The 72,089-nt window shown below is 34.9% G+C and overlaps 4 protein-coding genes, 2 long non-coding RNA genes and 1 pseudogene across 10 annotated transcripts; 2 read left to right on the top strand and 5 right to left on the bottom strand.

The window, feature by feature from the left end:
* Positions 1-402: 402 nt before the first annotated feature.
* Positions 403-25,954, bottom strand: LOC148923012 (uncharacterized). Its single transcript, XR_016132734.1, has 2 exons — positions 25,879-25,954; positions 403-1,404 (listed from the first exon to the last, which is right to left on the bottom strand). It is a non-coding gene; the product is annotated as an uncharacterized LOC148923012 (long non-coding RNA).
* Positions 5,324-6,648, top strand: LOC125206072 (putative inactive nicotinamidase At3g16190). 2 transcript variants are annotated; one of them, XM_048105357.2, is made up of 6 exons: positions 5,324-5,508; positions 5,627-5,740; positions 5,853-5,970; positions 6,057-6,080; positions 6,184-6,300; positions 6,383-6,648. In XM_048105357.2, the coding sequence occupies exons 1-6, from the start codon at positions 5,461-5,463 to the stop codon at positions 6,454-6,456; spliced, it is 495 nt and encodes a 164-aa protein (XP_047961314.2). In that variant the 5' UTR covers positions 5,324-5,460; the 3' UTR covers positions 6,457-6,648. The 2 variants fall into 2 exon arrangements, with proteins under 2 accessions (XP_047961314.2, XP_047961313.2); XM_048105356.2 differs by having other exon boundaries at positions 5,326-5,508; positions 5,853-6,087.
* LOC148923013 (uncharacterized) lies at positions 8,376-9,317 on the bottom strand. Its single transcript, XR_016132733.1, has 2 exons — positions 9,093-9,317; positions 8,376-8,583 (listed from the first exon to the last, which is right to left on the bottom strand). It is a non-coding gene; the product is annotated as an uncharacterized LOC148923013 (long non-coding RNA).
* Positions 25,955-30,057: 4,103 nt separating the features above from the next.
* Positions 30,058-33,764, bottom strand: LOC125208046 (wall-associated receptor kinase 5-like). Its single transcript, XM_048107592.2, has 4 exons — positions 33,221-33,764; positions 32,087-32,449; positions 31,572-31,736; positions 30,058-31,366 (listed from the first exon to the last, which is right to left on the bottom strand). Exons 1-4 carry the CDS (start codon positions 33,762-33,764, stop codon positions 30,180-30,182), a joined length of 2,259 nt encoding a protein of 752 aa, XP_047963549.2. The 3' UTR covers positions 30,058-30,179.
* Positions 33,765-39,807: 6,043 nt separating this feature from the next.
* LOC125205782 (zinc finger CCCH domain-containing protein 29 pseudogene) lies at positions 39,808-42,696 on the top strand (annotated as a pseudogene). Its single transcript, XR_016132944.1, has 2 exons — positions 39,808-39,966; positions 40,480-42,696. The product of XR_016132944.1 is annotated as a zinc finger CCCH domain-containing protein 29 pseudogene (transcript).
* A 2,676-nt stretch (positions 42,697-45,372) lies between these two features.
* LOC125207882 (omega-3 fatty acid desaturase, chloroplastic) lies at positions 45,373-48,033 on the bottom strand. The gene is made up of 8 exons (XM_048107384.2): positions 47,378-48,033; positions 47,197-47,286; positions 47,031-47,097; positions 46,843-46,935; positions 46,578-46,763; positions 46,350-46,430; positions 45,901-46,038; positions 45,373-45,798 (listed from the first exon to the last, which is right to left on the bottom strand). Exons 1-8 carry the CDS (start codon positions 47,827-47,829, stop codon positions 45,616-45,618), a joined length of 1,290 nt encoding a protein of 429 aa, XP_047963341.1. The 5' UTR covers positions 47,830-48,033; the 3' UTR covers positions 45,373-45,615.
* Positions 48,034-52,013: 3,980 nt separating this feature from the next.
* On the bottom strand, positions 52,014-65,305 carry LOC125205204 (transducin family protein / WD-40 repeat family protein). 3 transcript variants are annotated; one of them, XM_089061150.1, is made up of 24 exons: positions 65,070-65,305; positions 64,488-64,618; positions 63,946-64,030; positions 63,555-63,608; positions 63,215-63,306; positions 63,025-63,128; positions 61,993-62,068; positions 59,194-59,653; positions 57,966-58,304; positions 57,674-57,862; positions 57,467-57,565; positions 57,318-57,390; positions 56,176-56,303; positions 55,801-56,086; positions 55,498-55,715; positions 55,297-55,421; positions 54,494-54,611; positions 53,609-53,664; positions 53,418-53,511; positions 53,168-53,342; positions 52,811-52,936; positions 52,617-52,720; positions 52,470-52,532; positions 52,014-52,380 (listed from the first exon to the last, which is right to left on the bottom strand). In XM_089061150.1, exons 1-24 carry the CDS (start codon positions 65,124-65,126, stop codon positions 52,273-52,275), a joined length of 3,360 nt encoding a protein of 1,119 aa, XP_088917276.1. In that variant the 5' UTR covers positions 65,127-65,305; the 3' UTR covers positions 52,014-52,272. The 3 variants fall into 3 exon arrangements, with proteins under 3 accessions (XP_088917276.1, XP_088917277.1, XP_088917275.1); XM_089061151.1 differs by having other exon boundaries at positions 52,868-52,936; positions 57,674-57,883; XM_089061149.1 differs by having other exon boundaries at positions 57,674-57,883.
* Positions 65,306-72,089: the final 6,784 nt, after the last annotated feature.

Genomic DNA, 72,089 nt, shown 5'->3' on the forward strand with positions numbered 1-72,089 from the left:
TTTGAACTACTACTACATTAATGAAGTATTTATGGCGAGTTCATGCCATTATTAAATTTCACTCCCTCAATTTCACAATAAGAGCTTTGTTTTGCCATTTCGGTCTGTTCCACAATAAGAGTCCTATTTCACTTTTACCATAAATAGTAAGTAAATCCCACATTCCACCAATTTATTCTACTCATATTTTATTATAAAAACACACATCTATATATAAGTGAGATTCATATTCCAATAACATATTCAACTCACTTTTCTTTATATTTCTTAAAATCCATGCCATAACTAAATATGACTTATGTTATGGGGCGGGAGTATAAATTCTTTTACACTATATTTTGTAATCTCAAAGTTGTAATGTGTTTCATAGGTAAATAAAAATAATTTTGTAATTTCAAAAGTTAATAAGCTTTTTATGCGGTCGACATAAACATTAAAAAGTAATTTTACAATCTCATGTTAATAATTTAAAATAAAAAAAATCAAAAATCAAAAATCAAAATACATTCCAGAGCGCTCGCGTCAATGATCTGTTTGTTTAAGAAAGTGGAGCTGTAATTGTAAATCTGGGCTTCCAACTTTCAATTAGAACTCATTTTATTTCCTTCCATTACCACACAAACCAAGAACTACAAAGGCCCAAGGACCAAGTGAGTACTCATACTTCAAATTTAAGGCCATCCAAGGCGCCAGGGCAGATATCGGACGGGGCCGGCTATAAAGAGGGAGGGTTCTAGTTCCGGCATTGGCCAAGCCCCCGCTGGAGCGGGCGATGACTTAGCCACCAGTGCCTCCGTCATTGGTTAAAATGAATCCAAAATTTAAATCAAAACTAAGACTAATGTGGTCCATTAGATAAAAAAAAAATGAATGATAGAGATACGGTTTTTCATGAGCATCATATACACGCGGATAGAGCATTGAGGGATCAATGGATGAAAAATAAGCATATTTTATGGCATTATATACACTGCACATAGAGCATTATGTATATAGATTGCACTTGATTCATTGCACCCAGAAACATATTTCATTATATCACAATTGCTTGCAAGTTCAAAAATACACTTTGATGTAAACCAAACTGCAGTCCTTTATTGCATTATTTTAACACACTTTCTTAGGTGAAAAACGGACTCATTTTATATATTGTAGACGAAAGACCGAGCTCTAAGAGAGAGCGGAGAAAGAAAAAAAGATCTGAATCTAAACAGTAATCAACCTATCAAGATTAATTTCAAACACATCTACAAGGCCACCATTGTATTCATCTTCGAAATCGAAAAAGTTTCACGTGGGTACCTCGCACGTCTCAATAGGAGTCCGATAGAAGAAGATATGACTGTTTCACGAAGACGCCGCATTATAGTGAGAAACTCCCGACCGAGTGATTTGGGCAGGTCACTAGTAAGAAAAAACAAGCAGATCGGTCATTTTTTGAACAAAAAATAAAGTCACGTCGCAAAATGTGTCTAGATCTATTTTTCAACCCCTAACTATTTAAATAGGTAGGGCACGACTCCATGGAAAGAATATGAAATCCGGAGATGCGGAAATTGTCCAAATAAGAAATATGGGCTTACAATTGCTTATTTTTACTTTGAAGTTTACTCGTACTATATGAGAGCGAATGTCCTTTAGTTATTGATTCATTTAAAAGTTCTTTAAGAAATGGTATTATTCCCTGTTGTGTAGTTGATTCTTTATGATTAGATTTATTATGGTTAAGTTATTTTTTTAATAAAAATTATGCATTTATCAATTTTATTTTATTTTCAATTCTTATTCTCTTTTTATTAAATTCACTAAACATCATTTTCTTTAATCACATACGTAAATGAAATTTCCTAGCAACGGGACATAAGAACTATAATTATTAGTATGAGGCGTTTAATTTTCTGCACTCATTTTAAAAAAATAATTATAAATAGTTAACGCAGAAAGAAAGTAAATTTTAGAAAGTATAATATATATAAGACTTCTATACATTATTCTCTATTATTTCATACTTTCTCTACTTTAATTACTTACTGTATTATTTTTCCAATACAATTGCAGAAAATACAATGTCTCTATTAAGGTGGAACGAAGGAGTAGTACTTAGTATTTTTTTTACAAGTATAGTTGTATAAAAAATGTGTGCGAAACTGTAACGAGTAACTATGCACCACCACGTAAAATTAAGATATAACCATTTTAACTTAATAATCAATAGCTTCAATTCTGCATGTTTCTTAATTTGTTGAGACAGTCATGTAACATGCATCTTTCGGATTTATATCCTTCTTTCCTAAGCTGAATGGCATAGATATTGAAAGCCAATTGTACCAAAAGATAACAAACCGAAACCAAATTATATATCACGATTCTATGTCTGCCACTTTCATTTGGTAAAGAAATGAAAATATCCACTACATAAGGTTAATTCTTTGTCTGCCACTTTCATATGGTAAAGTAATTAAAATATCCACTACTTATTCTCTGTCTGCCACTTTCATTCGATAAAGTAATTAAAATATCCACTACTTAGGGTTAAAATGAATAATGAATTGCACATTAATTCTTTTACAAAAGTGGAAGGTAATTCAGTTTCATGACATTAATTATTTAAAGAAAAATGTCTTGGAGACATAATGAGGTTAAGTAGTAATTTTATTTTACATTTAATTTTAAATTAAATTTAAATTTTATACCCCTCTGTTCCTTCATAGTTGAGTCATTTTTCCATTTTGGGAAGTTCCCTTATAGTTGAGTCATTTCCATTTATAGTAACTTTTTTCTCTTTCTTACTTTATTCTCTCTTACTTTATTCACTTTTTACTTTATTCTCTCTACCTTTTTCTCTTTCTTACTTTTTTATCTATTTATTTAACACACTCAACATTCATTTCTTAAACTCCATGCCAAAAAGTTTCGCCTCAACTATGAGGGAACGGAGGGAGTATATTACTTTGTTGCCCCTGCATTTATATATGGAAGTAGTATTAATTAAGATCTTGATAAGGTTAATTTGATTATTTGTAAAATATAGAGTTCTTAACTAAATTTACTGTATAAAAAAAATTAAATTATATTTAAAAATATAAATAACTTTAAATTATTATTTTTTTACATCATTGTTAATGCTAGTATTGACCATAAGTATTTACTTTTCTTTATTAAATATTGAAATTTTACTATATCATGTAGTAAAAAATTTTGGAGTATGCAATTTTGATTTTAAAATTATTTGAGATGCAGTTTTGATTTTAATACTAATTGATTACGTAATTTTGATTTTAAAATTTTATGTTAATTCTTTACATTTCATTTTTACTATTATTTCTGGAATTACAACTCAACAAAAAAAATCACATGTTCATAACTAATACTCCTATATTTAACATTTTAAAGCTATATATTTAAAATATTCTCATTTTCTTATATTAAAATTACTAACTAAAAAAGGATATTATTAATGGAGCTTACTATTCTTAATTTTCTTAATTCTTAATATAATTAGTTGATGTACGATATATTAAATAATCTAAAATGAGAAAAGTTGATTCATCCAATTATTTTCGTATTAAAAAATACAATAATTTTTTATTTTTGAAACATTATAATGTTAATTTTCTAAGCATAATTTTATTGAGTCGAAGTCTAACTAGTACTTGTCAATCAAAATATAAAAAGAATATTACATGTGATAAAAGTTAAGAAAATTAATACAAAAATACAAAAGGTAACGCAAATAAATGATTCATCATAATAACTACTACTCCCTCCGTCCACGAAAATTCGTCCCGGTTTGACTGGGCACGAGTTTTAAGAAATGTAATGGAAAATGAGTTGAAAAGGTTAGTGGATTGTGGATCCTACTTTTATATATTAGTTTTATAATAAAATGTGAGTAGGAATGAGTTAGTGGAATATGGGGTCCACTGCCAAAAATGATAAAAGTGAAATTGGACAAATTTTGGGGGACAGACGGAAATGGAAAACTGGGACAAATTTTCGTGGACGGAGGAAATATTATTTAATCATACAATTCAAATTTGAATAAGAAATTTAACAAAAAAAATAATAAAATTAACCGGCTATGAAAGTATAACATAAAAAAAAGAAAATAACTAATAATTGAATTATCAACTGGTTAGATAAAATTTATTTGAAAAAATAATAATATATGAAGTTATCAAATTATTTTATTATTAAATAATAATTTAGTATGCATTATAATAACTAATTTATAATCAGAATTCATGATTTTTAAATAAATAATATAGTATAAAATTAACATGAAAAAAATGACATGTAAACATATAAAAAGTTTTGGGTATGATTGTAGCTTATCTCTAATCAAATCAATAAATATGCATTTAGATAAAGATATTTAATTTGATTTAATATTCCTTAATTAGATTTGTATCCATTTAGTATGATATTGGGTAAAGTAGTCATTATAAAAAATATATTTATATCAAAATGCCATAAGGATAAGGGTATTATATCTTAGAGATATTATGTATCTAAATCACTTTATCATGCAACCTTTTCGTTCGGTTTGATTCCATTTTTTCTATGATAACATGCTTAATTATCTACATTGCCTACACAACCGTTAATTGCCACAATCATCTTAATTTTTGTATGATAATTATGATAAGTTTTTTCCATATACACCCATGGTCTTGCGGCGTCAATTATTAACCCATCATTTATAAAAGGGTTATTATTATCCTTTAAAATTATAAATTTTAACTGAAATTTGATATTTTTTTTAAGTTTAAATTTTGTCACAAAAGTCATAAACTTAGGAGTATGATATAAAGAATTTCCCACGATTTGGAATTCCCCCAAAATTTGGGAAAATATTTTAAACTCAAATAACGCACAAAATAACGATGTTTAAATCCACTAAAAGCTACGTCCTTGATCTGTTTATCCACCTACATTATCAGACGTGTTACGTCGAATAAAATTTAAGGAAAAATTGAAATTGTAGAAAATTTGATAAATGATGTAAGTTTATGATATCAACGACCAAACTTTTAAGAAAAATACCAAATTTCAGCTGAAATTTTATGATTTTGGAAACTCTCCTTAGATTTAGGTGACAGTAAATGTATTCTGTAACAAAATACGCACGCATTTGGTGAGAAGCCCCCCAATTTTTTCATGCATACAATGATTGGACAATTTCCATATGTTTTTTAATTGTGTGGTGTATCTTTCTTATCCAATTACCATATCCATTTATCTAATTAGTACCACTACATTTCCATGTACCATATCGAACCGGTTATCCTTATTAATATATACTGATATAAAATAAAACAAAATATACATATATAGAAAATCTACTTTTTCAAACTGAATAGTGCAATCCATATTTGTCATTTAATTTCTAAATCTAGCATCTTCCCTTCTCTATTAAAGAAACTAACTAAACAAGTTATAATTTCTTCAATTGTAGATATGGCAGAGGAGTGGAAGCACACTGTACTTCTTGTGATTGATATGCAGGTCATATATCCATTTCAAATTAGTTATATTTCCATACTTATCTATGTATATTCTATTAATTAATTAGTAGTATAAACTTAGCTCCTTTATTTCTCTCTCTAAATTGACATCTTTGTAGAAAGATTTGATCTTGCCGTACAGTCCGGCCGCTGTGAAAGGTGGTGAAGCTATTGTGCCAAATGTTATCAACGCCATTGAAGTAGCTCGAAACCGAGATATTCCGATTATTTGGGTGCCATTTTTGTTTCTATGCTTAAGTATCATACTCTATGTTCTTGGCAAGAGAATAGTACTGTAAGGATCTATTAAAATAAATAGTATTTTGCCTTAATTAATGATCTAAGGTTGTTCGTGAGCACGATTCTCTTGGGAGAGACGTGGAATCATTCCGCAGGCATTTCTATGCTTCAGATAAAACAAAACTACTCGTAAAGGGTAGCCCTGGCGCAGAACTAGTAGAAGGTCTCGAGATCAAACCCCACGACTATAAACTGATAAAAACACGATTTAGCGCGTTCCTTAACACGAACCTTCACTCATATCTACAGGGAGCTGGAATCTACAAGATAGTAGTATGTGGTAATTTAAATTTAAATTCATGTTGTTATTGTTAGGGAGATTAAATTTGCATAAGTAATTAAATTAGTACTATAATCCTATTTAATTAATTGTTAGGGGTTCAAACTCCAAATTGCATAAGACAGACTGTGTTTGATGCGGTCTCGTTGGACTATGATGAGGTTACTGTCATTGTTGATGCAACTGCTGCTGCCACGGCTGAAATTCACAATGGTGCAATTTTTGTTAATTTCTATAATTTACATATGAATTCTTGAAATTGATGATAAAATAATGGTTGTATGTCATGTTTCAGCCAATGTTGTCGACATGAAGAACATCGGAGTGGCAACGCCAACACTCGAAGAATGGTGTCATACCAATAACTAGTAGTAGTACATTATCTAGCTGCTAAGAAACCTCATAAAACTAAATAAGAGGATCGATCAATCAGAAATGTGCTTTTAATAGTTAAAATTTTGGTACTCCCTCCGTTCCCTCATAATTGAGTAATTTTTTCATTTTGGGAGTTCCCTCGTAGTTGAGTCATTTACCTATATAGTAACTTTTTTCTTTTTCTTACTTTACTCGCTCTTACTATATTCTCTCTGCTTTATTCACCTTCTACTTTACTCTATCTACCTTTTTCTCCCTCTTACATTTTTATCTATTTATTTAACACATTCAACATCATTTTCTTAAACTCCGTGACGAAAATTTTTGCCTCAGCTATTAGGGAACGGAAGAAGTATAATAGAAGAAACATAAGATATCACAATTAAAATTTTGATGGCAAATAAAATAAAACAAAACAAAATGTTATAGACTTATAGATCTATAATACTTTCAATTTTCCGTTAATTTCATGAGATTGGAAGAGTAGCGCCACAGTTTTAAGTAGCATAAGACTCACACACTAACACACCCACCAACTCTCGTCACATCCGCAAAATATTAATATAAGATTAACTGAATTAGCATAATTTATTTTCATCTCAAAACAAAATTACAATTATTTAGGGTAACATCGTTACAGTATGTGCATTGGCAAATTGCTACGAAAAATTATAAAATTTAATCAAATTATGTTTCATCCAGGCATTTTAAAAATTAGGGAAAAACACAAAATTTCTCACTGTCTGCAATTATTTCACGACCGAAAAAATAGATTGCCTAGACGCGATGTTTTTCAATCAAATGACTATACATAATGACATCTTCTAATTTACTGGCGGTGATGTCTATGTATATCTCTCACCAGCCATATCAAATATTCCATTAGTCCCATAAAACTAAACTATTTTTGTCATTTTTGCATGTCCATTAAAATTAGCTCACAATTATAAATTAGAAAACTTTTCTCTTTATAATAATGAGGACCCAACTATTTTTTCTCCTTTCTATCTTACTTTGACAATTGAGCATTAAACTCTTGCGTTTCAAAACTGCCTTTTTTTTTATCGAACATGTGAAATACAATTTAACCAAAATATTTTCATGTGTGATTATTGCGAAAAAATATATATTCAACTTTTATAGTTTTTTCGGTTGACTTTGAAAGTACAAGATAGTTCAAACTTCATAATGTTTTTTGGTAATTTGCACTACATAAAAACAGAAATAGACTATTTTTTCGTATGATAAAAATGAATTTACTTTAGGAACCAAACTAAGTAAAAACAAATTTAAATAATTAGAGCATACCATCACCAAATTTGGCACTACGGTCACTTTTCACAACCAAAATTGCAGAATATTATTTCTTTATAATAAGAGCATGCCATCATCAAATTTGGCCCACCAAAATTGCAGAATATTATTTCGTTTGATTGATAACTTTCTGTATTTATTTGTTAATATATACTCCATCTTTAACTCTCGAAATAAGTGTGATTAAATATGGCTATAATTTTAAAGTCTTGTTCAAATATTTATTGAAAGATTTAGTATGACTGGATCGATCATTATTTCTATCCCTAATTCATTATTTAATAATCAAGATTAATTAATAGTTGGGTTAGATCGCATTTGGGTCTATTTGAGGCTTATGAATAATTTATTCTACATTCATCACTTCATTTTATCGTTATGAAGCTCAAAGAAATAGTAGACTACTTAATCATATCAATATTTTACAGATCACCTAAATATTTCTTGCAAATTTTTTTTAACAATAACATCTTTTCTCCCTACGGATATAAATTATTCATAAACATGATTAAATTTTGCATCTATATAAAAATAAATTAACAATTATTTCCTTATGAAATTTATAAAACCCATGCATAATATAAAACTATGTGAGATCAAGTTATCAATCCAAATATTATTATAAATGGGAATTAATAAAAATTATCAAAGATATCATAACTAAACTAAACTGTTGATAGCTCTTTAATTCTTTTCATTTATCTAATTTTCTTTAATTTCTTGGGAGTGTAGACGAAGATGGAGGAGCAGCGTCGCCACATTTTACAATCTCACAATTGGTCACACATTCATCAACCTTCGCCACATCTGAAATATAATGAGATCAATTGAATTAGCATAATATACCTTCAATTCATTACTAAATAAGAGCATAAATATAAGGATAATACTATATAATAGGTAAATCGCCGGAAAAATAATACAATTTGGTCAAATTCTGGCCCATCCTGAATTTTTAAAATTTAATTGAAAAAACATGTTTATTTGTCATTGATATGTTTGATCAAAACAACTCATACTATTTTTATTTAAGAATAAACTACATCTTGTAGCTCAATGGTGGAGACATCAACGTATGATTTTTCTACAATTAACACCACACACTAGTTCAATAATAAAATTCCATGTGCGATGAATGCGAAAAATTCCATACCCTATGATTTTTCTGACTGATTTTTATATCATGAGACATACCAAACTTTGTGATTTGTTTTGAAATTTTTTACGAGACAGTAAGAAAAATGAGTACAGTTAAGGCATGGACAGTAGCAAGAACATATGTATGTACAAGATGCTATTAATTAAGTGGTACATACCATCGCCAAATTTGGCACATTGATCCATTGCACAACCATAATTGCAGGCCTGGCTTGAAGAATCATACTCTTTATTAAGGACACATTCGGCTAAACATTTTGCAACACAAACAGGTTTGTCTAGTGAAAAAACACAACCAAGAACACATTTGGCAAAGCATTTCTTGAAGCTAGTTGTTGCACTTGCTTGCCCTGCAAATACTAACATCAATACAAGCAACACAATTGTAGCTTTGCTTTGATACATATTGAATAAGTTGTGATATTCTTTTTGTAAATATTTAGTGTTGGATAGATGATTTGCATAGGCTTATTTTCTTCATTTGTATAGAGGTAAAAATAAGATGCATTTATGTTAAAAAGTTATGATTAACTTGTCTTGACTGGGATGGATAGGAGTGAATTTAATAACAACTACTTAACTATAGTTGGGATAATCAATTTATTATTAGTAAATTTGTTATTAGAATTAATTTTGCATTGAATGAAAAGGTAGGTTCAAAGAAAGTCAAACTGCAAATTAAAATAATTTATTATCACCCTGATGTCTCACCCTCTTAGTATAAAATGAGTGGATTAACCAAGACCATTGATTGTTATGTTTATTTTAAGTGGTTAAAGGAATCTTATGTAATGATGAGATTTGTGATTAATTTGTTAGGATATTTGAGGAAATTTAGAGGATACAAAATATAGGATGTGATTCATTAATTAATAGGTTAATTATGATACCAAATACTTGGAAACAGTCATATAAGTATCTATATCTAGACATTACTAACTTATCAAACATATTCTTAAGCCTTTGCAAATCATCAACTAAGACTAAGGCCATCCGCATCCCTGTCTCTTAACCGTTTCATCCCTTCACTATTCATAGGTCCCATTGTACTTTTCACCTCATCTCTTAACTAAGAGACAACACCTGCATCCTCCATCTCTTAACCATCCCATCCCTTAACTATTCATTCAATTTCATTTTTTATTTTTAATTCCAACAAATTCAATTAATAAAAACACACTTTATTAAATAAAAGAAAATTATAATTTAAAATCCTAAAAAAATAAAAAACACACAATTAAAATCTTTAAAAAAATAAAAAAGACATAATTTAAAATACTAGAAATTAAAAATTGCACATTTAAATTCAAAATCTCAAAATTCAAATCATAAAAAAATGGAGGCAAAGAAGCAGAAGAAGGAGTTCTATAGTAACCATCATGTGTGTCTACCAAAAATTACAGCATCCGAAAATACGAAAAATACATAATTAAAATTTATAGAAGTGATTGGGGGATTAAAAAAAATAGAAAAAAAAATTAAAAATTTGAAAAAAAATGGCTATAAACGGATAGTAATTTTTGTGATTTTTTTAAAAACTTTTGATATTCTACGGAATTAAAAAAAAAAAAACAAAAAAAGACATTTTCAGCGGATATAAAAGACGCCGACTCGCGGGCTGGCGAATGGGCGTCACGGACGAACGGGAGCTCGCTAGCTTGCTTTCCCGAACGAGCTGGCGACGAGATGGGAGGCTGTCTCGATGCCGAGACAAGATCGAGCCGCATCGAGATGCGATGCGGATGCTCTTAAATTTGGATAATACATTTACAGATTTATTGGTCAAGACTCAAAGTTAGTTTGGTTAGATCTGCAGTGAATCATGGTTTCTTGGCTAAGTTGAAAATCAAATGGGCCATGGGTTTGGATTTTTATAGATGTGCTATAGGGTTAGTTTAAGGCTTACGAATAATTTATATACTACGTATAATATTCTATTATTTTATAAAATAAATATTTTTTTAAAAGTCTTTTTAAGTAACAATTTTTCTCGCTCATGGGATCAGATCATTTAGGATTCACTAATTACCGGGACCTCTTTTTATTGATTGGGTCAGAGATGGCTAATCTCAGAGGTACAAGCCAATACAAGCGTGATACTAAGATTACACACTAATCTGATACAAGAGATTACAATTGAAGAACCCTAGACTAAGTTCAAGTATCACACAGAACTTGAGTCTTCATCTTCTTCAATAACCCTACACACTTAGGTAGAAACGTTAGTAACACAAGAAATGATCCCGCATGATCTAAACACACAAAGAAATCGCACAAGACAAGAATAGAAGCACTGGAATATGGCTCAGGTCGCAACAGGCGACTACACCGGGCCAAGAACCTCCCCAAAGCTTCAACCAACCGTCACAAGGGAGTATTACTGAACAAGGACCCCAAAAACCCTAGGTTTCACCGGTTACCACCACAGTAGGCCTCCTCAACACGCGGATCAACACAAGTCTCTCTGAACACAGTCACAAACAAAGATCCCTCACCACACCACCTCCAAGCTCAGGAGATCAGTCACAGAAAGAAGACCGAACTCTAGGGTTTGAGAAGGAAACCGAAGAAGTTGCCTAACACTCAAACTAAACCGATAGATCTCTTAGGAACTGAGAATCATCGGTGGAAACACAATCTTGAAGGAAAACTCTAGCTAGAGTCACCGGAAAGCTAGAGAGAAGTCGGAGCAAGTTCGAAGAGAGAGAGAGAGAGAGTCTAGAGCGAATGAACAGAATGAGAGAAGTGAGAGGTCAACCTTCTCACTTAACAAACACACTCTAGATCCAACGGATGAGACTTAGGATCCGCGTGGAGCTGCACACGTGGCGGCCATCGGGGTAAGCAAGTAAGTAACGGGCCAGCAATACAACGACGCCAAAAACTTGATGCACTATTTTTTAGCACTATTAATACCTGCAAGTATATAGAATAGAAACAGTATAGCCAAAGGTCAGTACCGGATATCGAACACGGGGAAGACAGACACAAAGTGTCTATCTTCTACTAAGACTCAATTAGTATCTGGAAGATCAAGAGAATTTTGGAAACTTTTGAAAACAGAAAACAATTAAAAGCAAATAACAACTAGATGCAATTAAAACACGGAGATAAACGATAGAGATAAGGGAATTCCAGGGATGTGCGTTCACAGTTATGGTTATACAAATTCCAAACTACAATACTCTAGCACAGTTATAACTTTGATAGGACGAGTCGCCTAGCTTATGCTCATGCATTATGAAGAGTTGATTTTCTGCTTGCTGTATCCTATCAATTTCTAATTACACACTTCCTAGATCCAGTAAATCAACTAGATCACAAGGTCTAGAGACTCACAAGACTGGAAGTCTGGTCGTTGGTACGCAAGCAAACCTTCAAAACCCTCAACCACAGATACTAAACTAGCACAGGGAAGTAGGGATCGATCCCACAAGGATGGACTCGTATAGTACATGCATAGAGAATTGGAAACTATTTTTGGGTTGGCTGCTGCCACGCATATTTTGGGTTGAGGAATTTAACTAAGTGAATTTGGAAATAAAGTATGCTATGCTAACTGCTAGATCTAGGCAAAAAATGAATTATGTATAAGAACTAAATCAAATCAACTACTAGATCTGGGACTTCTACGAACATCTCTAGACCAAGGAGATTAAAACAAGTGGGGACCAAACTCTGAAAAAGGTAAGTACGGACAGAATCGAATCTGCAGCCTAACTAACTAAAGCATCAACTGAAAATGACTTCATCTTCTTCAACGAACATAAATAAATGCAGAGATCGAGAAAAACAAACTCAGATGTAGATTGGAAACATAATTTTAACGGTAAACGAAACAACGACGGAAATCACACTACTAGACGAAGCAAACCAAGCAGAACAAAATCCCCATAATCTCATGCACAAATTTCACCTCCCCTGTTCAGATCCACACTTCGGATGCTAAATCCACTCCGGATCCAAGCATCCGAACAAAAATCCAACCGAACACAACTTCAATACCACGATTCTCGAATCTCCTAAAATATTCAGCAACAAATTCAAGAGAACATCTCAAATAAACAAACCAAAATAGCAAGCATCATAATAATCAACACGAAATCTAACTTCATCAAAGCAAATCAAATGTAAATAGAACGGATAAACTGATTCAGCAACAAAAACAGCAAGCTCGACTTCCAAAAGTGAAGTTCGAGACGGAACAGAGTAGTAAACAGAAATTAAGAGAACAATTGTTTCTTCGCCCTCAAGGGACGGTGGTGCACTGATACGTAATTCACGAAAACGAAAACCTCCCCCAATTCCCCATTTCCCTAGTGTGTGTGAGCTAAGAGCGTGACTGTGTGTGGAGTGTGACGGATCTGCCATTCTTGTTGCGCACTCCTTTATTTATAAGCTTCGAGGTGGGGCCCAGCGAGGTATTGATTGACTTGATTGCCCTCAGCTTTTGGCTTCCTTCCTCTAGCTTTTCCTCGTGATTCCGTTCCTGCTCCTCGCTAGATATCCTCCTCCAGCATCTCCTGGATCTAGCGCTACACACACACCTGGCTTAACAAAACTTGTTAGATCCAGCAGAAATGTGATGTTTTTCACTACATAACCAATGCATGAAATTAGCCTTATCAAACTGCTCACACTTAAACCATACTTGTCCTCAAGTATAAAGACAAGAAGAAAAGAAGAATAAGGCGAATTTCAAGCATGGTTATCCCCTTGACCGACTCTACAGACTCTAGACAAAACTCCTACACCTAGACACAACTGAGGCAAAGCTAGACACTAAAACAAAGAGTACATAATCACATAGGATGAAAACATATAAACACATATGCATGAACTGGTTTCAACTTTTAGACAACCGTCCCCACAAGATTAAGGTCAATCCAACAGGCTGCACTCCTCCAAATAGGCCTTTTTCTCCCCTCTACCTAGCCAACCTGTCAGCTCGTCAAGATAGCCTGTTACTTCCCCAATTGTTAGATTCACTCGATCGCTCATTCCTTACCAGGGATGTTAGGACCGATTCTCTCTTAAGTTATTGCCAAACCACTGAAGCCTCGGGTTATGAGAATTTCCTCCTTCTATCCTCCGTCACTATCCCCCCCTTTTTTTTTTTTTTTTTTTTTCTTTTTCTGGACTTCGTCCAGCTTATACCTCCTTGATTTCCTGGACTTCGTCCAGCTTATACCTCCTTGATTTTTTCCCTTTTTTTTTTTTTTTTTTTTTTTTTTTTTTTATTTCCTCCTCTGGACTTCGTCCAGCTTATACCTCCAAATTTTTGCGATTATATATTTTCTCCTTTCCCTTTTTTTTATTATTTTTTTCTTTTCTCTTTTCCTTCAGCATTCAGTGGCAGACTTTTGACATGTGTTAGCTCTAAGTGTTATCACAGGCTTATAACTCACCTCTAGAGTAGGGCTTCACAACTAGGCAAGTAAAGGCATTTACTATCGTTCTCGCTTCATTCAGATTGGTTCGGCTTACTAAAGAATCAGGCTTCTAAGTTGGAATACCTCCTATTTTCAATTGCTCTCCCTAAGGGAATCTGCCGTATTATATCCACTAGTTCATGCGACACACCCCTAGACCTACGACTCCTCAAAGCATAATAACACTGCATTGATTCCTCTCCCCCTCCCACTTCACTCAAGCTTGTCCTCAAGCCATCGTCGTGAAGGGGGGAAAACAGAGAATTCAATGCAGAATTAAACAACAATTTCACTTCTCACACTTAGACCGAGCAACGGGCTAAGTGGGAGAAGAATAAACCAACAGAAAACATAGAACTTCTCACACTTAGACCAAGCATTGGGCTAAGTGGGAGAAGATAGCATAAAACACAGCAACGCATGGAAATAAAACACAGAAAAAGAAACACAAAAACTAAAATTTACTTGGTCTGGGGAAATTGCTCATTTCTGGGGCTGGCTCCCGCGAGAGCCAGACGGTGGTGGAACACTGGGGCGGTTTGTTTTCACTTTCTTCTTCGCTGGTTGCTCCAGCTCTTCCTTTCCTTCTGCAGCTTGATCGAGTCCTGGTTTCCTCATTAGCATTTTCGTCCTCGGTGGATTTGGAACTTTCTCGGGAATAGTCGGGGTGGTCAACTGCTGGAATGGCTTGATCGAGGGACTGCTGTGGATGATCTTCTGTGCCTCGCCACTTCGGCCGATTTGGTTAGGGTTTGTAAGCTTAGAGAGAGAATGACAGTAGAGAGAGGGAGGAGCAAGTTGTGAAATTATTATGTGGAGAGAGAAGGTCGGTTCGCATCTTTTACACAGAAGAGAGAGACGGTTGCAGGCATGACATCAGCGACCGTACTCCTCCATAATTGTCGGCATTTTGAATTTCAAATTATAACTTCCCTCCTCAACTGCTCCTTCATGCTCTCTTCCTCTAATTGATTCCCTTGACCGCGACCTAAAAAAATATGAAGACCCCAGACTCCTGGGTCAAGGTTAAAGTACGAGACATAAACCCCCTTTGAGTTTGGGTCTTCGAAAATATTTTTGGAAATTTTTGAATTTTTATTTTGTTTGGATTTTCTTTGTCTTCTAAAGCAATTAAACTATGTACAATTACCTTTGAATATTCTCGAATCCCCTGGATCAGTGTGTAAAAACATAACATTTCCCTTGACCCAGGAGTTCATCGAGAATATTCCTTTGTCTGGCTAAGTGATAACTGAGAGCGCACGTAGTGGTATTTCCTCCACTACGCATAGCTCAGAATTATCCCTATAGACTTTCAATCTATGGCCATTAACAAGAAAAGGGACCGAGTTAGGAGCACTTCCCTGGATTTCCACTGCTCCGTGTGCGCGGAGGCCAACGATGGTATATGGACCTACCCACTTTGACTTCAACTTCCCTGGCATTAGCTTGAGTCTGGACTGAAATAGAAGTACTTTCTGCCCCACCTGAAGTTCCTTGACCCGGAGGTTCTTGTCGTGCCAGAGCTTCGTTCTTTCCTTGTACCACATTGCTGAATCGAATGCCTCTAGCCGTAGTTCCTCCAGCTCCTGTAATTGCAGCTTCCTTTCTTCTTCACATGCCACAGACTTCATATTCATTTCCTTAATGGCCCAGTATGCCTTGTGCTCCACTTCCACGGGTAAGTGACACATTTTCCCAAACACCAACCTATAAGGTGACATCCCGATTGGTGTCTTGTAAGCAGTTCTATACGCCCACAAAGCATCGTCAAGGCGTTTACTCCAATCCTTCCTTGTGGTGTTAACTGATTTTTCCAAAATACTCTTTATCTCCCTATTAGAGACTTCAGCTTGCCCATTCGATTGGGGGTGATATGGTGTAGACAATCTATGATGCACGCCGTATTTCCTCATGAGCGCTTCTATAGTGCGGTTGCAGAAGTGTGTTCCTTGATCTGAGATAATCGCTCTAGGAACTCCATATCTGCTGAAAATGTTTGACTTCAGAAACTTGGCCACCTCTTTAGACTCACAAGTGGGCGTAGCCTTCGCCTCTATCCATTTGGAAACGTAGTCTACAGCGACCAATATGTAAGCATTTCCGTACGACGACGGAAATGGGCCCATAAAATCCATCCCCCAAACATCGAAAATTTCGCAGATCACTATGGGCACTTGGGGCATCTCATCTCGTCTCGAGATTCCCCCTGTCTGTTGACACCTTTCGCAGCATTGACAGTATTCAAAGGCATCCTTGTTCAATGTAGGCCAGTAGAATCCACTGTCTAGAACTTTCCTTGCGGTTCTCCTTGGTCCGAAATGCCCTCCACACGCCAAGGAGTGACAATGATGGAGTACATCTCTTTGTTCCCATTCAGGAATGCAACGTCGAATTATCTGATCTGCACACATCTTCCAAAGATAAAGATCATCCCAGAAGTAATATTTGGCTTCGCTTTTAAGCTTCATCTTCTGGGCCCGGGAGGCTTCCTCTGAACTTGGCACCTCTCCCGTGACCAAGTAATTTGCCAGGTCTGCGTACCATGGTTCTGCGTTACGTACGCGCTTTCCTCGATCAGATTCTCCTGGACCGGTTAAAACTAAGACAGATTCCCAGCTTATCGGTCTAGGTGGTTCGTCCATATAGTACAAATGCTCTTCGGGAAAAACATCGGGAATAGCCTCGTCCGTATCTCCTTGATGAATTCTACTCAAGTGGTCAGCCACTCGATTCTCTGTTCCTCTTTTGTCTCTTACTTCCCAATCAAACTCCTGTAGAAGTAGGACCCATCGAATTAGCCTTGGCTTTGATTCTTTCTTAGCTAGCAAGTACTTTATTGCTGCATGATCAGTGAAAACAATAACCTTTGACCCAAGAAGATAAGGGCGGAATTTTTCGAACGAGTAGACGACAGCCAACATTTCCTTCTCCGTAGTATCGTAATTCTTCTGAGCTTGATTTAGTGTCTTGGACGCATAGAAAATTACGTAGTTTTTCCCATCTATCTTCTGCCCTAGGACGGCTCCCACAGCGAAATCGCTCGCGTCGCACATTATCTCAAAAGGGTGATTCCAGTCCGGTGCCCTGATAATTGGTGCGGACACTAGTCTCTCCTTGAGCAATTGAAATGCCCTCTTGCATCCCTCATCAAACTCGAACTCCACATCGTTGTGCAGCAAATGAGTGAGTGGTTGCGCAATTTTTGCAAAGTCCTTGATAAACCTTCGATAAAACCCTGCGTGACCGAGGAATCCTCTAACTTCCTTTTGATTTGTAGGGTAAGGTAGCTTTGCAATCACTTCCACCTTTGCCTTGTCCACTTGTATTCCTCTTTCAGAGACCACATGACCTAAAACAATCCCCTCAGTTACCATGAAGTGACATTTTTCAAAATTCAGGACTAGATGTTTCTCTTGACATCTTTGCAGCACTAGGTCAAGGCTGGCTAAACAAGTATCAAATGAGCCTCCATATACAGTGAAATCATCCATGAATATCTCGATGCATACCTCTAGTAGATCCGAAAAAATACTCATCATACAACGTTGGAATGTCCCTGGTGCATTACATAGACCAAATGGCATCCTTCGGTAGGCATAAGTTCCAAAAGGGCATGTAAATGTGGTCTTTTCCTGGTCCTCTGGGTTCACGAAAATCTGGAAATAACCGCTATATCCGTCGAGGAAACAGAAATACTGTTTGCCAGCCAGCCTCTCTAGCATCTGGTCAATGAATGGTAAAGGAAAATGATCCTTTTTGGTGGCTTCATTTAGTTTCCTATAGTCGATGCACATCCTCCATCCAGTGACCAGTCGAGTAGGCACCAACTCGTTCTTGTCATTCTTCACCACTTGTATTCCAGATTTCTTCGGTACCATGTGAACCGGACTGACCCACTCGCTATCTGGAATAGAGTATATGATTCCAAGGGACAGTAGTTTCAGAACTTCCTTGAGCACTTCCTCCCTCATGTTTGGATTCAGTTTCCTTTGTGGATCACGCCGAGCCTTTGCCCCTTCCTCTAGTCTGATGTGGTGCATGCAAAGATCAGGGCTAATTCCAACTAGGTCAGAAAGTGTCCACCCTATGGCCTTCTTGTTCCTCCTTATTACTTCCAGCAGCGCACTCTCTTGGTCTTCAGTCAAGCGGCTGTTAATTATCACTGGACAAGTTTCTCCTTCCTCCAGGTATGCATACTTTAAATTTTCAGGCAAAGTTTTCAACTCCTTCTTCGGTGTGATGGCTTCCTGAGGTAAAGGGTTCTCCGCCTTACTTCTTGGCGCCATTTCCTCTAGATTCGCTCCCTCGTCTGGGCTCTTCTCCTGAACAGATCTGGCTGATTGGAATGATAGTGGCTGGTGGCAGAATGCCATGATCGCTTCATTGATCTGATCATCTGTCAAGTCCTGTGTGAAAAAAGTTTCACACCATCCTGTCACCTCCTTTTCTACAGTCTGGCTCAGCTCCGAATTGTCAAACTGTTCCTGCATTAGTTCAGTCTCAAGATATTCTTGGACTAGGGGGTTAATTACATCTACAACATGCAAGTTTTCAACATCAAGCGGTTTTTTCATAGCTTCTTCAATGTTGAAGGTGTATTTCTCCCCATGATAGTCCAGGCATATGGTTCCATCAAACACATCAATAACAGTCTTCGCGGTGCGAAGGAAGGGTCTCCCCAGTAACACCCCACTAGACTCAGCAGATTCATTACCCCTCATTTTTATCACATGAAAATCAGCTGGGTATAGGAAATCATGCACTCTGACTATGACATTTTCCAATACTCCCTCAGGCGATATGCATGTTCTATCGGCCAACTGAATCACTACTTTAGTATCGACCAAACTGACTCCCACCAATTTTTTATATATTGACAGCGGTAGGACATTTATCGAAGCACCTAGATCACACATGGCATGCTCAATTTTAATATCACCTATAGAAATAGGAAGAGTGAACATACCTGGATCTGTACACTTTGACGGCATCCTCCTCTTTTGTATCACGGCGGATACATTTTCTCCTATAACAATCTTCCCATCAGGTTTGGTTTTTCCTGCTATGAATTCCTTGATGAACTTGCTGAAGGTGGGTATTTTCAGAGCCTGCAAAAAGGGTAGGTTAATCTCCAGCTTACTAAATATTTCCACAAGGTCCTCAGTATCATCTTTCTTTTTCTTGGCTTCTCCTCGATATGGGAATGGTTTGGGTCGCTTTACTGCATTCGTGGAACTCCCTGCTGGGGCTGCACCTGTCTCCCTGCTTCCCTCTTTAAGTTCCAACTCAGGTTCTGGATCAAGGAAAAATGGGTCACTTAGTCGAGGCATCGATCCCCTTAAATCTCCCTCCTGGAGGTCATCCTGTATAGGAATTTCTCTGAGTCCAGGATCATCTCCTCGAGACTTCTGATTCCCCTTTTCTCCGTTCATCTGTGAGGGTGTCTCCTCGTTTATCACTTGCTTCGGTCCTTCATAGCCTTTCCCCGATCTCAAGGTAATTTGACTAATATTTGCTCGGTCTGGTGGTTTGACAGTGGCAGGCAATTTCCCTTCATTTCCCCGCATTTCGTTCAGCGACGTGGCCAACTGGGACATCTGCTTTGCCAACATGTCCATGGCAGACTTCTGCTCCTGCTGGGCATCTTGAATTTTGTGCACCACGTCATTATTAGCCTGCATGTTATTCTGCATGTGTTGTTGGAAATTTACCAGGTCATGCACCATGTCATCAAGATTCCGCTGTGGTCGGAAACCTTGAATTGAACTGGGATTAAATCCTTGATTTTGATTGGTTCCAACCACCTGGTTCTGGCGAAAATTTCCCTGACCTCCTTGATTATTGTTGTACTGGGTTGCTGGACCTGGGTGACTCTGTTGGAAATTTTGATTGTTTCCTGAATTGTTCCTCTGATGCGGTGGCACATAAGAATTCCCTTGGTTGCTCTGGTTCCTGTTGTTCCAGTTATGCTGATCCCCTTGGTTACGGAAATTCCAGTTGTTCAGCCCCTCTTGCTGCTTCCCTGCCCAGTTAGAATTATGCTGTGGTCCTTCCTGATTCCGGCTGGGCCATGTCTGCTGGTTCTCCGCTGGACCTGGGTGTTGTGACTGTGGTTGTTGGTTCCCTTCAGCCCATCTGAAACAAGGATTGTCCCTCCATGGTGCCTCCTTAATCTTCCACTGGTTCCAGTTGGTATTTTGATTACTTTGATTCCAATTCCCCATTGCATTCACTTGAGCTTGGAAATCTCCATCGAGTGAGGGATTATTGTAAAATTGAAGCTGATGTTCCTCTTGACCTGGGTTTTTTTCCTTATCAGTCGACCCAGGGGTATTTTTCTTTTCAATGGCATTTAGCAGTGCCTTCTCCAGTCGATCTATTCTGTCTCTAACCTCTTCTCCTTCTCGTTCCTTAACTGTGTTCGCGGAGCTTCTCCTCATGATAGCACGCGGGCAGTCATACGCCTTCTTCGCGTCGATTAATCTTCCCAGAATCTCGCGTGCCTCGCTTGCCTTATTCTTGGTGAAATTCCCCCCGCTCGAGGAATTCATTAAGTCCTTGGACTCAGGATTTGCCCCTTCGTAGAATAGATAAAATGTTTCAGCCTCCGTCATCCTGTGATTTGGGCAAGCGTCAAGCAGGCCTTTAAACCGAGACCAATATTGGCTTAAAGATTCATCGTAGTCCTGCTTACACTCTTGAATTTCTTTTTTCAAAGCGTTTGTCTTATTGGACGGAAAGAAATAGTCCAGGAACTCCAATTTGAAATCCCTCCATGTGGTGATCGAGTCAGGTGGAAGCCTCAGCAACCAAGTGTTTGCCTCTCCTTTCAATGCAAATGGAATCGCTCGCAGGCGATAGTCCTCCTCGGTAGTTTCGTTAGGCCTTTTCTGGATGCTACATAGCTTACTAAACTCGTTCAAAAACTCATAAGGACACTCATTCCTCCGTCCAGAGAATGTAGGTAAAACGCCCAGCACATTCGTCTTGATCTCAATAGACCGCTGACGTTGATTTGACACTATGGCATGAGCTGGCTCTCCGTCGAGATGTGCAGTTAGCGAACCAATCTCTGGGTCTAGGTCCACTAAGTTTGCCATTACAGACTCCTCTTCCTCCCTTTCCGAATGCTCAGTTTCTGACGACGACCGTGAATCCTCTTTCCCCGATGAATTCCACTCTTCTTCACTCCCTGATTCAAACGGAAATGGATCTACAGTTGACAACCCCGATCTGGTAGTTATGGCGGATGTTGATTCCTTAACTTGCCACTTCAACTGCACGTTCCTTGACCAAGATGGGTTGCTCCAGATTCCTGACCTTGAGCCCTTGCTCATAAACTGCCAAAAGCGAAATTCAAAAGATTAAAACTATTTACACCAAATCTCTAAACACATAAACAAACTACGCCATCCATCCCCGGCAACGGCGCCATTTGAAGAGTTGATTTTCTTGCTTGCTGTATCCTATCAATTTCTAATTACACACTTCCTAGATCCAGTAAATCAACTAGATCACAAGGTCTAGAGACTCACAAGACTGGAAGTCTGGTCGTTGGTACGCAAGCAAACCTTCAAAACCCTCAACCACAGATACTAAACTAGCACAGGGAAGTAGGGATCGATCCCACAGAGATGGACTCGTAAAATACATGCGTAGAGAATTGGAAACTATTTTTGGGTTGGCTGCTGCCACGCATATTTTGGGTTGAGGAATTTAACTAAGTGAATTTGGAAATAAAGTATGCTATGCTAACTGCTAGATCTAGGCAAAAAATGAATTATGTATAAGAACTAAATCAAATCAACTACTAGATCTGGGACTTCTACGAACATCTCTAGACCAAGGAGATTAAAACAAGTGGGGACCAAACTCTGAAAAAGGTAAGTACGGACAGAATCGAATCTGCAGCCTAACTAACTAAAGCATCAACTGAAAATGACTTCATCTTCTTCAACGAACATAAATAAATGCAGAGATCGAGAAAAACAAACTCAGATGTAGATTGGAAACATAATTTTAACGGTAAACGAAACAACGACGGAAATCACACTACTAGACGAAGCAAACCAAGCAGAACAAAATCCCCATAATCTCATGCACAAATTTCACCTCCCCTGTTCAGATCCACACTTCGGATGCTAAATCCACTCCGGATCCAAGCATCCGAACAAAAATCCAACCGAACACAACTTCAATACCACGATTCTCGAATCTCCTAAAATATTCAGCAACAAATTCAAGAGAACATCTCAAATAAACAAACCAAAATAGCAAGCATCATAATAATCAACACGAAATCTAACTTCATCAAAGCAAATCAAATGTAAATAGAACGGATAAACTGATTCAGCAACAAAAACAGCAAGCTCGACTTCCAAAAGTGAAGTTCGAGACGGAACAGAGTAGTAAACAGAAATTAAGAGAACAATTGTTTCTTCGCCCTCAAGGGACGGTGGTGCACTGATACGTAATTCACGAAAACGAAAACCTCCCCCAATTCCCCATTTCCCTAGTGTGTGTGAGCTAAGAGCGTGACTGTGTGTGGAGTGTGACGGATCTGCCATTCTTGTTGCGCACTCCTTTATTTATAAGCTTCGAGGTGGGGCCCAGCGAGGTATTGATTGACTTGATTGCCCTCAGCTTTTGGCTTCCTTCCTCTAGCTTTTCCTCGTGATTCCGTTCCTGCTCCTCGCTAGATATCCTCCTCCAGCATCTCCTGGATCTAGCGCTACACACACACCTGGCTTAACAAAACTTGTTAGATCCAGCAGAAATGTGATGTTTTTCACTACATAACCAATGCATGAAATTAGCCTTATCACATTACAAACGTTGATTACAAGATTAAGGTTGTCAATCCTAACACGTAACTCCAAAAAGCTCCTAAGACCCTTGAAAAGTCCTCACTCTCAATTAACAGTGTCGTTTTAAGGGAAGCTAACTGTAGCGTCTACTAAGTGAACCTAACTCGCTAGAACTCTCTCACAGTTATGAAACAAGTTATATTAAATCATGCACGATTGTGTCACTCAATCATGAAGCATCAAGATTAACTTAGGGAAGAAACAAAATAAAAACAAAACGGATATTAAATAGAAAAAGGAATTGTATAACCAAAGTCGTTACTAACACATCCCTAGAATCCTATGAGTTTAGTTACACATAATGGAATAAGCTAAACACATAGATTGAAGGGAAAACCATTTGAACATAAACCTAAAGCAAATAAAACTCGTAGGTTGATTCCTTGTCGTTCTTGATGTTCTTAAAATCCTTCTCCAACTCCTTTCACAATTGAAGTACTCTAGCTTTTGATCTCTGTGAATTATTTTGCAAGTAGAAACTCTCTAATTTGATGAAGCTTGAGGACTTATTTATAGGGGAAAGTCAATCCTTGTTGTAGAAGGAAAAGATCTTCAAAATATGGTAAATCTTGGAGCAGATCTAGGGCAATTCGAATTCGCCGCCTTTCTCCGGCGGGCCGCCGCACCTTGGCCGGCGGTCGCCGCGTTGGAGTCCAGAGTCTCTGTTCCTTCGGCGGCGGACCGCCGCATGACTTCCGGAGGTCGTCGGGCGAGACTCTCTTCCAAGTGTAATTTTTCGAGGCGGACCGCTGCACTGCTCTGACCGCTAGGCGCCGGCGGTCGCCGGTCACCGTTTGACTCCAGATTTCCAAACTTTGCGTTTTGGCTCCCTTTTTCGGCTCAATTATGCATATTTCTCACAAAACACGTCAAAATACCAAAATAGATAAAATATGCAAATAATGGACATGCAGAGTGATTTTGACATAAAAAAACGAACCAAATAATGGCCTTAAAACAGTGCAAAATCCGAGCGTGTCAGTAACGGGCCAGCAATACAATTGGGCCACTTACTAAATAATTGGGCCATTCAATTAATTTAATCAGGCCAAGGCCAATTTAATTAATGTAACAGTCCAATACACAATGGCCCACAAAATATTCAACAATAAATATAAGGACTTTGTGGATAATATAATTTTTAATATGAAATTGATAAAGATTAAGATAGAAAAAGAATACTAGTTTTATGAGATAAATATAGTAGGAGTACCTATATAACTACTCCCTCCGTTCCTCATAGTTGAGTCATTTTTCCATTTTGGGAAGTTTCCTCATAGTTGAGTCATTTACCTATATAGTACTCCCTCCAACCCTCTGTAGTTGAGTCATATTCCTTTTTGAATTGTCTCATTGTAGTTAGGTCATTTTTTTTTTTGGCAAAAAGTACTTTACTCTCTCTTACTCTACTCTCTTTTCATCTCTCTACTTTTTTCCTTACTACTTTATTTTCCTTTTACTTTACTCATTTAATTTTTTTTTAAATCTCATGTCGGAAAGAAATAAATCTACTACAGAGGGACAGAGGAGTAACTTTTTTCTTTTTCTTACTTTACTCTATCTTAGTTTATTCTCTCTACTTTATTCACTTTCTACTTTACTCTCTCTACCTTTTTTCTCCCTCTTACTTTTTTATCTATTTATTTAACACACTCAACATCATTTTTCTTAAACTCTGTGCGGAAAAGTTTTGCCTCAACTATGAGAGAACGGAAGAAGTATTATATTTGTGTTACATTAATTCACTGTCGAATATGAGTTTTTCATTTAGCAGTAACTTATCTGTACCAATAAAGGAAATACTAAGCTCTGTCTCAAGTTCATTGATTCTTATTCTTTTCGAAAGGTCCCAAGTTGAATAAGTCCTTTCATCTTATTGACAAAAATTATGACTTAAAAAGTTTTGAACCTTTTCTTTCACTTATTTATTTTATTAAAATTTTCTACTTTTATTCTTTTTCCATTTAAATTATTTTGTCTTAGCAACAAGTGCCTTCGTCCTTGGTTAAAATGAATCCAAAATTTAAATCAAAACTAAGACTAATGTGGTCCATTAGATAAAAAAAGAAGAAGAATGATATAGATATAGGTTTTTCATGAGTGTCATATACACGCGGATATAGCATTGAGGGATCAATGGATAAACTAGTCCGAATGACAATTTATTAATATTCATATAGGATTGAAAAATAAGCATATTTTTCGGCATTATATGCACTACACATAGAGTATTATGTATATTGCACTTGATTCATTACACCACGAAACATATTTCATTGCATCACAACTGCTTGCAAGTTCAAAATTACACTTGTATGTAAATCAAATTGTAGTCCTTTATTGCATTATTTTTACACATTTTCTTAGGTGAAAAACGGACTCATTTCATATATTGTAGGACGAAAGACCGAGCTCTAAAAGAGAGCGGAGAAAGAAAAAAATATCTGAATCTAAACAGTAATCAACCTATCAAGATTAATTTCAAACGCATCTACAAGGCTACCATTGCATTTATCTTCGAAAGAGCTTCGCGTGGATACGTCGCACGCCTCAATCAGAGTCCGAAGGAAGAAGATATGACTGTTTCACGAAGACGGGATCGGTCATTTTTTGAAAAAAAAAAGTCACATATGTATATGAACCTATTTTTCAACCCCTAACTATTTAAATAAGTAGGGCACGACTCCGTAGAGAGAATATGAAAACCGGAGATGCGGAAATTGTCAAAATAAGAAATATGGACTTACAATTGCTTATTTTTACTATGAAGTTTATTAGTACTAGTATATGAGAGCGAATGTCCATTAGTTATTGATTCATTTAAAAGTTCTAAAGAAATGGTATTATTTCCCCGTGTAGTTGAGTTATACTATTTCTTTATGATTAAATTTATTATGGTTAAGTTAGTTTTTTTAATAAAAAAATACATTTATCAATTTTATTTTATTTTTAATTCTTATTCTCTATTCTATTAAATTCACTAACCATCATTTTCTTTAATCACATACTTAAACGAAATTTCCTAGCAATAATGGGACAAAAGAACTACTACATAATTATTATTATAAAGAGTTTTATTTTCTGCCCTCGTTTTAAAAAGTAAATTATAAATAGTTAAAACTGTATAAAAAGTAAATTAATAAAAAATATAATATATATAAAACCTATTTACATTATTCTCTATTATTTACACTTTTTCTACTTTAAGTACTTATTATTATTTTTCCAATGCAATTGCAGAAAATACAACGTCTTTATTAAGGTTGGGGAGTAGTACTTAGTATTTTTTTTACAAGTATAGTTTAATAACAAATGTGTACTAAACTGTCACGAGTAACCATGCACCACCACGTAAAATTAAGATATAACCATTTTAACTTAATAATTAATAGCTTTGATTCTGCATGTTTCTTAATTTGTTGAGACAGTGTAACATAGATATAGAAAGCCAATTGTATAGAAAAGATAACAAACCGAAACCAAATTATATATCACGATTCCATTTATGCCACTTTCATTTGGTAAAGAAATGAAAATATCCACTGCTTGGGGTTAATTCTTTAATTTCTTGGACTCTAGAGGGAGATGGAGTCATTTTGTCATAGTAATAGAGTCATTTTGTCGTTTTGGTACGTTCCATAGTAATTGAGTCATTTCCATTTTTAGTAAAAGTCAACATATTTTTCTACACCTACTTTACTCTCTCTTACTCCCTCCGTACCACAAAAGATGTCACACTTTCCTTTTTAGTTTGTCCCATAAAAAATGTCACATTTCTCTTTTTGGAAAAAGTTCTCTCTCACATTAATATAAAAATTATATTTTCTCTCTCCATTTAACACACAAAATAAAACCTCCTAAAATCTCGTGCCGTCCCACAAGTGTGACATCTTTTGTGGGACGGAGGGAGTACTTTTTTCTTTCTTCATCTCTCTACTTTTTTTATTTTCCACTTTATTCTCTCTTTACTTAACTCACCTAACACAATTTTTCTTAATCTCCGTGCCGAAAAGAAACGTTTTCATTACTATGGAACGAATGGAAAACTATATAACTACTCCCTCCGTTTCCTCATAGTTGAGTCATTTGCCTATGTAGTACTCCCCCCGTCCCACAAAAGATGTCACATTTGTGGGACAGCACATGATTTTAGGAGGTTTTGTTTTGTGTGTTAAATGAAGAAAGAAAATATAATTTTTATATTTATGTGAGAGAAAACTTTTTCCAAAAAGAGAAATGTGACATCTTTTGTGGGATGGAGGAAGCAGTAACTTTTTTCTTTTCACTTTCTATTTTACTCTCTCTACCTTTTTCCCCCTCTTACTTTTTTATCTATTTATTTAACACACTCAACATTTTTTCAAACTCCGTGTCAAAAAGTTACCTCAATTATGAGGGAACAAAGGAAGTATTATATTTGTGTTACATTAATTCACCGTCGAATATGAGTTTTTCATTAGGCAGTAACTTATCTGTACCAATAAAGGAAATGCCAAGTTCTCTGTCTCAAGTTTATTGATTTATATTCTTTTTCGAAATGTCCCAAGTTGAATAAGTCATTTCTGGACAAAAATTATGACTTAAAATTTGTTGAACCTTTACTTTCACTTATTTATTTTATTAAATTTTCTATTTTTATTCTGTTTCTATTTAATTTATTAAATCATTAAATACTAATATTTCCTCATTTCTTAAAAGTAAGAACTATTTTCATATTAATCTGTCCCTTAAAATTATGCATTTTGTATTTTAGGAAATTTATTTCTCCTGAGATTTATTCTCCACTAACAATACTTGAATCACTTTTTCTTTGTATCTCCCCTACTTTATTAGTACTTTATTAGTTGTACATTAAAACACACACCTATTTAAAAGTTAATATTTCTAAGAGCCGTAGGGAGTACTTACTAAAATTATGTGACAAAAACAAATCCTTCTATTATCACATGATATGATAGACTATTAAATTTCAAGATCTGCTCGGCCAACAAATTGTTATAGTTACCAAAATTGAAGTAAACTTACATTATGAGCATCTTCTTTGTTTTATTGGTTCATTACTAAATAATGATGGTATCATCTTAACACAATGGCGGATCCAGAAAATGAAATTCGTGGGATCGGATGTAGTAAAGAATATTTTTAATATTTCTCAACTCTGATGACATCCTTTTCGTTGCTTTCTCATTTGTTGTCGTTTTCATAAATCATACTAAAATAATCAGATCCGCAAATATTATCAGTGTCTAAACATTTCTTTTCATGCCTAATACTTCGTCTTGATACATGGATTAGAAATAGCAACTCGCCTTAAATAACATTATGTCCTTCGTTGTTAATGCAAAATTATAAACTCGATAAGAAATTTTTTGAATAAAGAGTACTAAGACGGACAAATCTATCGAAATTTAAAATTGATATTTGAGATTTGTTTAAATTAACAAAAATAATATGTTGTCTTTTATAACTAATTAAAATTTTATGGAATTATCAAACACAAACCTTTTAATATTATGAAATCATGTATTTTTTTTATTTTAATAAATAAGATAAATATGTATAAATAATTATCAATCCATTATATGAAAAAATAATACTCCCTTCATTTCATAGTATTGGAGGCAAAACTTTTCAGCAGGGAGATTAAGAAAAATTGTGTTAGGTGAGTTAAGTAAAGAAATAATAAAATGGAAAATGAAAAAGGTAGAGAGATGAAGAGAGAAAAAAGTAAGAAAGAGTAAAGTATATGTGAAAAAATGCGTTGATTTTTACTAAAAAGAAAAATGACTATATTACTATGGAACGTACCAAAATGACGATAACTCTATTACTATGGAATGGACGGAGTAGTAATTAAATTTCTAGGTATGAATTTGATTCTAGAGGCCATCTCATTAATTCGTTACTTATAAAAAAGTTAATTTGAGTGAATTATAAATATTAGTAAAACTAGTATTTTGGTAATTTTGAATATTATAATATGCATTTATCAAAAGAGATAAAAGTCCTCATTCGTAACAAACAAAAAGCTGGGCCCCACAATGATTATTGTACATTTCATTGTCTTCTTCCCCCTTCTCAATCTCTGCAACTCAATTTTTTCAATTCCTCTTCTCAAATATTCAAATTACTCCTCTCTGTCTATGAATTTCTTGTCTCACACACACGACACAAAGATTCGTGACTGCTCTGTTTCCCGCTCCAGCGCACCATGGGGTCGGCGGCAACTTCAAAGACCGGATCTAATGGAGCTCCCCCTGTCTTAGTTGGCCGGCGGTGGGGTCGGCCGACCCCGCCCGACCCCACCTGGATCCGCCGCTGTCTTAACATATACTTTAGCAATTAGCATCGTTCTTTGGCAAAGAATAAATGGAATGGCGCTATTACTATAATTATGAAAATTAGCCACATTCGAAGGAGTTGTTGAACTTCCACTTTGCAACCCACGCCAGTTATACTTATATCTATAAATCCACTTAGCGCACGTTGATTCGTCGAGTTACAATAAATAATTTCTACTCCGTCCGTCTCTTTAAAATTTGGCGCCATTTGACACGGCACGAATTTTAAGAAATGTAATAGAAGGTGAGTTGGAAAAGCTAGTGGCATGTGGGTCCTACTTTTATATATTAAGTTTAAAATAAAATATGAGTGAGAATGAGTTAGGAGAATATTGGTCTACTACCAAAAATAGTAAAACTAAAAGTGACAAATTTTTAGGGACAGACAAAAAAGAAAATAAGTGATAAATTGTCAGAGACGGAGGGAGTAACAAATTCGAATTGACCAGAATCAAGAACTTATAAAAGCCGTAATTAATAAACAAGCAAACAATGAATTGCGTTATTACAACATAATACACCACTAACAAAATATCACAAAAACCTAAATAAACTCAATCAATCCCTAACTACTACAGTAATTTACATAAACAATGTAACGCTCACACAATATCAGAAATGAAGGGACGTGTATCCGATGGAGAAGAGATCTCACTTTTACCACTAGCCCACGTGTAATCTATGTCTGTAATCATCATTGGCTTCACTTCACATCCACTAGTTTCTATACCTTCTTCATCCCTTGCATTTGAAGGCATTTGCGATATTCTAATGCTTTCCAACTCCGTTGCTACTTCTCTCATACTTGGCCTCATTTTCCCCTTGTGATTCAAGCACCTTTCCGCAAGCCTTGCAACACTACCAACCTCTTCCCTCCCACCTTCCTCCGACACCCGGGCGTCGAGAATACTCTCGAGATCGCCAGCTTCCAACGAAGCCAGGAAACGCGCCGCTAGGTTCCTGTCTCCTTCTGTCGTATCTGACGATATCGGCCTTCGTCCTGTCAGAAGCTCGGCAAGCACTACTCCAAAGCTGTACACATCGCTCTTGTCTGTGAACTGACTAGTCTGGAAATACTCTGGATCTAGATACCCGAATGTCCCTTTCACCAACGTGGTCAGGTGAGTCTGATCCACTGCGACAACCTTGGAAGTCCCGAAGTCTGACACTTTGACCACATATTTTTCATCTAGAAGGATATTACTGGACTTGACGTCTCTGTGAAAGATAGGTACTGAAGATGCTGAATGCAAGTACGCCAGTGCCCCTGCTATATCTGCTGCCATTTTCAGACGCATGTCCCAAGAAAGGGAAATTTCAGTGTTGCGGTCATGGATGAGATCGAAAAGAGTCCCGTGAGAGACGAACTCGTATACGAGGAGAGGAACCTCGGTGGCCAAACAACATCCCAACAATTTAACGACGTTTCTGTGGTTTATCTGCGATAGTATCACGACTTCATTGATCAACTGCTCTAGTTGATCCTCGTCTACCAACTTCAGTTTCTTGATAGCGACGATCTTACCGTCGGATAACATTCCTTTGTACACCGTGCCTTGTCCTCCTTGTCCGAGAATTCGGCTCGCGTTGAAGTTATCGGTGGCTTTCTCCAACTCTTTTGCGGGGAAAAGTTTGGTTCTTTCGAGTGTGCCTTCGTTTGTTTGATGTTGTAAAAGAAGATGTTCGAAGAATTTCTCTTTCTCTATTCTCTTGTTTCTTTTCTGCTTTGCCTTATATACATAAAAGCATATTGCTAGTAGCATTATTAATCCCACTCCAGCACCAACTCCTGCAAAACAAATGTAACAACAAAAAAATAAAAGAAATGAGAAAATAAAAAATATCATGTTTTTTATAGACAAGTGAATATAAATTTTAAAAGCCGCGTCATTGTTGACCCAAACCTGAGACCTTTTTGGTCATGATTAATTACTCTACCATTAGACCAACTCACACACACTCGTATATTATGTTAGTAAGCGGGGATATGTTACCTATGGAGACATTGATAATTGTAGATGGCGGCAACTTAGTGCAACCACTTCCGTCTTTCATACCGTCGCCACCATATCTCTTACGACATTTGCAGATAAAACTCCCGGGAGTATTCATGCAATCCGCGTTGGGGTCGCATGGACTATCCGCGCATTCATCCGCATCTGCTCGTAACCAAAACAAGAAAAATCAAAATTATTTTGTTTTTAGCATAAAATAACAATTACTCCCTCTGTCCGCGAATAGGAGTCCCGTTTTTCCATTTTAGTCCGTCCGCGAATAGGAGTCCCGGTTATGCCATAAATGGTAATAGGGTCACACCTTCCACTAACTCATTACACTCACATTTCATTTAAAACTAATATAAACAAGTGGGACCCATATTCCACTAACTTTTTTCCACCCACTTTTCTTAACATTTCTTAAAACCCGTGCCGCCCATGAATGGGACTCCTAATGGCGGACGGAGGGAGTATCTTATATACTACAATAATTAAAATTATGCTCAAATTACCTTGGCACCCCGGGTCGAGGTATGGATTGCCTTGGTATCCTTTGGAGCAGTTGCAGAGATACCCTGCAATGTTGGTATCGAAATTAACACATTCACTGTTGCCTTTACATGCATATGTTGTTAGATTTCTTCGTGCTTCGTTGCAATTCTGCTGCCCTATCTTCCAGTCTAGGACCACCGGCGGAGTGTTTTTGGCTGACCAATTGTCACTCAAGAATATTGTGTCATTGTTTAAGTCGTTCAGGCGGTATGAAAAATTGGAGGTGACCATCTCCCCGACAAAGGCGTAGCTAGTAGAGAATAACTTCTTGTTTCTCCAATTTCTATGTACGTCTGTTAAATTTACATATAAGTTTGTGGTGCCTGGAATAATGTGAGATCCACTATTAAATAATGTAAAAGAAAATAGGAAAATTAATAAAAGATGGATCGAAATGGAATACTAGAACACATAAATGGGGGGGGGGGGGGGAGGGAGTTTTTACTTAGGACAAAACAATTGAATTATAATTTGCAGTCTAGGGAAAAAGAGACAGGAAAAAGAGCATCAAACATCATCGTACGTTGTTTATTTTTTAAAATCCATTTGTGATAATTAACTAAGCAAAGATTATCCGAATTGATGACATTAGAGTGTGAAATAGGCTAAAAGGTCTTGATTCTGATCATTAGACTAATACTGAAAAAAATTGGTCTAATTTCTTATTCTTAATATACCATACTAAGACAAGAATGTGAAAATTGGTCAACTTTGGATGGTTAAATGATCATTATTTTTATTATAGTTAGATTATTAATCGATAGATTTCAGATTTAAAAAAAGTGTTTTACTTTCGTATATCACTCCAACACGGTAAGTCTGGAGAAAATATCACTATAACGTGCTCAAAAAAATTCAAAATAAGTTGACCACCAAAGCTAGAAGAATCAAATTTCCTTCATCCCAAACTACTTAGGTAGTGTATTTCTTTGAGAACATAATTTAAGAAACTGGTATTTAAAGATCAATTGAAAAGAGAATAAAGTGTGTGATGAAAACAGAGTAGAATAGAAGATAGACTATAGTTTTTTCGTAAAAAAAAATAAATGGAATAAGTAGTTTGGAACGATCCGAAATGAAATACGTGCAAGTACCTTTAGGAATTGGGGTGCGGCAACAGCCGGTGCCAAGCCCAAACCCGTTGCTATCATTCGGGCACGACGCGACGCCACTGGAGTCACCAGCGCTCTGACAATACGAGACGCATCCGCCGCTGAAGCTCCGGTTGGCCAGCCCCGTCACCGCCGCCATGTCGTCACAGCCGATGGCCGTGAGCCAGTTCTGATCCGAGAACGTATATCGAGTCGCCGACAAGCTATAGACAACGCTCAAGATCCTCACACTCTGGCCGTACGTAGAGAGCGCCAAATTCGGCATATTGACCCGAACGTTGTTCGGGTTTATTCCCATGATCTCCCCGCCAAGGATGGAGAGGAACGCCCTTGGCGGGTCAAAGGAAGTGTTGCAGTTGATCTCGAAGGATCGTTCCATGGAGCAACCCGGCCCCACCCCGAACGGGTACGGGATCGGCTGGGTCCCGCACCGCTCTGGGCATCCGGGCTTCGCAATTGATGTAGATTGCGCTGAGACAGAGTGAAGCCAGATTGTGACATAGAGGAGACAGATTTGCATAAGCATGTTTCTTTGCTTTGAATTTATTTGAATAAGGAGTGCTTAAATTCAAATATATTTTGGTATTTATAGCAAATGCCGGCCGGTTTTTTTTTTTTTTTGGTATATTCTAAGTGGATTAGACCTTGACCAATGACCACGTCTAGTTTTTTCAATAGTTTAAGATTAAAAGGAACATTTGTCTTAGTCCACGACCAACTTTATCTACTTAATTGGAAATACTATACAATATCGTTGATCTAATAAGACTTGGTATGCATTTGTTGCAAAAGAGCTAGCACTGGCCTGACAAGACAAATGTAGAGCCTGAACTGGTTCAAATTGATACTAACTTTGAAAAACTGAAGATGTGAACTTATATTATTAACTTAAACATTGTAAATATGAAGTCAAATTTTGCGATTTGAGGATCGTGTTTAATGGATATTTATATCATAAACAAACAATGAGAGAAGGGACATCTGTGCGAGACCATGTCCTGAGATGATGTTCTATGTGAATCACATTGAGAACATAAGTGGAAGAGTGGATCTAGAATCCCAAGTCAGCATCATCCTTCAAAGCTTGTCTGCGTGCTATCAACAATTCAATGACAAAGGAATTACACCTTGGCATAAGTATTGATATATGGAGCTGCAATATGAGTCCAAAGCTTTTTCTTCGTGGTTTAAGCCCAAAAAGTGGGAAGAAGGGGGGCACTAAAGTCGGCAGTTTAATAAGGCTATAAGCAAGAAAAAGGTGCATCCAAGGACACAAACTAGAAAGTGTTTCAAATGCGGAGAAAATGAGTATTGAAAAGCCGAATTGTCCGAAGTTAAGATAGGGCAATAACTCAGGTGTGCACCAAGCTCATGTTTTAAAATCATGTTTAGCGCTCATTTCTACTTATTTATGGGTAGTGAATATGAGAACCACTAATCATATTTGCATTAAACCTAATTATAGGTGACCAGGTAATTGCGTGAAATTGAGATTTACATTCATCTAGGGGATGCTACGAGAATAGTAACTGTTGCAGTTGGGGCCGTTTATTTATGTTTTGCTCATGATTAATTTTTGATGTTGAACAATGTTTAATTGGTACCATCGTTTAGATAAAATTTAATTTTAGTTTCTAAACTTGTGGATGATTGACATTTGATTTAGTTTGATCATTCATGCATCATTAAGGAATGTGGTTCTTACATCTATTGTTGTAGCTTAGAAAACAACTTGTACACCATTATACCTACACAATAGTACTCACACCATAAAGAATCTAATATGCATAAACTTCTTCTAGTAAAAAAAGTCTCATTCTTTCACAATGAATGATGCTTATTTGTTGCACCTTAGACTATACCAAGTCAATCCATGGAAGGTTCCAAATGGTGGTGGACTACACTTCACTCCTGCAAATCTTGCCAAGAGACCTTTTAATTGTTAAGGGGAATAGGGTCATGGAAGTATTTATTCTGACATGTTTGGTCCTATGACAATTCAAGCTAGTGGTGGCTATCGGTATTTCATCACCTCAATTGATGATTACTCAAAAATGAAATGTTTTCATGGACGGAGAAGGTATTTGCTTACTTATATTAGTCAATTAACAAGTAAAAGTGTAATTAACCTATGTTATGTACAGATAGAGACAATCGTAGGTGTAAGGGTCCACAATATTCTAGTTTGTGTTATCAACTGAGTCACACAAGAAGTTACACTACCCAAATACGGTTGATGCTATGTACAACAATCCTACAGCTTCAAGTATACCAGCACGAAGTGTGACTATGTTTTGTCTAGCTTTTTGTGTGATGGTTCATTGCTTTTATATAAAAATTTGCAGTAAAACTTTTGATTGATCAAACACCTATGCATGTATAAAAAGCGAATTTTGACTTTCTTTTGAAATATTTATAAATAGTTTGTCCTCGTTTTGGAATATTTATAAGTTACAAGATTAATTTGAATATTTATATTTTGAGCCTCTAATATAGACATTTTTTAAAAATAAATTATAGATTATTAATTCAATTTTAAATTTTCATAAATATGCATGGTAATAAATGCGAGCCGTTACTGTTATAATATACTCCCTACGTCCCACTTTAGGAGTCCCGGTTTACCATTTTTGGATGTCTCACTTTAGGAGTCCCGGTTGAAGTATTGCATAAATGGTATTAGGCCCCACATTCCACTAACTTTTTTCCACTCACATTTTACTATAAAACTAATACTCCCTCTGTCCCATTAGAAATGCAACGTTTTCGTTTTTGGGTTGTCCCACTAAAAATGAAACGTTTCCTAAAATGGAAACATCACTCTCTCTTACTTTACTCTCTCTTCATTAACTCACAAAACAACACTTGCATAAAATCCTGTGCCGGAAATCAAATGTTTCATATTTATTGGGATGGAGAGAGTATAAGAAAGTAGGACTCACATTCCACTATCTTTTTTCACCAAATTTCCTTTTATTTCTTAATACTCGTGACGAACTCAGCCGGGACTCCAAAAGTGGGATAGAGGGAATATTACTAATACACATTATGGTGTTTTCAAAGCATCAATTGGGTAATCGTATTAGTTTCATTTTCTTAATCAATTATTAATTAATTTTCTTTAATGATATTATTATATAGTTAGATTGGCCTCAGTTTGAAAAACGCTTGGCGTATTGATATGTAGCCATATCAATTAATTAGGATTAATATAACATATTATGTCTCACTTCATTTTAGGAGTTACTTTGTTGACTCATAGTATTCAAATTAGTTGTTGGTATAAGATTTTTCCTATCCAAATTCAAATTATTAATTGGACGAGACATAATTGTTCCTTGTTAAGTTGTAACCGTCACATTTATGATTTCTTTTCAATACTTTATATCCATAAATATGTATCATTTGCAAGATTCTATTTCACTTCGTCGTCATCTCTCCTCACTCCATCACAAATTTTCGCAAAAGTAAAAATTTGTTCACATCATGGAATTCACATTTCTTAACGATCTACAACCTAACAATACTTCGTCAGTGATTCGAAGGCAGTGCGTGCGTGTTTATAAATTCATTAAACGTGGACAAAACAATGTAATATCCTTGGAATGTGTGTTATAAGACCGGAGTATTATTTTTTAGTTATTTATCTAAAACTAAATTATTAATTGTTTGTTTTACCATGCAGGAAACAAGAATTTAAGGCTCGTTTCCAAGGAATTTACAGAATACTTTCAACTTTTTGTCTGTAAATATGTATCATTTGCTAGCTTATAATTTATTCCTCATTGTCGTGTCCCGTTGCATCACAAATTCTCTGCAAAAAGAAGATTTTTTAACAGTATGGTTGTTACTCTTTTACCTATAGCAGCACATTTATATGAGATTATTTTATTTCCGTAATGTTAGTTCATATTTAAGTTTTTCCCTGATGTTAGATTGTTTTATTTTTTGTTAGTTTTGTTTTATTTTTCTGTCTCAGTCTATAACAGTTCTTTTTTCTACGAATATAGATTTCACATAAGCTTCTGACTAACCATTTATAATATTTTAAAGCTACAACTTTACACTATTGTCGCCAACTTTGTAACTCCATAGTTTTCATGCAAAGAAAACACCTAAAACAACAAAATGACGGAAGGAAGCAATGAAGATGAAGATCATAAACTATCACATTTGTTTCACGCATATGCATAAATCATTAATTTGGAGTTTGTATTTTATTATTTATTTTTTCTTTATTTTGCTATTCTTATTATTGTACAATTAAGGTTGTTCGAATATAAGTTTTTTCATGTGTTACGAACTACTACCTCCATCACTTAAAATACTATGTGTCGCGCATAGCGCGTTGGCTAACACTAGTACACTATAATTGTCCAGCTTAATTGTATACATTCAATACTGTGTAAAGCTTTCATTTGTTGGAATGTATATTAACCGCCAACTTATTCTTCCTCAATTTAAATTGCATTCTACTTGATTCATCTATTGTAGTTGGTGATTGAGGTAAGTTTAAAAGATAAAAGATTAATATCTATGGAAAAAAAATTAAGAAAAATGTTTTAGAGACATAATGTCTCCAAGCCATAATGCCATAATGAGGTTAAAATTGTAATCTTATATTATATTATATTTTTAATTAAATCTACACTTTTTTACATCTACCTTTTTGCCCTTACATCTTAAATAAGGATGTGGTAGCTTAATTATGGAATATATATAAATGTGGAAGATATGATTTAAAATTAAAATATATACCTAAAGAAGTAGAATATTAGAGAAATGGGAGATTTATTCATATATATTTTATTCAACTTAATGTTCCAAAACTAAGGGAATAAATTATGAGATTTGAACTTAATGAATAAATTATGAATCCATTTTATAAAAATACTAATCCTATATTATTTTCTTCTTTTTTCTTATACTCCCTCCGTCCCATTGAAGATGATTCACTTTCCTTTTTGATTTGTCCCAACCAAGATGACCCATTACTTAAAATAGAAACACACTTATCTCTACTTTATTCCATCTCTCTTACTTTACTCTCTCCTCTTTACACACAAAATATAATTGCATAAAATCCTGTGCCATCCAAAGAAGGGGTCATCTTCCTTGGGACGGAGGGAGTATAAAATATTAGAGTTTTAAGCTCCATTCAGTATATCATTAAATAAATTAATAATAATAATAATAATTGACTTTATAGTTTTTATTTTAAGAATTTTGTAATTTTTATTATACTACTTCTTTCCTTTCCAAAATTTTAATTTATTTAAATATTTTATTCTTAGAACATTGCAATCGAACTTCGATCAAATAAATAATTACAAGGCATTTTCTCTTTTGCTTTATAAATAATTGAGTTATTAGCTCAATTCACTGTATCATGAAATAAAATTAAGAAAATATGTATAATATATTAATACTAATTGGGTGTAGGTTTTTTTATATCATACTTACTATTCTAAATTATTCAATTTTGAAAATTTAATTTATTCAAATTTTTAATTTTTGGAAAATTATTGTCGAACCTTAGTCAAAATAAATATAATACTAATTGAATTTATTATTTTAATTTTATGTATTTTATAATATTAGTACTTTAGTTTGATTTTTGAGTATTTATTTTTATGTTATTCCTATATAAAATACTCCCTCCGTCCCATTAAATATGCAACGTTTGCTTTTCGGCACAGGATTTTATGTAGTGTTGTTTTGTGAGTTAATGAAGAGAGAGTAAAGTAAGAGAGAAGATAAAGTAGAGAGAGTATTGTTTCCATTTTTAGAAACGTTTCATTTCTAATGGGACAGACAAAAAAGGAAAACGTTTCATTTCTAATGGGACAGAGGGAGTATATAATATACTCTATTGAATTTCACCATTAGCTTTATTAGTCTTTATTATAGAAATTAGATCATCCCATAATGATCCTGCTAGTTGATTTTATCCAAAAATAGTGTTTGGTTATATTTGTCCACATATAAAATATAATTATAGCATAGAGACATAAGAGTATTATGATAGAGACATTACGTCTATAAATCACTGCCCAAAAATTAATAAGATTAAAGTGTCAATTTGAAACTGTAGTTCAGAACTCAAAGAGAATTTCTTTTTGACTTAATACTTTTTGTGAGTAAGATGTTTTGTCGAAGCTAACACATGTCCTATGTAGAATCAAATATTTTGGACAAAGATATAGATCTATTATTGGACTCTAATTTATAAGAGTATTTAAATAAAATATTAATACTGTGCTACACATGGCCGGCTGAATATTTTTTCTTATTTAACTGATTCCAGCGCCACTGGTGATGAGACAAGCCCGTTATGGCGGTCGGGCCCACCCCACATTCTGAATTTGAATATGTGCTTCATCTGCATTCGAATTTCATTTCATTTCATTTCGAATTTGAATTTGAATTTGCATTTGCATTTGCATTTGCATTTGCATTTGCATTTGAACCGCACAAGAATTGGTGTTCCAGTGGGTCCCAGGGTGAAGATTTGACTTTGACCAATAGAGAAATGAGAGGAATAAATTAACTGAATCAAGAAGAAAAGTCACACCATCCTTCATCCAATTCTCATCCCTTTTCTGAAATTTTTTCAAATAAAGCTTCAATTCTCCGCCTCTAACAACACACATAACTTCAACTCGGATCACTCCACAACCCTCGTAGCTTTTCAAATTCCTCCCTCAAAATTCCTCTTCTTAATAAAGGTTAGTTAGTCTACCTTATCTATTTTCTAGTTAAAGATTCGATCTTTCTTCTTCTTTATTTCTCTGTGAACTTTATATCTGGAATCCTTGCTTTGGTGCTTCAGTGGGTTGTTTAATTTGATGATAAAGATCCCAATTTTAGTTTATTTTCGATGAATTTGTTGGTTTCAAGTTTCAAGATTTTGGTTTAGGTCTGTATGAAATTAGGGTTTTTATGCTGTGTGATGTGATTTGTAAAGGGCTTCTTGGTTAATTGGTTTTGATAAATTTGGGGAAGATTATTTCTGTCGACAACCTGTCTGTATGGTTGGATAAATCTTTGGTTTCTCCGAGAAAATATATGTAAGTATTTGTTTTTATTAGCAGAACCAGGCTGTCAATACAACTAGAAATGTTTGAATCTGTAAACTGTTTATATGTATATATATGTCAAGGCTATAAGCAAATCTGATTTACAATAATAATTTGGTTGTAGATTTGTGATTCATAAGTGTATTTGTTCTTTCATTTCAGGTTTTGAATGTGCAGTGATTCAAAGAATAAACGCAGCCCTTTTGATTTGGAGATGGAGGCTGGATTTCATGTGGAGAAACATGGGAATTGCTCAAAGCTGCTCGAATTAGCGGCCACGGATGATTTGGCTGGCTTCGTACACGAAGTCGAGCAAGGGGGCTGTGATGTTGATGAAGTGAGTTGTTGGTACGGGAGAAGCTTTGGGTGGAAGAAGATGGGGTATGAGGAGAGAACCCCTATGATGATTGCTGCTTTGTATGGGAGCACGGAGGTCTTGGGGTATATAATCGCAACTGGTCGAGTCGATGTCAATAGGGCGTGTGGCTCTGATGGTGCCACGGCCCTCCACTGCGCTGCAGCTGGTGGCTCGTGGTCCTCTGTTGAGGTTGTCGAGCTGTTGATGGCTGCCTCTGCAGACAGCAGCGTTGTGGACGTCTCTGGGAGGAAGCCCGGTGACCTCATTGCCCCGTGTGTGAGATCCTCTGCAGATCCGAGGAGGAAGCAGCTGGAGATGTTGTTGAATGGGGTGAGCAGCGAGGGGGAGGAAGAGGGGAGCAAGACGCCATTGGCTGCGAGTGAGAGGAAAGAGTATCCGATTGATATATCGTTACCGGATATAAACAATGGTGTTTATGGCAGTGATGAGTTTAGGATGTATACCTTTAAGGTGAAGCCCTGCTCGAGGGCTTATTCACACGACTGGACGGAGTGTCCATTTGTCCACCCCGGTGAGAACGCGAGGAGGCGTGATCCGAGGAAGTATCACTACACTTGCGTCCCTTGCCCTGAGTTCAAGAAGGGGAACTGTGGGAAGGGCGATGGATGCGAGTATGCTCATGGTGTTTTCGAGTCGTGGCTGCATCCCGCGCAGTATAGGACTCGCCTTTGCAAGGACGAGACGGGCTGCTCGAGGAAGGTGTGCTTTTTCGCGCACAAACCCGAGGAGCTGCGCCCGTTGTATGCTTCCACGGGCTCGGCCATGCCGTCTCCAAAGACTCTTTCTGCGTTGGACATGGCGACAACGTTGATGATGACTAGTAATACGTCGACACCACCAACGTCCCCATCCGTTACCTGCTCGTCTCCGATGGGGGGAAACATGTGGCCGAACAAGATGAGCCTTGCTACACCGCCTGCTCTGCAGCTGCCCGGGAGTAGGCTGAAGACGGCCTTGAGCGCGAGAGACGTTGATCTGGATCTGAAGATGCTCGGATTGGACAGAATCCGGACCCAACACGGGCAGCAGTTGGTTGAGGAGATGGCTAGTCTCTCGTCTCCATACTCCCGAATGGCTGATCTTACGCCAACGAACCTTGACGACGTATACGGATCCATTAACCCTTCTCTGCTGTCCCAGTTGCAGGGACTGTCACCGAAGATCAACGGCTCGCAGATGCAATCCCCGACTCGACAGAATATGAACCAGCTCCGAGCAAGCTACCCGACGAATGTCTCGTCCTCGCCATCAAGAAATCCCTCAGCATATGGTTTTGACTCCTCCGCTGCAGTAGCTGCAGCGGTCATGAATTCACGGTCAGCTGCCTTCGCGAAACGGAGCCAGAGCTTCATCGACCGCAGCGGTGGCGGTGGATATCATTACGGGCCGACAGCCAATTCGCCGGCTGGTGTCATGCCGCCGAATCACTCGGAGTGGGGTGCTCCCGATGGGAAGCTAGAATGGGGCTTCAATGATGAAGAAGTGAACAGGCTTAGGAAATCAGCCTCGTTCGGTTTTCGATCAGACAGTGCCGGTGCGAACGTTCGTTCCAATGCAGGGGAGCCGGATGTGTCGTGGGTCAACACGCTGGTGAAAGACGTCCCGGCTGGTGGGAACACGGGGATGTACACCCCGACAAGGGGGCAGGGGGGTGCGGGGCTGTATAGTCCGCACCAGAGGCAGGCTGCCGGTGGGTAGACGCCAACGTCTACCCGTCTCCGGCTCGAGCAAATGTACATAGAGCAGGAGCAGAATAGTGGCTTGAGATGATCTTTAGGTTGATCATATTCTTTCTGATTCTTACAATTTTAACACCATATCTTTAGCAACGGTTGCCTCAAGGATTTACTGATGGAAATATCAGTTTTAGATTGGGAAATGATTAGTTAATTTTTTTGTTATTTGATATGAATATATTGTTTACTTGGGAATCGGAGGAGTAGTTTCATGTAATTCTCATATTCAAAGCGATGAATAAACGTCAGGATTGAATTTCTATATTTCTGTGATTGTTTAGTTGCGTTTTCAATTTTCATGATATGGCTCTTATTTACTCCAAGAAATTTTTTGCTAGTACTCTTCAATTCTTTAAAAATAGTAGATCATATTTGTCATTTTTTGATATGTCATTTTTTCTCTCTATTGAAATGGGTCTCATTCTTTATTAACAATGCTCCAATTATTTTTTATATCTTTCTCTTACTGTACCGGCTATACATTAAAATATGTGTTATTTCAAATGTTGTCTATTTTTTAGAAACAGAGGAAGTATTTTGTACACGTATGATTATGTGACATTATTATTTACATAAAAATATATAATTAATACAATGACTTACAACATTGTTGTATCCGGCCAAGAGTTCAAACGTTTAGGTAACTTGAAACCAATATTTTGAAAATTGAACTGGATAAATAGGTTTGATTAGTTTGGCTGCAATTTGATACCTTGCTCGTTCTATCTATAAACCGGTCTTCAATCGGGCCATATTAGCCAGCGGAATTGGCTAGTTCGGCTTAAAACGATTAATTAGTCGGGCCTATTTTTATTTATCCTTTGCTTTGTGTTGAGTCTATTAGTATTAATTGTACTCACCTTTGTTGATTTTCTAGCAATCTATTGTGTATTAGTAGTTTCTATCACTGTCAATTGCTAATCGTTTGGTGCATACTTTATTCTTTTCTCTATATCATGAAAGTGAATACGTGCAACGTGTAATATTTAACAGGTCTCGAGCAATACAATTATTCATTCAAAGTGATGAATCAAATATATATTTCTATGATCTAATAGATGAAATGATTTCTAGTTTATAATTTGATATTGCATTTTCTTTATCCATTTTTCAATATATTTGTGCTTGTGAAGCAAAATTTTGGGGTAACGCAAAGAATACACACATTGAACAAATATTTAAACAAAAGGAAAGAAAATAAAAGAAAGTTAGGTAATCGATCATGTAGAAGTGTCCCAATTGTTGAATAGTAAGCCACCATCTACTACCAAAGTAGACCAACAACGACTAATACACCCCACTATATTATTATCAATTATCAACACTTTAGATTTAGGGAGGTAAAAACGTGTATCACTAGTTAATAGAATGGTGACAAAACTTGAAAATTTATAAGGACGCGGTTATCAACTTTTCTAATCCACTTTTTTTTTTTTTTTTTTTCTTTCTATCTATTAGTACGAAAAAACTGAAAAAGGGATAGAAATTAAGAAAAGGTTTCCAGGCTAGAAATAAGGAAACTAGGAACGGATAAAAAAAATTTAAAGAAATTAATTAAATATGATGGGTTTAGTATCATGGAATTGGAATTTGAACATGGAGAGCAAACAATTGTTTCCAAAATTCATTGTTTTGGCATTACAAAAATATTTAAATTTAAAATTGAGTTGATATTTCATACTACTACCGATTAAATTCATCTATTTTTCTCAACTGTATATATACCCAAAGTGACTTTATAAAATTCAAGTAGCGGTAAAATAAAAGAATTTAAATGAGCATACGGAGTGATTATTATTGAATTTTTTTTGCAGCCGCCTAACCAGAACGGTTTTACCCTTGATTATTTTCTTCTTCTTTTTTTTTTGATAAAGACCCTTGATTATTTTCTAATTCTTGACCTTACTACATGTATTGGTCCACCACCTTTACAAAAAATTAACCATAGGTGAAAGTGGATCTTATAGAAATACATATATACGACTCCCCGTCCTCCGATAAACATTCAATTTTCGTTATTTTGTCATTTTCATCTGTCCACCAATAAATAAATTACAACTAAAATTATACGTAGAATTAAACATAGTGCATATTTGTAGTGATCAACAGTTAATAAAAATATAATATTAACATTTAACGTTATTCAATTTCTTGTGATCAACATTTTAAACACAATATTAAACCTTTATCGATCTTCGAAGACAAGGCGATTGATTGCCTTCTTCACGTGTAGAATTATTCAATGCTGACATTGAATCTTCTAGCTTGTTCATATTTTCTTAGGTATTGATGGGGCAATACTTACCAAGATTATGGATTGGAAATAAAGAGAACAAAACACGACAGTGGTCTAGTATGGACCCTCATTTATTATATTCGAATAAGTTCCAACTGGTTAGGTTTTGTATAATAATAATAAATCTTTATCCATACATTTCTTGGTCATAACTTAAACTCGGACACCAAGATACAATTCATACAATAACATCACCAACATCATTAAATATTAATTACCACCGTCCAAGATATCAGATTTAAAGTTACGAAAACATTAAACCTTTCTTAAGCCAAATGAATGTACACGGTGATCTATAAATAACTAAATCCTAATGCATAATTAGAAATCATTTTATATACTCCGTGTAATGTAATTTACGAGAATTAGGTATATATATGTTACTCCATATAATATTTCGTCTGATCAGTAGTCAAATTAATTCGATTAATAGAATAATGAATCAATAGTTTTAATAATTTGCTTATTGATTCGGTCTTTTAACATTTGTCACGGTTAACTTGCCATGGTGGAATGTTTCTTATAGAGAAGAAATAGATATAAAGATTGAGTCTCATCTTTATTTTAACCTGAAGTGACAGTAAAACGCATATATTTTGCAATTTCAATCAAATATACAGTGTTCAATGCCATAACACTACAACTCAAAATAAAAATCAAATACACTATAATTTATATTCTTTGACAAATGCAGTCAATCTATTACTAATATATGATTGCTCCATTAAAGAAATGAAGCAAAAATTAATTGTGTTGCAAAAAAAAAAACACTATCTATATGTTCCAAAGGTCAGAATGTTTGCAGTATGAGCTCAGACCAGTGTCATAACAAAAAGCTTCAAAGAATTAGCATCTGGTAAAGAATCCATAAAAAATTTCAGCACAGCTTAAGATTTTTGACCCCCATTGAGTTGAGGATCTGTCTGATAATAGACGACGTCGCCTGTGTCGCTCACATAGTGATCCTTCTTCAAGCTTCGCACGAGGTCTCCCAGCAAGTGGAGTGGTAGAGGGCCTGACTTCTTCGGCTCTCTGTAGTACTTTCCCAACACCCCCTTTGCTGCTTCCGTCTGCATTGCAAGAATCGGCCAAGCTCACGAGTCAAAAACATGTAAAACCAACTCAACTGTCTGAGGCAAAGTAATGCCTTTAAATATGGAAAAAAAACTTACAGCTTCTATTAGGTTGTAGTGTGGGATTTGGGGGAAGAGATGGTGTATGACATGAGTTCCTATATCATGATGGATGTTGTTAATCAATCCGTAGTCGCGATCAAGTGTCGTGAGCCCGCCTCTCAGATAACTCCATTCCTGTTTTATCAAAGAATATAGAGACATTATAAAAAAATAACTGCAAGTACAAGTTGTGAGAACATTCTCTCTTCCCGGATTTTCATACTCCCTCGTTTCGTAAAAATAGGAATTTTTTAAACAGCAAGGGTTTTAATGCAAAAGTGTGTTAAAATAGGTCTCATCTCATATATATATATATATATATATATATATAGAGAGAGAGAGAGAGAGAAGTTTCCTAAAATGGAAAGTTTCTATTTTTATGGAATGGACCAAAATGGAAAGAGTTTTTTTAAGAAACGGAGGGAGTATTATGAGTTAAGTTTTACCTTTCCGCGGTACCAAGGGAGCTTATCTTCATGGCCATGATGATGCAAATAAGTCACGGTATCAAGCCACGCTACAAAGCCCTGAAGCACAAGTCAAATTCGAAGTTTTACCAACAAGTCCGAGATAGGATAATTCATGACCAACTTATACTAAAACTGCCCAAATCTTTGACAAGTAGAAAAGCCACATTTCACAGTCGTATAATCAACGGGATTGAAATGACTGACCAAGTAAGGAATGCCGTATAGTTTGAGAAGCTGGATCGGACCCATGACAAAAGATAGTCCTACAAGCAAGGCAGCCATTGCAGTCCAACAAACTGTTGAGGTGATAACATCTTTCCTCTCAGCCGGGACAAACAAATCACTGTCCGGGTGGTAATGAGAGCCTTTTTTTCCAGGACTTCGTGTCCACTGCGATCAAACAACAAAAAACACGTCATTAAAACGAATTCAGAGGGCAAAAAACACATCGAAGAAGTAAGGTGCTCACCAGATAAATAGGATATGCCAACATAGGGAAAGGCAATGTAAACCTCAATTTCTTGGCCATACTGTCCAAGCTATTGTAAATCTTCTCAGGCATCTGCAATCAAGATTATAAATTCTGGCTTTGTGAGACATCCATACAACAGCATCAACAAAGAATCGAGGTTTTCGAATCCACAGAAACAAACTTACAGGGTGCCAAGATTCATCATTCTCAACATGCCCATGGTTCTGATGATGAGTTCTGTGACTAATTCTCCTACATCAATCAACCATAACAATCAACAACCAACATGATTCAATTTTAGTTACTAAACATAAACATTACCAATGCAATGACAAATAGACATCAACATACCATCCATGGTAGGGCACCAAAATTGAAGAGTGAAGGAAATGGCCAAACACACTATTCAACTTGGGATTGTTAGAAAAGCTTCCATGGCCACTGCATAAATCAATTCAAGGCACATCAAGATCAAATCTTTAACACAAAACTCCCACCAAAAAACACAAAAGCAATCTCCCAAAAACATTACCAGTCATGACCAAGAACAAAGAGAGCCCAGAACATGGTGCTCTGAGCAAACCAGTACAATGGCCAAACAATCCAACTGTTGAAATAGGCGGCGGCGGCCGCCATCCCCAAAACAGCCACCACATCTCTCACCACATAACCCACAGACCTCCAAGGGTCCTTCACCCAACAATGCTTAGGAATGGCTGCCTTTATGTCAGACAACTTGAACGGAGGCGGCGCCGCCGGGTCGAATTCCTCGTTCTCTTCTTCCAGTGGCTGAATCCTCAATGGCGCACTCACTCCCAAACCCCAATTCCGTTTCTGATTAATCCCAATTGACGAAGAAGAAAACTGGTTGGGTCTTGAAATTCTTAAATTAGAGGTGGAGAAAGAATTTTGGACACTCCTTGGTTTAGGATAGATTCTTGGAAGCGGCTTCAAGCCACAACCTGATATGACAAAACTCGCCATGAGAGAGAGAGAGAGAGGCAATCCAATAAAGATTTCACCTTTTTAAGAGGGGCTCTCTCCCTGTGGAGAAAGTTGTGAACTTGAGGAAGTTGGGGGAATGTTGTTTGTATATGGAAAGAGAGCGCAAGTTGATTTGGGTGGAAGAGAGTTGAGAGGTTGATAAAGGGCTCCACTTCTCTGAAGTATGCAAGTGGAAGCAATTTGTGGCTGGGTTGAAAGGGAGATGGTTGTATATACGTTTATATACAGCCAGCCAATGCGCCTCGTCTCTTTCTTCTCTATTTCCGATTTTGCAGCGGCCTATTATCATATCATATGTATGTCACGTGATTCTTAAGCCTCAATTCTAATTTGATTAGTATTTAGGTTTTCCGTTAATTAGTGATGGGTCGGTTGATTTGGCTTCGGCTTCGGCTTCGGCTTCGGTTTTGGTTTTGGTTTCGGTCTCGATTTTGGTCTTACGAAGGTTGAGTAGGTGTTATTTCATTCGTACACGATTGATCGACATCAATTTCCTTTTTCGTCCGCATGGACGAATCTTGCCTATTAGTAGGTGGGGCAAACGCCCCTCCTCAATTCTTGTTTGCCTTTATAAATTTGTTTTAAATTTTTAAATATATGCACAAAATTGCACTTATTGCCCCTGCTCAAATATAAAAAAATTTCCTTTATAGAATTTTGCCCCTCTTACAATAAAATCCTGGATACGCCCCTGTTCGTCCGTCCACAATTAATTAGCACTTACTTTTTACTACTTTTGGTTATGGAGCTTACATTCCACTAACTTATCATACTCACATTTTATTATAAAATTAATATATAAAAGTAGGGTCCATATTCTATTAATTTTTTCAACTACTTTCGATTATATTTCTTAAAATTCGTGCCAAGTCAAACGGTCTGAATTAATCATAGACGGATGGAGTACATTTATTTCACACAAGTTGTTTTTTTAGGCATGTGATTTAAGAAATTTGTATTTAATGGTAAATGGGAAAAATTGTTGCAGGGAAGAAAATTAAGTAGCACTATGATAGAAAAAAGATAAATTACGAGAAAATAAAGTAGTACGGAGTAACATACATTAAAGTAGGGGTGCCATATATGGTACTCTTATGTTCCTTGCTAAGTGATCCATATTTTTTTTTTTTGGATATTCTAAGATAAATGAGTCATTTCCTTTTTTTACACCTTCTCTTACTTGATTCACCTTCACTTAACTAATAAAACTCTATTTTCTTAAACCCTGTGCCAAAAAGAAATGTTTCACTTAGTGAGGGACGGAGGGTGTATATGAGTATACCGGGTACATGATCACGAAATTTTTGGTAAATGTGCTACCTAATATCCTACGAGAAAACTATTTCGGATATTCAGTTTCGATCGAATAAGTGACCGAAGGACCCATGATTTTGATCACACCCGCCATTTTCAATCCCCAATCACATGATTATCGTGCATTTTCATAAAAGGTGGTGTCCTGTTTTATCATTTTCGTTCGCTCTGATCAAGAGTCCTACTTAATTTTTACTATAAATGATAAGTAGACATTACATTTATCAACTTATTCCACTAACATATTATTATATAATTAATATATATAAGTGAGAAGTATATTCCACCAACTTATTTAACCAATTTTTTTTTTAATTTCTTAAAACTTATACCAAAACCAAATAGGGCATTTCGTAACTTAAATCTCAAATTAGTAATATTGGTTATATAAGCGGTGTCCATGGCGAAATTACTCTGCATTTTAACATCCATAGGGCAACCAACCTATATTCATTCTCTCGTAGGAGATGTAAATTGCTTGTATATTTACGTTGATCTTTTTTTAATTACTTTACATGCTTCTTTCATGGAATGCGTTATCACAATATGACTTTACCTTATAGGCCTATAGCTTTATATGTTTTTTTAATTCTACTAACACAATTATTTTCCACTTTCAAACTTCCGACTTTGAAAAATACTTAGGTATACATCAACCATCTTTATTGTTATAGATATAATTGTGAATAATTATAATTTGACCCCTTTCCGCACGTGTGAAATTCAAAACAGCTAGACTCATTTTCATGCCCATATTTAAAGGGCGGCTGCAGAAATTTTGGTCAACTCTTAATTTTTTGGTGCTATTAATAATAGTTTCATGATTTTGGTACATAAAATCTTTGTCAGAATAGAGTTTAATGGAGTATTATTTTATGTTAAAATTACCCTGAATTTTTTTTTTCATTAATTTGAAAAAAAAAATCTAATCAATTTTTTTTGCCAATGTAACAAATTTATATAATTACTGAAAAAGGATAGAGCTAAAATTTCTGAGTTTCTTTTGATATGTGAGATTAAAAAGATTAATTACTTTGGTGTATTTTCATTCATTCATAGTAGGATTTGGTAATATTAGTTTTTATATGAAGATGTTGAGTTATTTGATTTCCGAACTTTAGATAATTTATTTGTTATTTTTAATTGATTTTCTTTATCTTGTTTATTAAAATGTAATTATGTGATCAAAATAAATATATTATGAGAGAATCAAATAATCATTTCACTTAACTTGGATCTATTTGAATAAGCCTAGAATTTATATTTATCCCTATTTCTTAACTATGACGTCGATAAAGTCGGTGAATTTATTTTTCATGAAATTTTATTTTCCCAATACTTGAGAACCAAATATTTGCAAATCAGCATAGACTTCCTTTTATATTTGGTCTTTTGATAATCTTTCCTAATCACAGTTATTGATCCTACGTGGCGGCAAGACTCAAGAGATCAAATGTATATATGAAATACTCCTCTAAATCTCTCCGTCCACCAAATATGGTCTATTTTTTTACCTTTATTTAGAACGTTCACAAAATCTTTACTTTTTTTTCCCTGATAAGTACACCTTATTTTGCACTGTTTCATTACATTTATATTATATTATAAAATTAATACCCCTTCCGTTCTCAAAAGGTACGCACTTTAGATTCGCTACGAGTATTAATTCAAAATTAGTAAAGTAAGAGAGATGTAAATAAAAAAAGTAATTAAAATATTATTAGTAGAGAGTAGGTCTCATCTCATTTGAGAGAAAATAGTATTCCAAATTAGAAAATGCATATTCTTGTGGGACATACTTAAAAAGGAAAGAATGCATATTCTTGGAGGACGGATGTAGTACTATTTTTTTATTATAGTCCGTCCCGGAAAGGTATGAACTTTCTAATTTAGGAATAATTAAACTTAAACAACACATTACCCTTATACATCATTTTATTTAAACTTATACTATTAATGATGTGGAGCCCACTCTTCACTAATACTAATACTTACAGTACCATTTATCTTTCTCTCTTACTTTACCAAATATACATTAAAATCAATGTCAAACAAAATATTCATATTTTTCAGGGACGGATCGTATATAAAAGTGAGACCCACATTCTAATAATTTTTTCAACTCTATTTCTTCATTTCTTAAAATCTGTGTCAAGTCAAATATGAATAACATTTGGCGGACGGAGGGAGTACTCGATCATTTTTCCTCTTTTCTCATTTCTAATAAAAAAACTTATTATGAAAAACGTGTGTGCTTGTTGTGTGTGGAAAGAGAGACATACCGACCATCCTTTTTTATGAACAAATCTCATTTAGTCAATAGACTGAGAATTTTCAGTGGGGACAAACTTTACATTGATGATCCATTTGAAGGAGTTTCGTCTATAATTTGTTGGTCGATAATTTGTTATAGTGACGCATTCTATTTATGGCCATCGAAATTGAATTAGTGTTTGGAAATTCTGTAGGATTGTAAATTATTAAATGTGGTCAATGGTCAATTATAATTCATTTAATTGTAATACAACTTCCTCCCTCCCACTTAGGATCCCTCCCACTTAGGATGAAACATTTTCCTTTTTAATTTGTTCCGATTAAGATGACATATTTCCTTTTTCAAAAACTCTCTCCAATTAATACACCTTACTATTTTTTCACCCCCATTCTCTTTCCAATTAACACACATTAATCAATAACTCATAAAATCCCGTGCCGGCCAAGGAATGTGTTATTTTAGCCAGGACGGAGAGAGTACTATTTTGGCATGTAGTATTTGGAACTTGAACTTTCAAAACTCGATCTTCAATGTAATGTGATAGCGATATATAACCTTCTGAATGAGAAAATAGTAAACGAGAAAAAGAATCTTCTCCACATCCTAGTCATTTCAAATCCTTTATATACAAACAATTCTCCAATAAAATAATATTTTTCTACCCATACAAAGTAGTCTTGATCCCAGGTGGGTAAATTGATCCCCATAAAAGAAGAAATAAATGCTACTATCAACAACTAGCATATACTAATTTGTTATGCCTTGAGAACGAAAATGGACTGCTAAAATAGATTAAGGTAGCTTCACAAACGAGATCGCCATATGTTATCCGATCAGATGTTCCACCATTTACGTTTTTCCATATTCTTAGCAAGCTCATTAGCCATCTCCGCAAAGTTCTGAGCACCGTTCTGTAGCTCTTCAGTGCGCAGGCTGAGTTTCTGGTTTCGAAACAAGACATAAATACATATATATATCAGCTTTTCATTTTCCACGAGCTAACAGTGACCAATTTCTGTGCAATGATTACCTCAAGTTTCTCTCGGCGTTCCATAAGTTTATCCCTTGCTTGTGATGCTGCACCTGCTGCATCCTGAAACAAACTAACAAAATCAGACTATGCATTTCCTCACCAATCTAAATGCCTAACAAAAGCTATTTGAAGGGAAAAGTTTACCCCCGTGTTCCTATATTTTGCTTTGATTTCTTCAGTTGTACGTACTGTTGGTTTAGTGTTGGTGGAACTACCTTCGAATAATTTATGCCGCTCAGTTGCCTCATCTGGACAAGCAGGAACAAATGTTCAAGGGTCAGTAAGGCATGTAACCACAATCTAGAAATAATGTTCAATCAGAAATTTGTAACATAAACCTTTTGAGCCACGGGTGCTCTTTTGTGAAGATGATACATAAGGAACAGGCTCTTCACCTTTTGAGCCACCGGTGCTCTTTTGTGAAGATGCTACATAAGGAACAGGCTCTTCAATATCAAGGTCATCTGCAAATAATGAACACTTTCATGAGCATAATTATTTTAAATTTTCTTTCTAAAATATTTAACAATTAAAGTGAAGTGCGACTTAGTTGGTAAGGCGCTGCTTCCTCTCCAACCAATAGGTTGGGAGTTCAAGTCACCACAACCATGGAGTGAATGAGGAACCATTATTGATCCTCCTTAAAAAAAATAAGAGTAGCAACGTATGATAAAATGGTGTACAACACAACTCACCTATTTGAAGTTCCAAGTCTTCAAAACTAAAGGGTTCAGAAAACGGAAACCGTGAGAATATAGATTCTAAATGAGCAATCACCATCTCACGACCTTTTGCATTATCCATATGTTGCTCTTCTTTATCACCTTTCAAACCCTTTATCAGATTATTCACAAACCCAGGCAGAGCTCTCTGGTAATGGAAAAAAAATATAGTTTAAACGGGTTCAGGTAATGAAATCTATAAACTGATTGTAGTTATGACTACCTCTTCCTTCTTTTGATTTTGGAAGTAGTTAACATCAGCATCGGCAGCTGCAGCAAGGACTTCATCGTGTAGGCTAGGCAGCGGCTTACGAATCCTAAGAAAACATAGCTTCTTGTCAGGGCTAATTGGAGACAGATCGGTTTCCTTTTTTTTTGGGGGGGGGGGGGGGGAATTGAAGGAGGACAGAAGACCTGAATTCATCCGCATATGCCATAAGAGATACAAGAGCAAATTCACAACCATTGACCTGTAAAAGATAGAGACCATAGTGCAAGTTACATACCCTCACAAAACAAGATTGAAACTGCTGCTCATAATTTAGTGTCTTTAACAATTGATACTGGAAAATATTGGTTTGAAATGCAGTATGCTACACTAAAGCATATCAAGAGCTGGGATGATATAACAAAATTAAAAGTAATATACGAAGCTGAATGGGAGTCCAGTAGTTAGAATTGGAATTTTGCAGTGTTAGGATGAAAATCTAAGTAACGCCCCATGTTAAAAGCTGCTTAAGATTGTATGATCACATTATACATAATATTTGCTCTCTTTTTATTATCAATATATCAATTTAATATCCCCGGTATACGCCCCCCACACCTCACATGATGAAATCAATAAGTTCACAACACTCTGAATCTAATATTCGGTTGAGCAACATAATCAATTTAATCTGGAGTTTTAAGAAAATGCAGGAGAGTAGTTCGACAAAGACCAGCACGATATGCTTTGTTTTACTTAAGCTAAATTACCATGCAGGAATATTTTTTAGTACAGAATTTCTTTTCAATAAATGGTGGAAAAACAGAATTTTATAGGAATGGGAAGAATCTAATTCCACTAATTCAAGAACTATATGCAATAAAGTACTTCATCTGTCCCAAGTTAGGTAAGACGTTTCTTTTGGGCACGAGATTTAAGAAATTGGTGTTCAAAGGCTAAAGTGGCGAGAGCATAAAGTATGAGAGAGAAAGAGAGAACAAAGTTTTTTGCGAAAAAAGGAATCGACTCAACTACCTAGGGACAGAGGGTGTAAAATCTAAGAGCAGATAAAACTCTGTATAGGTACCAACCAGCGTAATCTGCCCTTCCTCGGAAGCACTGATTGTCTTGTCCATTTTGTTCTTGAAGTTCCACCTTAGTATTGACATCAATGAGTTCTCACCCAGCACTTTAAGATCTGGCAAAGACCTAAGAGATACACACCATTATTTCTGCATCCAAAGAAGTGTGAGACAGTAAAATAATTCTAAGTGTATATTTAGTATGTGGATGATTGCTATTCTCATTTTATCATTTTGATAAGCATATACGACAGGGAGCCCTAACTTAATCCAAAACCATGGTCAAAGGTAAAGGGTTGACTCCCTCTAATATGTGATTCCACACTTTCATGTGGACCCGATGTGGGATTCGTATCACATTTTGTTATTTATTTTAATATCTTCAATCCTCCCCTATTAAAGATAATCGTTCTCAATAATTTTTCATATAATTGACTAAGATAGTTATTAATGGCAAGTGAGTTTTCCAGAGTACCTTATACAGTTATACCAATCATGCCACAGTGATAATGGAGCATAATAAAGCCTGCACTTTTCTTCCAAGACTCCATTTTGAATTAAAACTATCTTAAATGGGTAAATCATATCCTTTTATTAGTATAAAGTACCTTGCAGGATAACCAAGAACTTGAAGCATTTTCAGTGCATGTAATCAAGTTAAATAAACCATGCAGTTCACAATTTAAAGTTTTAACAGAGCCCCGCTTGGTATTAAATCACCTTTGTCCAGTATAAATCACAATGAAAACTGTGCACCTAAGAGGGTATCATGGTCTAAAAAAGTCAGATATGCAACAGAATAAGAAAGTAACCTTAGTTCAATTTCTCCACTTTGATAGAATACTACCACTCCATATCTTTCTGCATCTCTCTTGATGACTGTACTCCAGGAACATTGTTTTCCATGTTCTATTTTGTTGAAATAGTTATTATCCCCCTAAATTCAAGAATTTCTTATAAGGTGTGAGAGAAAATTCTTAAATTAACTAGAGAACCAGTTGAAAGACAAGCACCTGAATCAAAGACTCTAAAGTGTAAAAGTAGAAGGCTTCCTCACAACAAAGTAGAATTTGAGATGCCACCATCTTGTTCCCAAAATCAGACTCCACTGCTATAGCATTTGGTAAACCACTCTGATTCTTATGAATGGATATTGAAGCCTCACTCTGAGCGTCGGTATGCTGGGAGTATGTGAAAGAATTTTTGGACCCTTCACCAAGATGACGCTGGTCTGCACTCAAAATTCAGAAAATATAAATATCTGATTCTGAAAGACTGAAACACTGCATAAAATTGTAAGCAAGGAGCACACTTGCCTAATATATGCATGCTTATTGCGATAGATTTTTCCTTTGGATGCGTTGGCTGTGAACTGATCATATTGCCTGTGGAACAGTCCATCAAGACCATCTGAGCATCTTTGGTCAGGACAAACACAACCTCTGGACCAGGTGCACTTTCAGTTTCATTGTCAGATTTGTCAGCCAGGTTATGACGAGTTGGACATGCTCTAACAGACAGAGATGTGATAGGAGACTTCGAGTTAGATATACAGTCCGTAACAAATATAACTGAAGCTGAACCGGTGTCAAGCACTGCGATCTGTAATAGGGACAGCATAATTTTAGAATGAAATTTACAGGTTAGGAAACAATTATTAGTTTATTCATTTTGGTAGAAACAGTTCTTGCCTGTCCACATTCAAATCCAGCAACAAGTCTGACTCCAGAAGTAGCAAACCTTAAGGCACACACAGGAGAACTAAGGATGGAATATATGGTTGAACAATAATTTCCCTCTTGAGGTAGGCAATGGTGAACTGTAGATAAGGTAGATGATGTTCATCATATCTTTAAAGATTTTCTCTGTCAGATAAGCTACTAGAAGAGGCAACAAGACTCATTCAAAGGTAAACTGTAGATAATATAAATGTTCATATTAAAAAATGTAAGCTACCATAACTACTGAAGACAGTAGTTATGGTAGCTTACAAGAAATGTCCACAGTTCATACAAGAAACAGCATATAGTTCATAATCAAGAGTGTTGTTTTACGATGAAGCCAAATGTTTCCATAAACACTCTTAGGAAAAACATCTATTTGCATTGAGAGCCATGAAGACTTGTACATAATGCACAAATACTGAAACCCAACTTTAAGGCTAGATTACTCACTTAATTAGAAGCCCAGTCTATACAATTGTGGTCACTTATTATATACTCCCTCCATCCCATTGTAGTAGAGACGTTTCGTTTTGAGCACTCGTTTTGAAAAAAATGATAAAAAATAGTTAAAGTGGAGAGAGAGATAATAATATAGAGAAGAGTCTTCCCTACATTATTATCTCTCTTACTTTACTTTCTCTCCACTTCAACTATTTATTATCATTTTTCCAAAATGAGTGTTCCATACGAAACGCAGGGAATGGAGGGAGTATATGAGGTCAAAGAAGCTGAACAGCGAACTAATTTGAAACTGACTCCATATATGAATTAATTGCCTCAAGTAACACAACATTGATCCTAATCTGCAATTACAACACAACTTTTAGAATGTTGTGATTACAACACCACCTTTTAACTTTTTTCAACCATGCGAAGTTTGCCTCACATGTAAGCTAAATAGACATATTGCAGATTAAACAATGTGAATTCACGGCTGTTTTGAGGAAGTTGTAATTGCAAAAAAAGGCGGTTATTTAATGCAGCATTTTGAAAGTCATGTTCTGATTGCAAATTAAGGTAAACTCAAGAGATCAGCATCATCACATGCATCTCTATTGGGTTGTGCCAAACGAGCCGCCAAAACTTCCACGTCATATTATGAACGATACCTTGATGTTTTGTTTCAGTTACAATGGTGACAGTTGCTTGATAAGAGTCTCCTTTCAGCTGATAAAGGAAAATCTGTACAGAGAAATCAAAGTTTAGCAGCGTTATATCACCACTTTTATGAAGCTACTGACAAACAAAATTTTCGTACCAAACCAGATTCGTTGCCAACAGCTAAGGTTAAGTTTGGAGGATACAAATCCAATGCTGATATTGGAGCATTAGCACCAGTAACTTCAAAAACCTTTACCTGCAAGCACATGGACCAGTAACTTCAATACCCTTTATGCTGTTGAACAGTATGTATAGAGAAGTCACCAAAACCATCAGTGCAATTGATAGTTAATACTCTACTTACCTCAGATCCTAAAACAGAAACAAGTGACAGAACAGGCAAACTGGCATCCCAGATTCGTACAGACCCATCATGATACCCTCCAATATAAATTCTCTCAACAGTATAGCATTCGCTTGTAGAAATTTGACAAGGAACACCACCTCTAAGAGGCCACATTGCACTCCCACCGGTCAGCATTTTATCTGGATGCTGCTTTGTAGGGGTAAATGCCTAATATAACTATCAATGATCATTAAAATGAAAGAAAACCGAAAAGTATTGCACACAAATCAAGGCAGATAATATCCGTTACCTTTGAGAGTGAACCAAGAACATTCCCCTCTGAACCCATCATATAAAGCTTACCCACAGTCATATATGGTTCTACAGTGGGTATGAGTGAATTATACTGTGAGGCTTCCATACAATGATTCTTTCCTCTCTCAGACTTTAACATAGACAGTGAAGCATATTCATAAAAATGCAATTGCCCTGGACTGGTCAAAACAAAAAATGACGTGCTATTACTTTGGTCTGCCTTATAACTGTTTGATATTACAAGAAGATCTGCAAAAGATCCATGGAGGGTGAGGTCAACACGGTCAATGCACTTCAATCTTGATAACCCAGAAGACCAGTTGAGGTCAAGGATCTGCATTGCGCAAGCAAACTTTCACTAAAAATGATATATTCAATGCTAGAACGAAGGGCAATTTGAGAATCACTTCTAATTCTGTATAGTACTTGGTGAAAGTAGTAAGCCATAAATTTACTGAAAAAGATAGAGATGGTCCAACACAAATTTCTTTGAAAACATCTAACCTAATAGCAGATATAATTTGATTAAACAGACAATGAAAGACTAGTTTGAACTCAATATCTCTTACTCCCTCCGTCCCATTCAAGATGGCCACCTTTCCTTTTTTGTTTGTCCCAATCAAAATGGCCACTTTCCAATTTTGGAATAACATCCTCTCTCCTCTCTCCTCATTAAAATATTCAACTACTTTTTCCTCTCTACTTTATTCCACCTAACAACTCTTCCTAAAATCCCGTGCCACTCAAGAATGTGGCCATCTTGAGTGGGACGGAGGGAGTATTATTCTTCTGTGGCTTTAACAACTACGAAGCAATCATAAAGTTCCACATAAAGACTTTCATCTCTTAAAACCATTCTCGGCTCCGTGTGTCACGTGATTTCCTCTATCACCAAATAAGTATGAACATTAATACACTTCAAGACAAAGTTTAGTGAAGATTTGGACTCAGGGACACATATTGTTCAATACATAACCCATTACAATCTATGTATGTATTAGATCCTGTATCAATCTGCTTGAACAAATGGGACCTCAATCTGATTACAAAAGGATTGAAGATTGATAGTAGGCCAACTTTGTCCGAGGTGCAGACGAAGAGACATACATCAAAAGAATTGGCAACTAAGACCTGGAAATATGGTTGGCTTTTCTTTACTAATACAAAAAAGCATAATGTCAAAGAAGGTGAGAAGATCAACTACATTCATGGCTCAAGCATACCGTTAATACTTCTTCAGCTCCAATATCTACTCCACCATATGCAAAGAGTTGACCTCCATAACCATTATGAGCTTTGCTGGATGACCAATGGAGAACAATGACAGGAAGCTTCTTATCCCCTGATGACAGTTGTATCTTAACAACATCATCAGGTGACTTCTGAGAATTCTGACCTTTATCACTGTCAGAAGCTGATAAGTTCCATAATAAAATATCTCCATCCACATAACCAACAGCTAATACGGATCCATCAGGTGACACCCAACACAGAGAGCTTATTTCCTTTTCTGTTTCTTCATTATCTAAAGAATCATTCAGATGGGTGTGGCTCTCATTGTCGGAAAAATTGACAACTGCACCACCTCCAAGTTGCAGATCTCCATAGCCTTTAACGTGGACAGCTTTGTCTTGTGTAACATCCCACAGAATAATCGAACCATTTTCATAAGCAATCAAAACCCTGCAAAATAGCAGACTGGTCAGTGTTGACTGTAATAACTGAAACTTCTACCAAAATCCACAATTTCCATTGCTTAATTGACTTAAAAATGGAAATCTGTATCCTATCTAGAGGATTGAAAAAAATTCCATTCATTTAATTACCAGCATCACCAAACATTCCAAGGAACTACTACCATGAAAAATATAAAGGAAGTTTCAAACATAAACTAACCAAAATTATAACATGAAGTGATGGAACTAGGAAAAGAGAAAATTAAACAGTAAAATTTGTTTGCAATAGAAAATAGTGTACAAAAAAGAAATCTTAGATTTGTATTTCAACTGTTTGTCCAAGTAGATTAAGCAGAAAACTAGCTCATTTCATTGTAATTCCAGGTATACACAGCCTAAACTCAAGCCTGGAACACATTACCCCAATGAAAAATGGAATATGGCCATGCATGACATAGAAAATACATTTCAAAACAGTTTTTGGGAGGCACCCAATAAATATGATAAGACGAATTACTGCAATCTTGCATCTGAGTATGTCCCTGATTATCTTTCAGACACTAAAGAACATGCGGAGCAAGTTGGGAAGATTGGAAGATAATTAACTTTCCCTCCTCTAGAGTTACATGTCATCTCACAAACTCAGGTTTGTTTCTTCTTTGGGGTCAATCTATGAAAAAGTCCCATATTTTATCAACAGAAACAGGAAAAACGCTGTGTATTTGAAAAACGCATAGACCATGTGCATTTTCCACTTAAATTAAAAGCGAAGCAGCATACTCCCCACCCCCTTCTACCAAAACAGACCACACTCACACACACAACGAGCCTCCCTTTCCAGCTGATTTTCGCCACTTTTTTGGCAAGATTTCCTTCATTTTTCTTATTTCTTTACCAATTATGTGTATTATGATTAATGTGATGTTATTTTTACTTGGAATTTGTTGTTTTGAATATTATTTAGAATTTAGGAAGCAATTTGTTGATATATGAATTATGATGCTAAAACAAAGTTAGTTTGATTATCTTAGCATGTTGATAAGTGAACTAAATTCTGTTTGGAAATATTGTTTCTAAATTAGTGTGAATTTGTAATGTTTAGGATGTAGGAATTATTGGAATCATTGTTTAGAAGAAGGGTAGTGGTATAATATATGGGAATTTATGAATTGGGGAAGTATGCTAATTACCTAATACCTATAGATGAAGCTAATAATTGAAAAATGAATCATAGGTGACTTATATTGGTCATCATGGTCTTAGAAGTTGAAAGTTGTTCCCTTTATCATCTATCTTCTCCATGTTAGAAGTTTTACATTTTTTCTGAATGAAGTATACAAATGACCAAATGACAAAAGTTTCTCCTTTTTCCTGTTCACCTTTGGATAACATCTTTACTGAATTCCTTGTATGAATAAGATATTGGAGGCGCAATGGCTATAACCTCTCTACAGTATACCTTCCAAGAGTTTCCATATTTATTCCATACCATCATGCAGAGACAACTCTTTTCTTCGCGTATATTCTTGTGTGTCCATGCCCATAGTAATGTAGAACTATTTGATGAGATTTATTTTCTACTTATATCATTTGAAATTCTAATCAGTGAATAATAAGTTACTAAATTTAAGCACCCCTAAGAGGTGAAATCCTGATTCATCAATGTTGATCAAAATACTAAGTCTAACAGAAAAGGTTTGCTGTAATTTTAGTCTAAACAACTGATAAGAAAACTACCAAATGGTATTCATTTGCCAATCAGAACGATACAATCTTTGGAAAGCAAGATAAAGAGAAGAAATCTATTTCCCAAGCAATTGGAAACAAGAATTTGCACAAACAGGTGAAAGCAAGCAACTGAACACCCTCGAGTACTAATAATTTAGGTAGGTTCGAGGAATGTTGTTGTGGATATAGATTATTGAAAATTTGAAATGGAGCGTCAGAGTAGAGAACTGATGATGCGAAACCGCGGTATTAGCAAGTGATAAAATATCTGAATGCACATACTAGAAGCTGCTAGTTTTTTTAAGGCCTATGCAAAGGTCAAACCCAATGACATGTAAACTTGTGGAAAGGCTATCTGACATAGTGTAGTAGCCAATTATCATACTTGAAGCATAATATCTTTAATCAACACTGTTTGTGCCTTATCCCTCATCCAAAGTTATATCACCAGGATATACAAAATTGTGCTGGAGATGCCTCACACAATTTATGACAATCTTAAAGCAGAGTATTGTTGCAGCTGTAATAAATTGCAAACCCCAGGAGAAATTGCACAGAACTGAGGTGATTAATTTCCAAGAAATTAAGAAGTGATTCAGTGAATCATAATATATTTACCTATTCCCAGACAAACAAGGTTGTGAGAGCACGCCAACAATGGACTGATGATCAGGCAATGTAATCCCAGATCCTTCTACAAAATTTAAGGCATTGGCAAGTTACTTAATGATGCACTTTAATCATTACAAAATAAAATTGTAAATCAGAAAAATAGAAACAAGATTGACTACAAATGAATCAGATTTATGCCCAATAGGCCAAGGGCATGACATAAATATAACACACACATATATATAGGATTATTGGGTATGGATTTGGTAAAAACTATACCTAATGTAGGAGCATAGAAATATAACATATATATAGGATGATTGGGTATGTATTTGGTAAAAACCATATTCAGTGTAGGAGCATAGGAATTTAGGTCTTTGTATATATTACAATTTACAATGGTTTTTATGATAATTTTCTTTATACATACAACACATATTTAAATAATAATGCTATTAATAAATTATAACGATATTTTTTTATAGTTCGTACACTAGGAAAAGATTTTTATAATATTCACTTCTAAAATAAAACTTAATATAAAAATATAAACCACGAACAATGAATCCGCTATGGAGCAAAATGAATTCACTAGGAAATTGCATGAAGCCAAAAATAAAAAATTTGTCACCTTTGGAGTTCAAACCCGAACCATGAATTCATTCAACAAGCCTAACAGTGCCTTATAGAATATTAACCATATATATGTGGGTGTATATATACATGGGTTGGCTACTACAAAACCACTTTTAAGATATAAATTATGAACCATGAATTTCGATGTGGAACATGTATGAATTTGCTAGGAAATTGTATGAATTCGAAAATAAAAAATTGTCACCTATGGGATTCGAACTCTGGACAATTTTTTGAAAACAGTGCCTTAAAGATAGACTATGCAACTATTGTAGATTTATTAAGTATTTAGGTCACTAAATCTTCACAAGTTATAAATCCTCAGCCTTCTTGCATTATCACCACTAGCAAATCAAACTCATAAGCATTACTTTTAGAATGTCATTCTAGAGATCCAGTTACCAGCAATAAGATTTGGAGGAATGTGGTATGGTAATGGAGAAATGTTTTTTTCTTCAGCATCATACTTTAGCACTGACAGGAAGCCATACTCATCTCCAAGATATCTGGAATAGGAAGGACATTTATGCCATGTCTGATGCACTATTTTCAGAGAAACACAAAAAATACTTTAGAACTCAAAATCTCTTACATGTAATTGGTTCCGGAGATAACAGAAAACGCAGTTATAGTGGATTCCCATTTTATCTTAGAAGATATACACCTCATCCCAAGATCCCATACCTAATAAAGTTGCATACAAATAGATGTTAAAAGAAGAAAAATGGTGGTTGATTAGAAAACAAAAAATCTATACGAGTATCAGGCATAAGATGGAGATAAATCTATAGCTAATTTTGGAACTTGAATATCCAAATGGTAACTATAAAAATTATGAAGATTGCCAGGGGAGACAGAAGGATTTTACCAGAAGATAAGCTAGAATACAATACATGCACAATTGCACACAGTAAGTTAGACTGAGCACATACCTGGATTTCATTTTCATTGGAGACACTCGCTAGAAAACCTTGGTTTTGCAGGAACTGAAAAGAGCAAGTGTAAACCAAAAGGTATGTAATAAGAACTTCAATCATTTATGAATGGGTGACTGATCTAAATGCAGTCAGTGTCAGCATCATTATCATGTAAATATAGGAAATTAATAGGAAACCATTCGATAGAGCAGTATTACAGGTTGACGTTGAACAGTCATAATCTAGTGAAACATTCAGGAAATCAGAGGAGAGGCCTAGGTTTCCAAAGGATTTAAAAATTTCATGCAAAAAACTAGCAAGAAGTAAAAGAAGAGAGATGAACTAACTCCTTGATAGACGGAGGAGATGGATGGAAGAAAATTGTCTTACGACTATAGTAACAAACCTCTAGGTACTTAAACGGTAAAGCTGTAGGAGAGATAAGAAGAGCTTCAATGTTGTCACCACCAATCACTTTAATCCTGCCATCCCTGCAGCCCATCCAAACAAATGATTACTAAAGTACGGATAGTATACCATCTTAAGGGCTAGATCATCCACTGTGATCAGATGTTCTATCACTCAACCATGTACCCAGCTATCTTGTTCCATATCACTTAACATGAAAAAGAACAAGCAATAAAATCTATGATGGTTAATTATAGGCAACGAAAATGGACACAAACGTGAGATGATGAGTTACTGCAATCGGAAGAGAAAAATTATGCTAAATTGGAAGGAATGAGGTAACAATAAAAAAAGTAGCTTATTAACTACTGAAACTAGATGCACGTTACAACTGAACTTACAAGATTAGTAAATTATTGGAAGTAAATAATTGCTAAAAGTAAAACAATATACACCAGTTTGTATGCCTCATAAATGAATAACAGCTACCAAATAACAAAAGACAAATGCACCGAACATCTACTTGGACATTGAACGTACAGAGTCCCTACTGCCAAGAGGCCTTGAATGGGATCAAAAGCAAGAGTCGATGCAGTTGATGGGATGCCATAGTGAACAGCGACAAGCGGTGCCAATTCAGAAGACGCCGTCGTTTGCTGAGTAACATCTGGCTACACAATAATATAAGAAGACAACCATAATTATCAGTAAATTCCACACGGATTGCCAATACTGGAAAACAATGATTGCGTAGGCATTATATGCCCTGTGACAAATTCAATAATTTCTTGGAATAGCACAGCTCCAAACTTTTGAGTATCATTGTATCAACAACAAAATAAAATTTAAAAAAAAAACAAAAAAACAAAAGCCTCCAAATACTATATTGGCAGAATATGGCTTTTAAACTTAATTGCGATTAAAATCAACAAAAAACAGAAAACATATGCATGACTGTGAGAGCTCCCACAGCAATCATAAAATTCCAAATTTCAATGAGTAAAACCCAAACATTAAACGAGCGCAATTCATCAAAAAAATTCGAGCTTTGATTCGCAAAACAATATGAAACGAACCGGAAATTTAAAATAAAGAAAATTAAGAATAAATTATTGAGCTCACCTGGGAAGAAGGTGATGGTTGAGGCTGAGTGGGTTTTTGGAATAATTTAGCGAACATATTTATATCAATGAAATCGGGAAATCGATTAACAGTGCTTTTGACTTTAAAAATTGGATGCAATTAATCTGATTCAGTCGTTTTCTTGTGCAATTTTGTTGGACATTGATTGTGAGAACTAATGTTCAACGGTGGGTAGTCGGAGACGATGGGTAAGGTATATTCGTCGCCTAAATTAGTTTTGAACTTTTGATCAATGTTTTAAAAATAGGACCAGTGAACGAACCAGAGCAATTACTGGTTCACGGTTCAACCGGTTTAATCATTAGTTGAACCATTATACTTTACTATTTTAAATACATATAATTAAAATAAAATATATTAAACTTACATATAATTAATAGTATATACAAACATTAACCTTATACATAATTAGTTGTAAGTAAAAATATTAAAATTTCATAAATAATAAAATTTCATAATTTATTTTTATAGATAAATAAAATTAAATATATAAATGATTAGAGAGTCCTATTATCCACAAATTCACTCTTAAGACCAAACTATTGACCAAATTAGGGTCATCCATTTTCTTAAGCTTGTGGTTAGGATTAATTTACAATCAATTTAATATTTTATTCAATAAAACTTTTTAATTTTAATTTTAATTTTAATTTTTATATTTATTTTATTTTTATGTTTTTAATTTATTTTTTAAATTTTTATAAAATTTTTATAAAAATATTTTTATTCATTTTTTATTTTATTTAAAAAAAAATTATATATATATTTTTTTCTTCAATAAAAATTTGTTGGAGTAAATAATGAACTAAATGAAGTATGTAATGAAGTAATTTTGACATGTTATTGAAATACATTAATGATACAACAAATTTTATTGTTAAACGTAAGCGGTAGTAATGAACTATATTCAATAAATAATGAACCAAATGAATGTTAGTAATGAAGTAAATATGACATTTTATTGAAATACAATGTTAACTGTGTTAAACGTCAAACAGTAGTAATGAACTTATTACTTCATTTAGTCATACTATTACTTCATTCCATTAGTTTATTACTTCATCCCGTTAATTTATTACTTCATTCAGTCATGTTATTATTTCATTCTATTAGTTTATTACTTCACAATGTGTTATGACATAATTGTCTTTCAGTTAAAGTAAATTCGGTATGTAATGAATGCGAAAATTTATTTCATAACATACGTTCATTTAGTTCATTATGTAGTGAATATAGTTCATTATTTACTCCAGCAAGTTTTTATTGAATAAAAAAATAAAATTTTAAAAATTTTTTAAAAATTTTTTAAAAAAAAATGAAAATAAAATATTATTTATTAAATAAAATACTCCCTCTGTCCCGCTTTAGGAGTCCCGGTTGAGTCGGGCACATGTTTTAAGAAAAAAGTGTTTGGGTGTGTAATAAATAAATATTATAGTTGATGTTGGGATTCACTTTCAATTGAGTGTCCAATAAATAAATGTTGTAGTGGATGTTGGGACCCATTTTTATCACTTTTTTATTAGTTGTAGTGGATGTTGTGACCCACTTTTAACACTTATAACACTTTGTAGGCATTTTTTATTAATTTATCTCAACTGGGACTCCTAAAGCGGGACGCCCAAAATTGATTAACCGGGGCTCCTAAAGCGGGACGGAGGGAGTATTAAATTAATCCTAACCATAAGATTAAAAAATGAATGGCCCAAATTCAATCTCTAGTTCGGTCTTTAAGAAGGGTTTGACATTGATCACAACTCTAGTTACACAATATTAAAAACTATTAAATACTATATATAGTTATAAACTCCAATATTGTAAAATATTAGTGATTGTAAAAGCATAATTAAAATATAAATATATAAAATTAAAATGAATATTAGTTTGGTGGGAAAAAAAAATTTCAGATTTAATGTATAACAATAATTAATGTTCTTAATATTTCAAAATGACCATTTGGTGGAGTGGTAATGAAGTTGGTATTTAGAAATACGGTCATGTGTTCAAGCCCAACCAACAACAAATTTTGAAATTTTTTTGAAAAGTGAAAAATTTCAAAATCCAGTTTCCGAGATTCACAGTTGGACCGGTCTTACAGGCCGATACCACCGGTTCATGGCGGTTCAACATGCTAGTGGTTTTTAAGTGTGAACCGGACTGGATTATCTGCCGGTTCACGGTCGAACCGGGGCCGGTCCAGTTTTTAAAACACTGGTTTTGATGGCATATTATACTATGAGGCATGTTAAAATGTAGTATATGGTATCCAATCAAGAATTAAGACTAATTGCATACCATTAAACCTTAAAATGAGTGGATGAGATTAAAGTTCTACTATTCAATAAATAATAGATAAAATATCAACAAAAAAGTAAAATAGTCAATCTGTTAGAACATAGTAGTAATTTTTACCGTTTATATCAACATAATGATTACAAGGGTAGTGATAAAATGCAAACTCATATATTATATAAACTCCAAACTTTTCAACACAGCGTCAACACAATGTCAACACAGTGTAAAATTTCAAGATTTTGATCACAACACAATGTCAATACAATATCAACACAGTGTTGTGTTGATATTTTCTGTTGCTGTTATTTTATAATCTGTTGATATTTTTTAATAATCTAGATCATTGTTTGGAGTTTGTACAATATATAAGTTTGCATTTGATCACATTGCATGATTACAAATATCAATATCATTACAATGACACAAGAATCTCAACACAAGTATCTGAGAATATCAAACACAGTTTTATTGATATTATATTGAGATTGTTTGATGCATTTATTGATATAAATATGCTTATCAACATATACGAAAACTAAAATTAATATGATGAAATCATCCGATCATCGTCAAAACATATGCAATTGAGATCTCGTCAGAATCCTTATTAAATTACCTTTAATTTGATATTTTTTTTACGAAAAAATAATTTCAATCGAGAAAATTACGTAAATTAAAATTTTTAAGATGATTTAAGGAGAGAGGAAGTGGCTAATTTTAATTAGTATATATACTAGTATTACACCCGTGCGTTGCACGACCTATTTTATTTTCATTGTATTAATATCATATTGTTAGTTAATCAACTAATATAAGAAATGATATAGTTATATGAAATTTAAAATAGATAAATATATAATTAGACAATTAAAACAGAAAATCAAAAGAATTACAATAAAAATAATAGAAGCACATATATGAATCAAAATATTTTTGGATCTATAGTATAAAGTGAGTAATCATGCTTTAACAACATATGTCGTTCAATACTAAAATACCATCTATATAAAATAATTAATATCAAAATTTACAATGTTCACTATGTCGAAGTTGTAAACAATAAAAACAATAACTGATGAATAATTAAATAAATGCTTATTAATAGATTTTGTGTACATTATTATATTTGAAATTTTACATAAAGTATTTATCTTACATATCTAAGTACAAAATTTTGGGACATAAATATAACCGACAATTCATGATAATTAACATTTATATAATCGATAATTCAAACAAAATTATTAAAAAGGACTTAAATTATCGTTAATTTATACTATAAATATTATGGAAAACCTTCACACTATGTAAACTGAGTTATATAATACTAATAATAAAGTTTTTCAAAATAAGAAACAAAATTTATATTTATGTTATCAAGTTGTATAAATATATGTGCTTATTTCATATTGATATTGAGAAACTTGAATAATATATAATGAACTTTATAATTAATTATTAAATAAACAAATATTGATGTACTTAAGTATAGATCTAAATGGAAATTTTAAAAAAACATTCAAACAACATAATTAATCTCAATAAGTAATTTATAGCATTATTCCATTTACATTAATTATTTTATTATTTTTTTTGGAAAGTATAATTCAAAATATTTATACATGGTAAATTGCTAATCATAATCCCAATAAATAAGAATGAATAATCACCCATAAATCTCATTAATTGCTAATAAGTCACATTTCAAAAAATAAAATCTCAAGTATTAGAATTAAATTTGAAAAAGAAAAACATAAATAAAAATGAACGGAAAGAAAAAAACATAATTAATAATTAAGAATAAAATTTATATAGCTAAAATATACTTTATTTAACTATTAATCACTATAAATAAATGTGTTTACCCATATTAAAATATTATTTAACTAATAAGAATCAAGAAACAACGTGACTTTAAAAAAAATCAAAATAACGTACTATGCGAGTTAGTTATTTTTTTAAATGTAGAATATTCAACATATATTATACATGGTAGTACATATTTAATTGTCCACTAATATGATCAATCCCACAGGTTAAGAATGAAATGACATACAATAAGCTCTCTCATTAATTGTCAATTGGTAAACATTTCACACATATAATTAGTCTCATTCTAAAAAATAAAAGCTCAAATTTTTTAAATTAAAACCTCCTCGTTCTTAGCATCTCTCTTCTTTCTCAAAGTCCTCTCTCTCTAGCGCCAATCCAACATGCTCTCCTTTTTTCACCGATAGGTTAAGCTCGTGGCCTCCAGCCCTCGCTTATATGAGTGAGTTGAACATGTTTCTTTGATTGTTCAGTCGAAAGGTAAACATCGCTTTCAGATTTAACACTCCACTTGTGCTTCTATTCTGATAAATATTCCTTGTCCAACTATGTTTAACACTCCACTTGTGCTTCTACTCTGATAAATATTCCTTGTCCAACTATGTTCATGGAGATGGTCGATCGGTGCTAGACCCACAACTTTTAGCTGTGTTGTGAGGCTCGACTTTATCACCAATATTCTTGCCGAAATCATGGAGGAGAATTTTAGCACAAAGAGAATTTTGACGAGTTATGTGGGGAAAAGAAAATCATGAAATTTATATGGGGAAAAGAAGTTGGGAAGGTATGATAAATTAATGAAGAACAAAAGACTTAAGAATTAAGTACATTTGTCACTAATATTAAAGCTAATTAATGGATTGCATCATCCAACAACTTTTAATTTCATATTTAACCGTTATTTTCATTTTGAGATCTTGTTACATGCATACAGGATAGTTTAATATAGTAAAATATTGTACTTTATGTTATATTATTATTATTATAATAAAATAATAATAATAATAATTATTATTATTATTAAAAAGTGTTTCATGACCATGATATTATTTGGCAAATGAAACCAAAAAAGCAATGACAATGACTATTAAAACGCAATGAAACGTAAATATAATATTTTTGCTTGTAAAACCAAAAGTGTTTAATTAAACATGAACGCACGACTACTCATTTAAATTTAAAATTATTGGACCAATGAAACTAAAAGAGTTATGACTAATCAATGTCATTTTTAAATCGGAAATGAAACGTAAATGTACATATTTCCCTACATTGATTATCATACAGTATTTTATAAATATTCAAACGTGTATGTATATAGATAATAATACAATAGGATGATTGATATGCCTCTTCATACTCGCACTAAAAATTGAAATTAATACCTTTAAGTTTATTTAATATTATTTTTAATATAAAATATAATTAACGATGATATTATTTTAATTACTAGATCTCAGATATGATCTTAATTTATGATTGCTAATTAGTTAGCAATTGAACATAACCCCCTATATATATATCTATATATAGTTGCTTTAGTGTGCTAACTATCTTAATGTGCTACTTGTTAACTAATTGAACACATTATATTAAAAATGTCACCACAGTAAAATAAGTATGTCAACACAATTACATTTTGACATTTTGCTTATTGTGCTACTAGTTCACTTATCAACACTTTTTAACGTACAAAAATAATACTCCCTCCGTCCCATAGTAGCTGTCACACTTTGATATTGACACGGGATTGTAGGAGGTGTTGTTTTGTGTGTTAAGTGGAAAGAGAAAATAATATATTTATATAAATGTGAGAGATTATTTTTTCCAGAAAAAGGAAATGCGACATCTTTTGTGGACAAACTAAAAAAGAAAGTGTGACATCTATTATGGAACGAAGGGAGTATTACACAAATGAAAAATAAAAATAAAAAATACTAGTGAAAAAATAAAATAAAAAACTTAAATTAATTACTCCCTCCGTCCCATAAAAGTTGAGACAAAACTTTTGGGCACGGAGATTAAGAATTTATATTAAATAAATAGGAGAGATGAAAAAAGTAGGAAAAATAAGGGAGAGTAAAGTAAATGATGGAATAAAATAAGAGTGATTAGATGTTTTGTCTTTTGTTAAAAAAAGAAATGACTCAATTTTGTTGGGACGAACTAAAAAGAAATACGACTCAACGGAGTACTAATTAATGATTTAACTGAGAATTGGAAAAATGAATTAATCCTAGTAATGGAAAATTTTAGTAATGTGAGTAAATAAAAAACACATTAACAAATTGAATATAACTATCTGGTATAAGAATATCACACAGACTAGACTTGAACCTGCTCTCTCCAGATAAGCAGACCTGACTCCAAATCAACTACACTACATGTGTTATATTAAGGGCTTGTTCGGTGATGACTAATTGGCCAGAATTAAGGTCAAATTAGCTCATTAATGACGGTTCGGTGTTCAATAACTGAACAAGTATGGCCCTCGAAAAAGCCCCCAGCCCGCACTATGCTTTTTGACTTTTGTCTGAAATAATTCACGCATCCAACTTGATATTGGAAATCTCGACCGCTACAGTGATGAAGAAATGATGGCGAGTTTACCAAAGTGACCCTGGCTTATTTGGTTTCCCCCAAGTCCTCCTTCCGTGGTCATTTGGAGTTATGCATTTTCTTTTTACTTTCTCTCTCTAGATATGCACTCCTCGAATCCATCCGGTAAAACTTTTGCATCGCTGAAAGCAGTGAGATGCGCTCGAGCAACCCAAATAAAATTGACCTCACTGAGACGAAGACCGTGAGCTATCTCTTCGATCACTTCCTTGCTAGTACGAACCACGCTCCCGAATGACACGTATAAAACCAAAC

The sequence above is a fragment of the Salvia hispanica genome, chromosome 6 (assembly GCF_029641045.1).
Source record: "Salvia hispanica isolate PSC_SH4W2 chromosome 6, Shi_PSC_v1, whole genome shotgun sequence".
Taxonomy (NCBI): Eukaryota; Viridiplantae; Streptophyta; class Magnoliopsida; order Lamiales; family Lamiaceae; genus Salvia; species Salvia hispanica.

What these genes read in the sequence shown, in the direction of transcription:
- LOC125206072 (XM_048105356.2), top strand. Translation starts at nt 5,461, where the DNA reads ATGGCAGAGGAGTGGAAGCACACTGTACTTCTTGTGATTGATATGCAG. An exon ending in CTACAAGATAGTAGTATGTG is followed by an intron (nt 6,088 to 6,183) that starts GTAATTTAAATT and finishes ATTAATTGTTAG; the next exon opens with GGGTTCAAACTCCAAATTGC. An exon ending in CACGGCTGAAATTCACAATG is followed by an intron (nt 6,301 to 6,382) that starts GTGCAATTTTTG and finishes GTCATGTTTCAG; the next exon opens with CCAATGTTGTCGACATGAAG.
- LOC125208046 (XM_048107592.2), bottom strand. Translation starts at nt 33,764, where the DNA reads ATGCTTATGCAAATCTGTCTCCTCTATGTCACAATCTGGCTTCACTCT. An exon ending in CCGCACCCCAATTCCTAAAG is followed by an intron (nt 32,450 to 33,220) that starts GTACTTGCACGT and finishes ACATTATTCCAG; the next exon opens with GCACCACAAACTTATATGTA. An exon ending in AATTATCAATGTCTCCATAG is followed by an intron (nt 31,367 to 31,571) that starts GTAACATATCCC and finishes TTTGTTTTGCAG; the next exon opens with GAGTTGGTGCTGGAGTGGGA.
- LOC125207882 (XM_048107384.2), bottom strand. Translation starts at nt 47,829, where the DNA reads ATGGCGAGTTTTGTCATATCAGGTTGTGGCTTGAAGCCGCTTCCAAGA. An exon ending in TGGCATATCCTATTTATCTG is followed by an intron (nt 46,764 to 46,842) that starts GTGAGCACCTTA and finishes GTTTGATCGCAG; the next exon opens with TGGACACGAAGTCCTGGAAA. An exon ending in ACTACAACCTAATAGAAGCT is followed by an intron (nt 45,799 to 45,900) that starts GTAAGTTTTTTT and finishes CTTGCAATGCAG; the next exon opens with ACGGAAGCAGCAAAGGGGGT.
- LOC125205204 (XM_089061149.1), bottom strand. Translation starts at nt 65,126, where the DNA reads ATGTTCGCTAAATTATTCCAAAAACCCACTCAGCCTCAACCATCACCT. An exon ending in TTCTTGGTTCACTCTCAAAG is followed by an intron (nt 57,884 to 57,965) that starts GTAACGGATATT and finishes TAGTTATATTAG; the next exon opens with GCATTTACCCCTACAAAGCA. An exon ending in AAAATCAAAAGAAGGAAGAG is followed by an intron (nt 53,343 to 53,417) that starts GTAGTCATAACT and finishes TTCCATTACCAG; the next exon opens with AGAGCTCTGCCTGGGTTTGT.